General features: G+C 49.6%; 1 protein-coding gene across 2 annotated transcripts; it reads right to left on the reverse strand.

Moving 5' to 3' along the window:
* Window positions 1–1,888: 1,888 nt before the first annotated feature.
* Window positions 1,889–30,068, reverse strand: LOC119463191 (protein toll-like). 2 transcript variants are annotated; one of them, XM_037724118.2, is made up of 6 exons: window positions 28,522–30,068; window positions 23,541–24,408; window positions 19,918–20,486; window positions 19,616–19,754; window positions 4,986–5,310; window positions 1,889–2,204 (listed from the first exon to the last, which is right to left on the reverse strand). In XM_037724118.2, exons 1-6 carry the CDS (start codon window positions 29,248–29,250, stop codon window positions 1,910–1,912), a joined length of 2,925 nt encoding a protein of 974 aa, XP_037580046.1. In that variant the 5' UTR covers window positions 29,251–30,068; the 3' UTR covers window positions 1,889–1,909. The 2 variants fall into 2 exon arrangements, with proteins under 2 accessions (XP_037580046.1, XP_049524046.1); XM_049668089.1 differs by lacking the exons at window positions 1,889–2,204; window positions 4,986–5,310 and adding an exon at window positions 15,228–15,658.
* Between the last annotated feature and the right edge of the window lie 21,177 nt (window positions 30,069–51,245).

The raw sequence follows: 51,245 nt of genomic DNA on the forward strand, positions 1-51,245 counted from the left end.
ACACTGGTACGGCGAGCGCGAAGAATAAGGGGATTCGAGAGCCTCGATTTTTTGTTATCAACCACCACATAAAGAAAAACAACGAAGCCAGAGAAAGCATTTAGAAACTAACAGATACGTTTAACTGAAATGTGTAAGCAAAAAAAAAAAAAAAAAAAGAAGTGAAAGTGGACGACAACTCCCCGGAGGTGCGAGCCGAACCAACATCTCCCGCATTACGCGGGCGGTGGTTCATCAGTCAAGCTACCACGGCGGTCATTTTCCCTTTCACTTTCTTGGGTATTTGTGTATGTCTACAGGATTAGCCCCGGCAGTGATAGCCAGCGCTTTGCGTCACCTGCTCTTCACCTCGCACACCGGGGCAGCGCGGGTGATGCTACACTGTCTCTCCACTTCGAAGGCTAGGTCGGGAAGAGTCTTAGTAGGCGGTGTCTTATACGGCAATTACGGCCCCTCTCAATGGCCTTGCATCACCTCACCAGATTCCCTGGTCTAGGGACCTAGATAAAGTCATTGCATTAAAAGAAAAAGCCTCAATAGTCTTTGGTATCCTCCTCAACTCCTGCAAATATGTAAAATAAACACATTGCTCACATTTCATCAGACATCTACTCCCTACTTCAAGACCTCTTCGGCATTAAGAGGCGGATGACGGCATCGGCCAGCTACCCGTTTTGAATGAATGAATGAACTTTTATTTCCCTTTTTAAGAAAGGGGAGGGTCCGGGGGGGGGGGGGAGAGAGGGAGGCCTGTGTGCTCCAGTCTTAGCACCTTGTGCTGCCAGACGTCCGCCTACCAGTCGTGGTAGGCCTCCGCTACCTCCTCAGCCCACCTCAGGACTCGGTCCTGCAGGGTGAGATCGGAGCTGCGCAGGGCAGTCTCCCACAGCTCCTCGCTACTAATTAATGGTTTTAAGGTTCCGGGGGGGGGGGGGGGGGACGGTACTTTATGGAGCATTTCCACATATGGGAGAGAGCTGCTGTCTGGACAGGGCAGAAGCGACACTTGGGTTTGAGAAACGACCGAATTCACACAGTTAGGTCCGCCAGCGACTTTAGCACATGTCGTGCTTACGACAATTTGGCTTCTCCTTCTTCATCCTGAAGATCAGCAAAGGAGAGCTCTGGTTCTCGCGCATCTAACAGGCTGACTCGTGCACAAGCTAACGACTCTTGTGCTCTTCACGGTTTCGAGCCAGTCAGTCTTCCGCAGCCATTGGAACATCACTCTAAACTGCCATCTCGCACATTCACTATATAGCACTATACTGCCGTCGGCACACTCAGGTCGTAGCGGTGCTTCTGTTTCCCTTGAGACACTTGCAATATCCTCGAACATTTTAATGTCGAATCCATACATTTCTGGGTCGGCTGCAAAAACCGGACTCTTCGCGCATGGCTAAATCTGATCGACGTTCTTCGTGCGTTCATTCAGATGTGCATGGTCAACACTACCTGCAGAAACTGACGTTCATTGAAACAACTTTTCGTTCATTCGTGACCGATTGCATGGGCGAATTTACAATTTTTTTCTTTTTTTTTTGGGGGGGGGGGGGGTTGAGATGGTGCCTCCAGAAGCTATTTGCTTCCAACCTCTCCATCAAAAACCACCAGTTAAAATTACTTAAGTAGAGTACCAAGTGAAAACGCAGAAAAAAACCCTGTGGTAAACCTCCACCCTGTTTTTCTCCCCCTTCTTTTTTTAAATGTACATAAAATATTGGCGTGTGGATACGACGCCGCCTATACTGTTTTACTTCATTTTGGTACGCTCCTTATTAAGAACCCCCACAATCCTCCGCAGCTCGGAATTCTCTCGGAGTCGTCCGCAAGGTCTTACTAAGCGCTGTATCTTCGCGTCGGTTACAAGTGGCGTCAAACCTGTGGACTAGCGAAGCACATTTTATTCCTATTCCTGTACGGCGCCGGTGATATGTGTCACGGGGTACTCCTGCCGCCTGTCGACGATGAGCTTCCGTTTGGCGTTTCTCTTGGGAAGCGAGTACAGCAACTTGTCCCAGAAGTACGGCTCTCCCCAGCGTACGTAATTCGTGGCCTGCACGTATGCACGGAGATCCTCGTCCAGTGACCCGGGAGCGACCTCGTCGACAAGCACGATCACCAACCGGTTGACGTGGTCGTCGAGAGCGCGCTGGTACGCCAGACGGAACTCCCAGCGACACCATTCACTCTCCAAAAAGTTCCTGCAGCCGGTGTGGAGGAGATGTGCGAAGCACGCACATATGACACGCTCAGGTTCGCAGTAGCAACAGACACGGTCGCAAGTACTCTTGCAAGGACACGCTATTATGTGATTTCCTTTTACTAGTCACTTTAATACTCACTTTTATACTTTATACACAGTTTTCGATAAAAACGAATGCTTGGTCTCACTCACATTTCGCTTTTTGAAAGACATTATGCTCATTTCATGCACTGAGGGAATCGATGTTATGCGAAGCATACTGCGAGTAACTAACTGGCTATCCAGCATCTTTGGTGTTCTGCAAAGCGTTATCAAACGGGCCAACATGCTTGTGTAAAGTAGATTCAGTGACTCGAGCAACCTGTTCCGTTATGACCTGAGCTGGTCCCATCGAGTCACATTACGTCTCAAGCGTCTCAATGTGCTAGCTGCCAAGTGGAAAAAGTACTGGAGAAATTGGGCCCTATCCCGAACGCGTCTCAAAACGCTATAGCTGCTCGCAGTGTTGTAAGCGTTACCGAAGAAGGTGCAAACAACACGTTAGTCTTAACGTTCGATCAAATAAATGGAACGCGTTACCGCCACACGTTAGCTACAAAATACGACATGCATAAATAACATTGTTCTAAAGAAAATATTTGCGCGCCCGGCGCGCGTGCGCGCGCGCGTTAATGTTTGATGGGTAATTTGTACTTTTTAGTTAGGTTTGCTGCTTGCATCATCAAGGGCACGTGTATTGTTGCATGCATGCGAGGCGAGAGAAGGGTCGGCGAGAGCACCCGCAAATTTTGTTAATTTGCCACACCACTTTAGTTCAGGTGATCTACGTTGTTTTATTTATTTATTTATTTATTTATTTATTTATTTATTTATTTATTTATTTATTTATTTATTTATTTATTTATTTATCTGTTTGTTTGTTTAATTTTATCTTTTTATTTTTGTTTGGGGGAGGGGGGTTCTGCAATTAGAAGTAACTGGTGATGTGACGTTACAGTTCAGAAAAGGTAACGGGCACGTTACTAAGTTAACAAAAAAGGTAACGCGTTACTGGCACACGTGCATGTGCTTTCATTCATTAAAGCAATTTGTTGCTATGCGAGCTGACGCACGCGTCGTCTAATTGGCGTTGGTACGATATACATATGGGTATATACGTCTCTGGCCTGATGTGTAGAGATTCGGGCTTTTGTGCTGAGATACCCTGGTTCACTCCCATCATCGGACAGGCAATTTTGAAAACGATGACATCCTTGGCGAGTTGCCGCCACTTTCCCGTGTGAGGTGTGTCTGTTTCTAACGTCTGTTTCTAGCCTCTGTCGTTGGCCGATACCGAACACATAGTGCAGTCTGAAAATGTGACAAAACAGATGACGATGACTGATGATGATGGCGATTATTATTATTATAACTGACGACAAGAAGTTTGAAGGCGATTCAACCTCCATAGCTGACGTCGATCAAACGCTGTCGCTCTATTGCGGCTCTCGCAATAAATTATGCGGTTCATTGACCGCATTCTCCTCACCCCAACTCGCCCGGGAAGAATTGTCTTTCATCGACTTGAACTAGACGTTGAATATCCTCTTTTTTTTTTTCTTTTCTTTTTTAGATTAAAGAGTCCCGAAACAAGGCTCAACAGGAACCTACTTATCTGCGTAAAGTGCATGCCTGGTATGTGGCAAAGAATGCTTCGCATTAAAACTTTAATTGTGCCTCATTCTGGCTTCATCACGTGAAACTAAAGAAAACTAAGCAAACAGCGAAATAAAGAAGAATTATTTGGTGCAGAATAAAACAAATATCTCCAATTTGCCTGCGCAACGCTGCGCCACCGAGAGTTAGCAGTTACCGACGAGTCAGTTTTGCTGCCGTGCCTACAGGCGGCATGCATCGTAGTCAGCATCGTGCGCGCCTACGTGCCTCGACGGAAGCTTCGAATTTTGAGAATAACTTTCTTTAGCAGCTTTCATGACTCAGTGCGGCGAATTGCACGGACAACGAGGCTCCGGAGATGTTCAGCTTCTTAATGCACGTGGAATCATGCAGCGGCACGGTTTTCGGCTCCGAGCTATAGGTTACAGGCAACAATATACGAAGGGCGTTCATAAAGTTCGCATTATCGGTACCATACATTTGGAACAGGCGCACACTATAGGTATCAAAATGAGCGCACGTCTCCCTAGTTTCAGCGGAATATAACAATGTTGTTCTATATAGTACCACGGAACACTCCTAGACATCAAAACAAAATATTGATGATGGTATGTGGTGTTTTGTGGCGCAAGGACCAGATATGGCCAATGAGCGCTGCCGAAAATGCCAGCTTCCATCGGGAAAGTTGAAGCACGATTAGTGATCCGCTTTCTGCATTTCAAGGGACCCAATGCAAAGGAGTTAATGCCGAGCTGGTGGCGGTGTACAGTGAAAATGCCCCAGCATATGACAATGTTGCGAAATAGCGCAGGTGATTTCAATGCGGTTGAATAAGCCACGACGACGAATAACGGAGCGGCCAACCGGCGCTCGATGGTGAACCAGAAATTGATGCGCAAGTGGGGGCTCTGGTGCTTTGCTGACCGGCGGATAACTGTTGGACAAATACGGGAGCAGGTTATACGTGAGTATGGCTTCATGTTATGCTCCCACCCGAGCCTCATCGCTTAACCTCTCTGTTCCTTCGTGACACGAATACGAAATTTATAAACGCCCCTTGCAATGTACCAAGCACGCTAGTACACTGCACATGTGTAGCGAAATGGTCGCCGTTGATACGCACCCCGTGAGCAGCAGCAACGTGCGCCTGGAGCATGCCACAGCGTCGCGGATGATGTCCTGCAGCAGGAAGCCGCCCTTGAAGTTCCGCTCGTAGGTGCAGACCGAGAAACCGAGCGCCTCGACGCCGGGCAGCAGCTGCGCGTGCACCCAGCCGGCGTCTTTGCTGCTGAACGAGAGGAACACGTCGAACAGCTTCTCTTCGTCCAGCTCGTCCTCCTTGATGCACTGCAGCGAGCGGCACACGCCGCGCGCGTACAGCCACACCTTCAGCTCGCGCTTGTAGCGCAGGTAGACCGCCGACAGCGCCAGCGCGATCACCAGCGACACTGTGCGGGGAGAGAGTCATCGGCGTGCCTGTGAACAAGGCTCTTCGATATAATTCTGATCTGCCTCTGTCTTTTGTCGATGGGAGAAATAAAAGCGAACTGAAGTCTGTCGATCGCTAATCGAAATTTAAAACTAATGAAGCTGAGCCTTCATGAGTCCGTCATAGTTTGCAAATGTAATTAACAACGCTTCATTCCACCAGAAATACACACAAATTGCGAAAGGCACACCCTTGTGTTAACAGGAGTATAGTGCGATGGCACAAACTGATTTTATCAGGAACACAAACAACTATTAGAAATATTTGGTCTCTGCTCCTAGTCGATCCGTCGTTTTAAACTGTCCCTAATTTATTCTCAGACATGTTCAACTCCGACTGTCAAAACGCCGGAGTCAGGAAGATACAGCCGGCCGTCCCGAGTAGAACACCCCCCCCCCCCCCCCCCCCATCCATACCCTCCCCCCGAAGCGTTGAGCGCAATGGAACACGGCGCGCTTCCTTCCAGCTTTCCTCCCTTGCGTGCGCGAGATTGAGCCGCGATCGCCAGATCACCGTCGCGCGTTTTCACTCGCGCATAGAGCCTACGGCGCACAGCGACGATTTTATCGCTCTTGAATTTTATACAGAAACTCACGGCGGCGGCAGAAATGCACCTGGAGTGTCCATAAAATTGCTATCACAATAAAACGTAAGCAAGCCCGTCGTCTAAGCTTCCACCCTTGTGTATAAATTGCGTCCGAGACACCATCATTACAACTGTTAACCCCGATCGACACCCTTTTTCTTTGTTTTCTATTTCTGGCAGGCGAATGTACGACATTTATCGTGAGTGAAATGGTTGCGTCTTAAAATGTGGAACACAATGGGAAATTCATTCTTGCTAATCAAAGTAAGTCCAATATTTCTTGCCAGCGGACATGCTCAGTAGTGTGGTCATTCAAATGCGGTCATGACGGCTACTTTTTTCGACTGCGCAGCACGGTGTCGTAGTCATGAACAGCCGTAATAATGGAGTCCTCGCGACAAGTAAACTTATCCAATGTGCGTCGCACGTCCCCACTAATTAACAGTCAGCAAAGTTTTGCTGCACCACGTACTTCGCCCAGCCCTATATACGAGCGGAACAAGTACATAGTCAGCTTCCTCTGCTGCTTTGCTTCGCAATCCGTAGTGAAGCCTGACATCGTATTGCGCACTGTAGCATTATATGGATCAGAAATACGCGATAGGTACGATAGTATCTACAAGGCGCTTTGTCCGTTGGCAACGTAGAGCAGGCACGTCAAATTATGCTTGCTGCGTGAGGTGAAAAAGGGGAACATATGGCAACAGTTGCTTGCTCACTGCTGCAATGGCCGGCCAGGATCATCAACCGGACAATAAAAGGGCCCACTGACCCCCTTATCTTGCTCCCCGCTCCACTTTCGACGACATTGACGAAAAGGCAAACAGGGAGCTGTTGAAGGTGTATATTCACACGAGAGATCGAACCATGAACCCAGCGTCGAGTTAGTACAACGGCCATGAACGATGAAATGGCACCGCTGCACGAGCGCATAAGAACACATTCCTGGCTGGGGGACCGAGTTCACATGGCTGTGCGCCGCCCTCCCTACGAGTAAACCTATAGGCCCCCATTTCCGGATGATCACCTTCGAGGATGATTTCACTTTCGCGATATTTGTCGTGAATAGCGCCCGACGCAGCGGACTCTAAATACGGGCAACATGTTTGGACCAGTGCCAAGCAAGCTGCCGGCTCTTCTTTACCTCTAAATATAACACGATTAAAATAGTAATTGTGGAGGCTGGCAGAAAGAAAGCCGCCGCGGCCAGCGTATACAGGCCAGACATGGTGCCGATGGTTCCGTGAGCTGTGGTTCCGTTCCGTAAGACGCGGCTTCTGAAAGCAGGCGCTCTAGCGTTTCTTATTCTTGCGCTAAATGCGCGTCAGCGGTCGTCTATATCAATAACGATGAAGGCGAATGTCATGGCGCCAAAAAGAAAAATATTTGTGGTATGGTCGGTTGGGACTACCAACCGGCTATACCACAAACAAGGGAGAAAGAAGCATGGCGATCATCGGCATTTATTTTATCGAAAAAGTATCCGCTTAATAAACTGAAGAGTATATTCAGCGGGCCATGCCAGAGTCATTACCAATGTCAAGGCAGAGCAGCTGCACACTGTCCAAGGGCACCGAGTTGGCAGACCTCTCTTAATCCGAGTAGGGACGTCTCCTATCCAAGCAAACGCACCGCACCAGCATCTGGCAATCTACAGTGGCCAGGGCGACGCAGCTCACGCTGCCCATTTCGCCGGAGATCCCCAGGCACAGGTGGGTGGCCGGGACAAGCAAATGAACGGCAGGTAATACGCGCCCACAGATTGGATAGCATACGCAGAATCGCAATGATACCGAGCACCTCTGCACGGACACCACTCGGATGACACGTACCCGTGCCAACTCCACGACGGGTTCTGTGAGCGACCGCTCCTGCAGCCCGAGGTCGAGCTCCGTCCGTGTAAAGGCGGGTCCCGTGAGGGCCCGATCCTGGCGTCCAAGATGGAGCTCGGAGTACAGGGAGCCGGTCCGCGTGTGGTAGTCCCAACGGACGGCCACCACCCGGATTACGACGCCATACCACGTCAACTCCACGGCGGGTCCCGTGAGGGGCCGATCCTGGCGTCCAAGAGGGAGCTCGGAGTACAGACAGCCCGTCCGCGTGTGGTAGCCCCAACGGACGGCCACCACTCGGATTACGACGCGATACCGCGTCAACTCCACGGCGGGTCCCGTGAGGGGGCGATCCTGGCGTCCAAGATGGAGCTCGGAGTACAGGCAGCCCGTCCGCGTGTGGTAGCCCCAACGGACGGCCACCACCCGGATTACGACGCGATACCGCGTCAACTCCACGGCGGGTCCCGTGAGGAGCCGATCCTGGCGTCCAAGATGGAGCTCCGAGTGCAGGCAGCCCGTCCCCGTATGGTAGCACCAACGGACGGCCACCACCCGGATTACGACGCGATACCGCGTCAACTCCACGGCGGGTCCCGTGAGGGGGCGATCCTGGCGTCCAAGATGGAGCTCGGAGTACAGGCAGCCCGTCCGCGTGTGGTAGCCCCAACGGACGGCCACCACCCGGATTACGACGCCATACCGCGTCAACTCCACGGCGGGTCCCGTGAGGAGCCGATCCCGGCGTCCAAGATGGAGCTCCTAGTACAGGCAGCCCGTCCGCGTGTGGTAGCCCCAACGGACGGCCACCACCCGGATTACGACGCGATACCACGTCAACTCCACGGCGGGTCCCGTGAGGAGCCGATCCTGGCGTCCAAGATGGAGCTCCGAGTACAGGCAGCCCGTCCGCGTATGGTAGCACCAACGGACGGCCACCACCCGGATTACGTCGTGATACCGCGTCAACTGCACGGCGGGTCCCGTGAGGGGGCGATCCTGGCATCCAAGATGGAGCTCGGAGTATAGGCAGCCCGTCCGCGTGTGGTAGCCCCAACGGACGGCCACCACCCGGATTACGACACCATACCGTGCCAGCTCCACGACGGGTTTCGTGACAGGTTCCAGGCGTCCAAGGTGAAACTCCGAGTAGATGCGGAGTTTCCATATGTCCCAGCATGAAGCTGTCAAGGACCGCTGGTCGGAAGGGCACCAGTTTGGCCGCCCTCGCTTCATCGGAGTAGTGACGTGGCTAAGTGGTGAACCACCACTCAGCCTACCCACTGACTCGGCGCTCACCAAGCACAGTTGGTTGACCAAGGCAGCAGATGAACGTCGAGTAATGGCGCCGTATACGGACGATGTTAAGGCGGCCGACGTGGCGTGTCGTCGTCCCTGGCAAGGAAATGATCGAGCAGAGCAGCGGCTTCAGCGTCCAGCCTTGCCGAGATCAAGAGCGCGTTCTCCTTGCTCGTGGCTCGAGAGGCGAGCTCATGGGATTGGCGGTGGTCAAAATTACGAGTGATGATGATGGATGGCGATGATGATGACGCTATATTCGCGCACTGAGTAGATGGCATAAAAAAGGCGCAGTTTCGCCTGAAAGTCGAAGCATCAATTGCGATAGTAAATTAGCAGAGAGCCATACGAAATAAGGATAGTACTTTTGTCGGTTGTATCAACTTGTAAACATTCGCTTGCTAACTAAATTAACAAGCACGGTGCTAGCGCGCACAGCAAACATGAACACATCACACTCGATGACCGCGGACACTTGCCATCAAAACGATGGCGTGAGGAAACGCGGCGGCAGCAGCGAGCGACCTTCGTGAGGTCTTTTGCTTCAACGCAAACTGAGCGCCGAGAACACTCAGCACGCACAAAGCTACGAGCCGCGGTGACTAGGCACAACTGTGGCTGCTGTTAAGGGATGGATGCTACTCCTAAATAAACGCATCAAAGTTTTGATGATCCAAATATAATCTCACTATCAGGGAGGGAGCAGTCTACCTGACTGGAGCAGTATTTATTTATTTGAGGTGTTGCTACGCGGCGCTCCGCAACACCCCAACGACCGCCGCTTCGCTTCCAAGAGAGAACAACCGACCGCCAAACAGAAAGGAAAAAAGAGAAGAAAATGGTGATACCACGAAAGAAACGAGCGTCGTAACCACTATGCCATACAGCCACGCCTCCGGAGCATGCATTCATGCCAACCACATGATTGCGTTCGAGCGGCGTCGTCTTCGTCGAAAAAAGAAAATGGTGATACGTCATCGAGGCGAGGCCCCGCTCCTGCACGGATTTGTTGCGAAAACAGTCGCACCCATCAAATTTCGTGCATGGTTGCGCCGACTGCCCGCCGCCACTGAACCGCCCGCGTACGGTGCGGCTTGCAGCGATGGGCGGCTCGAGTGTATACAGGCCTTAAGTGGGGGGAGGGGGGTGCGCAACAAAATCCGGGAGGGGGGGGAGGGGGGCTGGTTGAACCCCCCCCCACCCCCTGGCTACACCCATGCGCGAAATGTTTCCCCCGCACGGCTGTCGCCATCGCTGCCGCGGTAGCGAGCGCCATCTGCTCGTGCTGCAAGGAACCCGGCGGGCACCCGGCACGCGCCCCTCCCGAGGTTTTGCCTACGGACATGAAAGACCCATTGGAAGGTAGAGCTATACACCTTTGCTGTAACATTCGAGCATAATAGGTAGGCTGACAGCGTCGCTTAACGTAGCGAGTGCACGCGCGGAGTGGCATCTCAGTCCCCCCCACTAATGTCACACGCGACCGGGCGCCAAAGATCTCTGGGCAAATAGCGCACTCTGTCAGCGATAGAATGGCTAGTACCAGCGGCGTTGCAGGTGTCGCGCCAAGGTGTACGAGATCAGACCGTAGGAAAGCCGTCGCCAATTATCAGCGTCCACAGAAAGGGTGCACACGTTTAACTTCCTCATGGCGTGGTATGCCCAGAGCTGCTCAGCAGGAACACTAAAGTGTGTGCGCAGAACACTCATGCCAGCACTGGAAGCCAGAAATTGTGTCGCGGCTCCGACAGAGCCGATTGCGTGGCGCGGGACGGTGCGTCGTCTTGTCTTTTGGAGCCAAACGCACTTCGACTTTCTGGATGCATGCTAATTCACCACGTTCGGGCCCCGCATACATCGTGGATAGCTGGACAGCATGACGACGCCAACGGCAACATCGATAGCGCAAATGCACTACTTGCGTAGTGCATTTGGCTGAAACGCCGTCTGGCTGAAATTGGCTGAAACGCCGCCGGTGACGCTCGACGGCCTTTGCAACCACTGTGAGAGTACACCGCACCACCTGTCGCATTTTACGTTAACTAAACCTAACCTAACCTATCGTGGACGACACGCAAAGGCAATAATACTCCTGTCTTGACATCAGAGCGTCACCGGTGGCGTTTCAGCCAATCGCGTTCAACCGCGGTTGCTAAGGCATACGCCTTCTATAGATTTTCAATATACGCCGCCCAGGCAACTCTTCTATAAATACTACTACTTATCTCCGTAAAAGACGAAATTGGGTGAGCAACGAAAATCTTTGTGGGCACGAGCTATAAAAGAGGACCATCATCATTATCGTCTGAGGCGCCGGGTCGCGTGCCCGCAAGGAGACGCAAAAGACCATTCGAACGCGTCTCATAAAGACGACATGGCCAACTGTGAGGCAAGACCAAGCTACCTCACCCCTACCAACCGCCTGGACCCGGAGATATGGTTGTTGTCCGATAGCCACGACCAACAGACCTTTGGCGACGGCTGTTTGCAAGCACCGGCATTCTTGGAACCGGCGGAGGCGCCTCGATACTGTGAAGCCCATGACGAGGACCATCGCGAGCGCCATGGTTACTACAGCGCCTACGGAAGAAGCCACTGCGCTTCTCAAAATGACGACGCCGGCGCCGTTGGGACTTCCTGCGAACCCAACTACTCTCTGTTCGGCAATTACGGAAGCCTCCCCCGGCCACCTGTGCCATACCGTGACAGGAGGCGACCGTTTCGACCGCGTGGAGTAGACGGAGGCAACGCGTCGCTCCGCGGAGGCTGCGGCTTGAGTCCGTGCATCAGCCCTTGGCAGCGGCCGCCGCTGCTGCAGTGTACACCGCCGCCACCGTGGACCGTTCGCGGTCATCCGATGCAGTGGAGGCCATTCCACAGGCGTGGAACTCCTGCGGAGACACCGTTTCTCTTCGGAGGAGGACGCGGCGGCCGGGGCGGCTTCCTTAACCGACCTCTTCCTCGCCTTCAGGGCGACTGGGTAAACAACCAGCAAGCGGGCAGCAGCACCCCGTACGTACCACACCAGTCACGACGCAGCTGCGGCGGCATTTCGGCGGACGCGCAAGACAGACAAGAACGCCACCGGCCGGATCAACAGGGCGACGGCTCCGCCACGGCAGACCGGGCTCACTATGAGACTTCGTTTCTGCCGAATGAAGTGATGTTTAGAGACGAGATGGAGAGCGGGCAGCACATGCAGCACGAGACGACTCGTCATGACTCGTTTAGGTCTGCTGACGACGAATGTCGTGAACGTGGCGGCAAACGGGACGGACAACGCCGTGCAGAAGCAGGGCCTTGTGGTCCATGCGAGTCGAGAGACAGACCGAGCACTGCCAACGGTGTTGCTGCAGACGGGGTAAAAAGAGGCGCGAACGCGTCATACGGCTTCAGAGGCAGCTTGCGAGGCGCATACAGCGACGTGACCAAGACGTACTTCCGAACAAAGCGTCCCGGCTCATCCGATAGCAACGCTGAAGGCAAGCTGTCCAAAATGCTCAAGTCAGCTACTGCTGAGACGAAGACGGAAAATAAACAAGTTTCTAAAAGGAAGGCTACCGATACCGGGTCTGAGGAAGAAGTGAGGGTCAGATCCAAGGTCAAATATCCCTCAGACGTTGACCCATGCGCTTTCCCTAAGCGAACCTTGCAGGACAAACACTGGAAGGGCGAAGGCAAGCCTGCTTCGAAGGAACCAAACGAGCTCGATAGACATAATGCGTTCTTGCAGACTTCCAGCGGTGACAGGCGCCAACCTTTTACGAGTCATAACAGAAGGGTTCCTGCAGGTCACGGAAATCAACTTGGTTGTGGCGCAGCACAACAATCGGCGCTAGTCCGCACCAGTGACAAGAGCGACAATTCGCTATGCACGCAGAACGCGGAGGCTTCCCTGGCACTGGCCACAAGGGTTGACGCCCCGACTAACTCTCGTCCATACGAAGGAACTAAACACCAGCCCGATAAAGAAACGAGCACTTCGGATTACGCAGAAGCGGAAGCTGCTATTGCAAACATGCTAAGACTTATACGTCTCCAGACTCCAAAGCTGTATGACGAGCATGTACATCTGCAGTCTGCTGCTAGCGATGTCGACGATGCATAAGATCACGATCCTGTCCCGCCTACATGCTTTCAAAGTCTCGATACCTACAGTCCTACTCAACCTTCGTCTGGGATCCATAAGAATCCCTCCGACACAAAGCAAGCCCTCACGATTCGAGAAGCCGTGTTCTCTTTCCCCCAAGATTCATGAAGAGAATACACAGAGAGTTATCAACACTGGTCTAGACGCAGCTACTTGACAACAGTCGAATTACCTCAGAGGCAATGCAAGCTTACGCGGTCGACGGAGTCGCGTTCCTTCAACCAGAGTTTACGACGACAACAAAGAGAAAGACGGTTTAGATAAAGGGTTCTGGCACAGCAGCTGGACCCTCTAGTAGTTTTGACAGAAATGCCGTGCCGACTGACCCTCAGGCCCCATTTGTCTGTCCGCCGAAAGACGCCACAGTCCGCGGTTATTCAGGGGCTGCAATCTTCGTTTCCCGACACCGACATGACCTTCATTAGTCGCCAGGCGAACCGAAATCGGGAAACCGATGCTCCAACCGTCTCCGCTTTGTTCGAGCAGGAAGATGAACGCGAAGCGCGACCTTGCTCTTCGGTCATTTCTTTGACCAGCGCGGTGGACTGCGAGCCAGAGACAGCGGTCATTTCTTTGTTGAGCGAGATGGACTGCGAGCGAGACACAGAATCTTTTCCATCGACAGCGCCGGGAATTGGAAACGACGACGAACACGACGACGATGTGATCGTGTTGAACGAGAACTTTCCCACTAGAGGCACAGCGTCCCAGGCACGCCACCGCGTCGTGACGACGTGCGCTTCGTCGGACGTGTCTATCGTGACAACGAGCCCCTCGGTGGATGACCAGCGACCCAGGTCTCTGCCCGTCGGCCCCGAACCTGCTGTTACAAGTGATGCATCACTGCCGGAAGACGTTCTGTTCAAACTGAACACCCAAACGGCTCTCTACGTGCTGGCACTGTACGGTGATGAGGAAGCGAAGCAGTAGGTGCTTTAGCTTTATAACCAAGGTAGGCGAACTGGCCGACGGAGGAGTATGCGGCCGAGATCCGCACGGTGGCGTGCCGCGTGGTCGAGCGAAAGCGTGTAGTGTTTAAGGATCTCACTAGTGTGCTCCGTCGACTGGCGAGGGTGCAGTGGGTGGTTCCAGAGGCCGGAATCGGAGCTGGAGTGAAGATCAAGGAGATTGACGTGCCTGGAAACCACCATATTATTGAAACAAGGGAAGTGCTTCTGCGGCCAAATGATAACATGACACGGTGCTGGAGCGCACGACTGTGTAAGCCCAACCAGTAGTACCGATTGAAGCTGCGTAAAGCTCGTTCGTGTGTTTTTATGCGTGTTGTATTCTTATTATTCTTATTTTATTACATTATATATTATATTTCGCGGGGGAGGGGGGGGGTTGTAAGTTGGAAATGGTCACACCTAGGGTGTCTTGACACCCGCGCGCTCCGGGCGCGTGCATCGAGGCACTCTAGCCAGACCCGGCCACTTAAGGGAACTTTTTAGGAGGAAGCTTTAGCTCGGGTGCTCCTATCATAATGTATGTAAAAGGAGAATGTTTCTCTCGGCAACCACTACAGCAAATTTGAGGAGGTTTGTTTTATTGAAAGAAAAACTGAAAATCTGGCGACTATTGGGTCCGAATTTTCGATTTAGGTAGTCAGTTTTTTATTAAAAATTGGCAAAAGTCGCAAATTTTCAGAAAACAAAATTATCAAGTTTACAACTCAGCAACGAAAGATATCACAATTCTGTGCATTGCATGTAATAGTGCATATAAGGCGGACAAAATTGTTATATTACACATCAACTCGAAAAATTTAACAATATGGAAATGCAGCTTTTGCAGAACCCTTGTACACAACGTAACAGAATTCACGTAAGATATTAATTGACATATCGAATTTGTCCGCTTTGAATAATCTAATAACAGAATCCCAATAGCTGTTCTTGATGCAGCGCTACTAATTTGTAAAGTGCGTGCTTCTATTTTTTTCGAAGTTTCGAATTTTTGAAAAAGAAATATCAGGCCCTAAATCGAAATTCTGTTTCGAACGGTCACTAGAATTTAACTTTCTCAAATGCAACAAATTCAATTAAAATCGGTCCAGGGGTTATCTCAGAAAAGCGTTTCTGCGTTTTACATGTACTTGAATAGGCCCTGTCGGAGTTGGGCCCGAGCTAAAGCTTTCTCTTAAGGAACCTTTAAATGGAAAAAAAGCTGAGGTCATTGCAGGTCGTGCCCGCATCGCAACCCCCAGCGACCGTGGAGGAAGGAAATAAACTTCCTTCATTCATGTCAGCGACGGCTCCCTAGGGCTGACAGTCTCGAAGGTTTCGTTTTTTCCTTGCTCAGGCGCCATGCTTGTTCGTACAGCGGACGCCAGAAGTGACCGCAGGCGCCGAAAAACGTGATGGGCAAAACCGCACCAGAGGAACCCTGCCCCCTTGAAGGACCCAGCTTTCGGCGACGAGGGGAAGGCACAGAATACCTGTAATGAGAGGGGGTCTAAAATTTCTAGGGGGGTGGGGCGGCACTCCCCCACCCCCTTTTCTTTTTCCCCCCTTCTAGAGCCACCCTGAATCGCAAGACTGGGCGATGGCTACCTCGGTGTAACCATCTGGAAGGCCATGCTTTTTGTGCACTACAGGCTCCAAATACGAAAAGCGTCATAGTCACCGACGGTTGCTGTCCAAAACATGCCATGTGTTTCTGACTCAAATCTCACCGCTAACAAGAGCTCCCTTAGAATAACGGAAGTTAAACTCGACGGCAATGCTTTTCTGCCTTGCAAACGCCAGAAGCCTTCGGGTGAGCTGGAACTCGCCATAGCCGCTGTGTTTTGGGAGAATAGGAATAAACATTATTTGTCCAACGGTTATGGCTGTTGGTTCCCGGGGCTAGGTTGCCAGGGGTCCATCGCCGGAGAAAAATCTTCCAAGATCCTCGGCAATGGCCCTGTCCCGCCAGACCGCCCACTCATGGTCCTCGGGTTTGGGTATCACCTACCAATTTCGGCGCTTGCAGTGCATAAAAGCATGGCCTTAGAGAGTAAATTTTTCACACCCCAGCGACGGTTCTATCTGGGGCAACAAAAGGCAATCTCGAAGGCCATGCTTTTGCCAAGTTTGGGCTAATCTTTTTACCTTCACCGGCTGCACGAGTGTAGGTAGTGTGGGAAGTCGCCTTATCTTTAACGTGGTTTAAAGAAAGTGCAGCTTTACCCACATACACGAAACCATTTTCATGGCATATATACCAAAAGCATTTGCGAAGGTAATAAAGTGATGGGATGTGATGTCATAGACGCCATATTTTGACTGGGTTAAACCAAGGAGGTTAAAGAAAAACTTTTTCTTTAACCTCTTTTGCTCAGATTGTGATTTGGATAGCCCAAGTATGGTAGCTAAAGCTTTTTCTGCGAAGATTTTTTGTTTGTTTTCTTTACTCTGTCACTCTCTTTTCTACAGGGAATTAAAGCCATGGAGAGTACCAAAACGAGGCGATAGGTGGTGCGCAAATAAAAAAATACTGCTCCAGTCAGGTAGACTGCTCCCTCCCTGATAGTGAGATTATATCTGGATCATCAAAACAATAAGCTCACCAGGCCTCAAACCATCACCTTCAGAATGCTTCAAACCAACACGTACCCCACGCCGAACAGACTACATCACTACATGCCTGAGCTATACACAACATCATATTGCGAAAATTGCCTTAGAACACTAGACGTACATCACTTCCTCTGGCCGTGTGGTCGGACCCCCGCAAACAAGCATCAAGACTCCGCCAGGCTTCAAAAAGCACTACGCAGCACGAACCTGGCCGAACAGCTCTGGGCGTCCAGCGAGCCAACGATGTGGCCAGGGAGCTAAAACTCCCGGTCCCAACGTGGAAGTAGCCCGCTCTATGGGGCATTGCGCCCCGTAGCCCGCAGGACCTTACAATAAGGTTACCCATCCCATCCCATAAAAACAGTGATGCGTTTATTTGGGAATAGCATTGAGTCCTCAACAGCAGCCACACACCCGCCGGGGTGGCTCAGTCAGCTAAGGCGTTCCGCTGCTGTGCACGAGGTCGCGGGATCGAATCCCGCCCCCGGCTATTCGTATTTTGCATTTTGCGAAATGGAAAAACGCCCGTGTGCTTGCGTTGTAGCGCACATTAAAGAAACCCAGGTGGTCAAAATTAATCCGGAGCCCTCCACTACGGCGTGCCTCATAATCCGAAGTGGTTTTGGCACGTAAAACCCCAGAAAGAAGAAGAAAAACAGCAGCCACAGTTGTGCCTAGTCACCAACAGCCCAGCATGTTCTCTGTTCCCGCCGCCAAACAGAGAGGGAAAAAACAAACAAAAGAAAATGATGCTACGTCATCGAGGCGAGGCCCCGCCCCTGCACGGATTTGTTGTGAAAACAGTCGCACCCGCCTCGCAACATTGGGTGCCTCGCGTGCGATGGAAGCCAGTGCACGTCGTGCCCGCTTTCCTCCCTTTCGCGAGATTGAGCCGCCATCGCCTGCTCACCCTCGCACGCTTTTTCACTCGCGCACACGGCGCGCGGCAACGATTTTATCGCCCTTGGACTTTATACGGAACCTCACGGCGACGGCAGAATGTGCGCCTGGAGTGTCCATATAATTGCTGTCGCAATAATAAAAGCGAAAAAGCAAGCATCAGAATCGCCATAAACCGCATACTTTGTGTACCCCGAGAGCAATGTGATAGGGAATACCCAAATTAACGTTCTAGAGGCCATAGCGGCCGTAGTGGCTCGATATACCGGGTGTTTCAGCGAACAGTTTGAAAAATTGCCTGTGCCAAATAGCACAATTCTAGTCCATGAGCTGGTCTACTCGAAGAGGCGGACATTACTTGCACAACAATAAATTGAAATGCATAATCATCTAATTACCAAAAATTCACTAATTAGATTTCTAACTAATTACCCTATCGTCCTTATTGCAATTTACAAATTCTAGCCGTGGAGTTTGCGAGGCGGATTATCCCACTTGGAACGAATTCTCAGGATGACGCTAGTTTCGAGATAATTCGCGAACTTTGCGGCGAAATTCATTGGCGTTCCAGTTACTTTTGTGCTTCAATACATAAAACGACGTTTTATGCATTTATGCAGTAAGTGGAACGACAGTGCATTTTTTAGTGCAAGTTCACGGCGTATATCTCGTAAATGGTGTTATCCACACAATTATTTTATAGTAGATATGCCTTGCAGTCTCATCCGCTAGAATTTGTAAATGCCAATATGTGCCATAAGGTAATTACTGAAACCTCAATTAGTCAATTTTTGTTATTTGTCGATTATGCATTTCAATTTTTTTTTGTGCAAGTAATGTCCGCCTCTTCGAGTAGACCAGCTCATGGACAAGAATTGTGATATCTAGCTGCCACAGGCAATTAATTTTTTTTTAAGTTTTCGATGAGACACGCTGTATGGTCTGCGAGGCGAAATGTTCAGCTGGAGAGCAACTTGGTACATGTTCACATGCCCGGAAGGAATTCACACGATACTAGTATTTGTTGTTTGAAAACAAAGTCTGCCTTCTCTCATATTTCTCAGAGGTGCGCTGCCACGCAACCCACATGACGTTGTGGGTTCCCCCCTCCCCCCTCCAGAACCTGTAAAACAATGGTTAAACAATTTTAGTTCTATCACACAGCTCTCGCAATGGCGACATGAAATAACCACAAAAGCGAAATTTATGCGGGTGCAACAAATCTGATTAATTTTTTTTTAATGGCAAAGCTTGCACTAGGCCGCGCAAAGCTCGAGACACAGCGAAGCTGGCCGATCGATTGCGTCATAACCTAAGAAATACCTGGCATAACCAAGCCCAACTAAGGCATAACCAAGGCCGAACCTAGCTGCTACCAAATTCAACCTAGGAGACGCAAATACCAGGAGACGCAATCGATCGGCCAGCTTCATTGTGTTTCGAGCTTTGCGCGGCCTAGTGCAAGCTGCCTCCCATTACAACGACAGAAGAGAAGTGAAATTGCACGCTGGAATGATTAGCGGCCACGCAGCCAGCTGTGGAAGAAGACGACGACGCTCGAGCCAATGCTGATTCTGATGATGATGATGATTTTACGGCTGGCTTAAACAGCTTCGCTGTTAAAATAATTCTCATTTGAATGCGGAAGATATCATGCACGATTGTGTTGCAGTCAACTTGTGCGCGCAGTGTGAGTACCTAAAGGAGCGTCTGCACGTGCCCCCTGAAACCGGGCCACGTACAGTACTACAAGACACGTGCAACGAGGACTAATCGAGGCGTCCTTTCTTTTCTTCAGCGCGCACGCCTGAGGCCGTTATCGACCGATATCGCCCCAACATTGTTTGACTTATGGCTTATCTTCAGCTGCATGCTCTTGTCGCACTTCACCGCACTTTAGTACTTTGCTAACGCACATTCCACACGCTACTCACCCAAGACAGGTAGCAGGTACGCTATGACGCCTGGTACAGCTGCCGGGCAAAGCTCTTTCTGTCCTAGAGTCGCGAACGCTTTCGAAGACACCGGTGAATTGGGGTTTTCCGCGCACACAATGTCTCCAGCATCCAAAATCTGGTGGAAAGAAAGAGTGACATTTAAACAGGGTTTACAAATAAATGCCTGGAGAAAGTCGAAATACAGGCGACAATATAATGGAGAAAAGATAGTTTCCGAAAAGTGAACAGATCGCCTCGTAAATTAGACTTGCTCTAATATTCTCGTCTGAAAAACTTACTGTGTGACCATGAGCTTCGATCCACTGTCTGAAAGGGTAGTCGGTGCACTCGCACACGAAAGGGTTGGCGGACAGCCTCAAAGTCACCAAGTTGCGCCCCGTCACGAGATCGTAGGGGAGCCGCTTCATACGGTTGCCACTCAGGTCGAGAGAGCGAACACTTTCGGGAATCTGGGTAACATTGAGACCGGTCAGAAGATTATTTCTGAGCGATAGAACTTCGAGGCGTGGCGCGCCTTTGATGAGAGCGTCGTCAAGGCCTTCGATGCGGTTGTCGCGGAGTTCCAGCCGCGTCGTGTCTTCTGGGAATGCTTGCGGCGTGCGGTTGAGTGCCGCCGACGAGCAGTCGACGGCGATGGTTCGTTCACCGAGGGAGTCTTCGCGGCAGTCGCACCGGCAACCCAGCTCGCAGTTGTCTTGCCACCGGATCACCTGTTGCCTCGTAAGGTTACGCAACAGCGTTCCCTTCAGCCACGGCGGGCTCTCGCATTTCGGGTAACTTCGCGTCCGTACTTCGCTATTCCGTCCCAGGAGCCAAGCCAGTCTGCAGTCACACATCAAAGGGTTGTCTAGAAAGGGCAAAAATAAAATATGAAATTCGCTAACCTCACATTTCCTGCCTTTGTCACGAAAAATGCTAGAAAATGTTGGTGGCAGTGGCGCACAAGCATGCTTAGTCATCCGAAGGCATTTTATTAAATCACATTGCAGTAAAACTCCGATAGAGACCACACATGAAAGCGAAGAGGTACACCGTGCTCGTCGATGTCCGCGACTGCGCGGTTCTTCGCTGTTAGTCAAAAGGCACGTCGCCTACCGGGCTCGAAGAAACGTGCAACTTTTGTCTTACAGCTACCAGCAGATAATGCTGAGGTGTGCTACCTGTTTTTGTTTAGTTCGAATAGATTTTTAAATATCGTATATATGACAGAAAGCGCTGTTCCGCCTTTTTCAGGTAGAATTATGCAAGAGGCGGAACTTGCCTGCGCATCGTAAATCGCAATGGAATCAGGCATCTAAATAAAAAGAGTCACTAATTACCTCACTTCACTACACGTGTAGAAATATGCGAAATTTGGGCCGTGCATTGGTGACGTCATTACCGAGAATTCAAAGACTAGCACAATTTCGATATATCCGTTCTCGAAATCGGCTGAAAAAGAAACAAGACGGATTCAACGCAACGTTGGAATCTAAATGACGCGAATGTTGTCTGAGTTTGCGAGGAAGCAGCAGTATAGTTGATGGCACGTGCTCAGCCGATGTATGATGCTTGTCTAGGGAGGAATGTTGATGCGAGGTGTACGCACAGAGAAGTACGACACATATCTAAATACATTTATGGCTTCACAACCCTCGTGTCCCAGTGGCACATAGACCATTCCGGGGGAAATGGCCAAGAATGGGCACATACCCGGGGCCCAAGAATGGTGCGGCTATAAGAAATATAATAAAACTATAAAGTCGTTTTGTTCGCTGTTTTGATCACGAGGTCTGTGCGCTTTGGATATACCTATGAAGTGACACTATGGGTACATGTACTACTATGCTGTGATATATTGTCTGATTACGCCGAACAGAGATGCGCTCACTGGCACGGGTCAGAATTCCGTGTCATATAAGCTGGAGCATCCGGCAGTATGGATAACCAGTTGACCAAGAAACGGGTAGCCCAAATATCAGGAAATCAAAGAGGCGGTTCAGTATGATGCATTATTCCATTAGAGATCTAGCTGTGTGCTTTAGAGATTCCTATGAGCCGACATCAGCTGCAAATGTTTTATGGACGTGATTTATTGTTTATTATGAGGTAAAAGCCCCACACGAATAACAGAGACAGAACACCTGTGTTCTGCGAAATAGCAGAACGCAGGTGCGCTAGCTTATTGGTACTAGTTTTTCGGTCAGCCAATCGGGGCTATATGTTGTTTCGTTAGTTCAAGATACTTCAGCCCGTCAGTGCTATCGCAGGAGTTGTCTGAGATATAAGATGTCTAGTCGGCGTGAAACGTTACTTACGTACCTAGCATCATATCTCGAAAGTGGTGTTGTCCTAGGATTTTTGCTTAGCAGAGATGACTTCACTGCAATACGGCTTTAATTTCGCAATTTCAGCATGTATCCTTAAGTGAACAATTAAAAATTCAGTTAGCAAACTTTGTTAGTTAGCCACATGGACATTGCGATGTTTTGTGCAAGTAAAGTCCGCCTCTTCAGGTAATCCATTTGAACACGAGAAATTGCGCTATACGCTACGTGTTTTTTTGTTGTTGTTTTTTTTTTTTTTGTAGTTTGTAGACACACACAGTATAGCTGCCTCCACTTACTCGTATAGATATGCACGTTTTCTATCTTCCGAAATGTATAGGACGTGCACAAATGTGCCCACTCTCGATCACCCACTCTTCGCGCCATTATTTCGTTAACAAACGAAGCTTAGAGGAAGAAAGTACGACTTGCTATGCCGTGCTGCGATGTGCTTAAGAGAGGTGCCCTTGAGGCAAGCATTAAACAATAAATGTCCCACAGCAGCGATAGGGGTACGAAGCTACGCTTCTGTAGAACCATCAGTAGTACTTGCCGGCCATCGTTTCATAAGAATAAGCGGTGAGAGTCAACAGCTTTAAAATACCTCGAACAGGATCGGTAAGAAATGTTGGTAATACATTGGAAATTGTAAAAAAAAAAAAAAAATACGTGCGGGGAGCTTTCTTCCGCTACAAATTTTACAAATCGTTTAATAATAGTGAATATGAAAACAAATAAAATGTCGCGAGCCGATGGTGCGAGGAGGTGAGCTACCCTCCTTGTATAGCAGAGGCTGTCGGCCACTGTCGCGACCAGCGCGCGAACGAAATTAACCCACCGTTTTTGTGCTTGTGCCATATTGGAGCCGAAGGCCCAATACGGCAAAACGCAATATGCCCATATTACGTTTGCGGCATGATTCCAAGCCTCTTTTTTTTTTTTCCCCTTCATTTCTTCCGCGCGGCAGTAGGAGTTAATGGTGTTCTGATTTTCACAGGAATCCCCGAGTTTTTCGCGTCGCTGCCGGCTTTTTGTGCGCTACACGCCGAGGTCACTTCCTGTGACGTCATCGCTATTTGCGGGCTGAGCGGCCGCAAAAATAAAGGGCGCGCGCGCTTTAGTTTCAATTTTCAGCTGTTTTCGCGGCGTGCATTAGGGTAATAGTTTGCATACACTATCGTCATCGCATGATCTACGCACTGCGCTTGTCTGTTTGCCATGCCTGAATCTGGCGAGGGGCCGCCAGATTCTATAACAACAGTGTTCTATATAACAACAGCGTTTCCTTTGTTTTAATACATGTTTACATAATGGTCGCTACATTACTGATGGCGTGTGTTTTCGCGCTGAATTTGCTTACTTCAAGAGACGTCCGACAAAGAGCGTTAGAGAAGGGTGACAAAAGCGACCACTGAGAACTTAATATGAGCCGTTATCTCTCTGAGAAATAAATAAAAACGTTCATTCATCGTTACAGGACTCCCTGCTAAAAGGCACATATTGCCGAACTTCAGTGGTTCGTCCAAAGCCTAAAGCTATCTTGAATAATTTTTAGCAGCGAGAGAAACAAAGCAAGTAAATAAGTGAGCTCGTACCGTCAAGAGTGAGAGTCGGCTTGGTAGTCAGTCGCTCGGTGAAGTCAGTGCGCCGTAGCAACCGCACTTGGTTTCCTCTAAGCACGAGCCCCACCAGGCTTGTGGCTCCAGTGAATGCCCCTCGCACGCCGCTGATGTTGTTGTACGCTAGTTGGATGTAAGTCAAATGGCCGTTGTTGGAAAACTCTCCCTCTTCCAAGGACTGTATTGCGTTAAACGAGGCGTCCAGATATTGCACGAAGAGCAGATTACTTACAGAGCCGTTGAGGGACAGCAACTGGTTGCCATGGAGAATCAATTTGTTCAGCGTCACAAGACCCTTGAAGGCGTTTCTTCCGATCCACTGTATTTTGTTATTACTCAAATTTATCTCAACAAGTCCAGGGTTGTCGCTGAAAGTGCCATCTCGAACATGGGACACAAAGTTGTTCCTCAGCGAAAGCACCCTTAGTAGCGCAAGTTCCTTGAAGGCATCCGTTATGTCCTCTATTTCGTTGAAGGCCAAGACCAATTCTTTAATCCAATGGATATTTCTGAACGTCCCTCGTATGCTGGTTATGTCGTTTCCTGACAGTGCAAGATGTTCCAACTTTGAGTCCGCATGGAAAACCGACTTGTCCAAGGAGGATAAGCTGTTGTTGCTCATCTCGACACGAGACATTGCTTCCAGTGACGCGAAGGCTCCGTGCCTTACTTCGTTAATTTGGTTCCTATTAAGAAGAACTCTTTCAATCATTGCATTGGACGCTGATATCTCAGGGATAACGTTTATGCGGTTATCCTCGAGATTAATAGTTTTCAGGTAAGGCATTCTGGATGCCATTAAATCGTCGATGTCTGTGATCACGTTGCGGCTTAAATCGAGGACCTGAAAAGTAAACAAATAAATGACGCTTGTGGGAATCATGGAAATGTTTGAACCGCTTTGTGCACTCAGTAAACATGGTCCTTGAGACAACCGAGCTCTATCTCGCAATTTTAAACGTTCGAACGAATATTTGAGAAGGTGTTCAAACTATAGCACAGTTCCAACACAGTTGTCAAGAGTACACGGTAACAAATGTGTGTTTTTGTTAAAATATATGCTGAATCAAAATTTACCGTGAAATGCACGGTTGTAACAGTTAACAGTTTTCCGTACTGCATTTTTCCACAGTGCGGAAACACATTAACGGTAACTGCAATACAGAATCCTCGATACTAGTGCATGGCACATAGCTTCTAGCAGAAGGCTATGTTTTGAGTACTGGGTGAATTCAATACTGAAATTACAACCTGTCCCATAAAGTCTTTAATTAAAAGTTAATTACTGAAATTTGTTAAGTAGTAATCGTATTGACGATTATCCTGCAACTTCAAAGAACGCCGCCGCTATATGAAGCTTGGTCGGTAAAAATATAGCTTCTGTCGAATAGGAAACAAATCGTAGCGGAAACCCGCAGTACCATCGTGAGCAATATAACAGAGATCGCAGCAGCGCGTTTCAAGTATTTAGGGGGATACGCTGCGGCCGTCGCCGCCGGAGACAAAATGAAAAAGCTGCTGATGATGACGATCAACGCTAATGGCCTCCCCTTTGTATCGCGGGGTGGCAACAAATACTCACCGAGCCTGTGTGACCTATGCATACTTGCGCGCTTCCGCATCGTACTCTAGTATTCCGTGCACCTGTCTCGTACGGAATACTAGAGTACGATGTCTCGTGTTCCGTACGCTCTGTCTCGTAAAGTATGCTCGTAACAATTCCGTCCCCATCTCTTCCTTGCTTTTTTCGCCCACCAATACTGCAATCGTCTCTTGTTTATCTGCACCACTGACCAGTTAACGCTCACAACAGCTCAGGGCTTCTGGAAATTGGACGCTCCCTGCGGTTCTGGCTAGGTGAATTCCTTCGCGCTCCATTTAATTTGTGGCCATTATAGACGTTTTCATCTTTGACAGCGAAAACCTCCTCTCTGGACTGAGTTGCGGGCGTACAAAGGCACGCGTGGTAGCTTCTGCAATGCTCTTGCGCGAGGAGCGCATTATGGCGACGCCCAGGGCGTTCTCGTCGAAAAGGTGCATAGTCGCTGGGTGTTTTCTTCAGCAGACACAGGTCTTACCCGGTTGCGAATATTAGCTTCTGTTTATGTTTTCGTACTCAGGCAGCCAGATCGGGCCTCAAAAAGCAACGTGCTGATTTCTGTGTTATATCGTAGAAATTTTCTTTCCCTATTTTTTGTTTTCCGTCTTGGTAAAAAACCACGAACATTTTTGTTTCCATCCTCTGCATCCAATTTAAGGTCTCTGTTTCTCTCATTTTCTTTTTGAGGACTCCGGGTTGGCTATTCACGCTTTCAGTTACTGTGCATTTGGTTGCCAGATTTCTTGACCTCTTTCTCCATTCCGAGCCCGCGCTTTTCGAGAACACATATCTGCGCACTCTGTATAGCTGCTCATTTCTAATCATCAGTGTTCCTGAGGCTTTCCTTGAAACTAATTTTGCTCTGTGCTTCTGACTTCAAAAGGGGCTCAAACTATGTTACCCTGAGAAAAAAAAAAAAAAAAACAGTAGCGCAATAGGAACAAGGACGAGACGAGAACAGGTCTGGCGCTTGCGTGGTCTACTCTCGTCTCATCCTTGTTCCTTTTCCGCTATTATTTTTTTCTCTGCCATGAACCAACTCGCCCAGAAAAACCTTCATTATTTACACTAAGCGACCATATGGTCTAAGGTATGTCTAAAAATGAAGTTGCCGACAGTATTGCGCGCGAAGCACTGACGTACAGGCCAGCGGTGGGAGTACTTCAAAGTACCGAGCGACTACTCAGAGCAGGTATCGTGAGCTACTTTCGCTCTGCCTGGTTTGCACTGTTCCAATCCTTGTTTGCCCAAGGTATCCAGCCGATCAGAAACGTCCATACTGCACCATATACGCACGCTGTCAGCGCGAACTTCGGCTTGGCTACACATTATACAGCATATCAACATCACCATTGTGCTCGCTACGTCACGATCATAGTGACGTAAAACATTACTTATTCCCAGAGTTTGTCGAAGAGCGAAAGGCTCCCCTGGGTGGGTTGAAACGTACAACGGCTCCATGCGCAACCACGGAGGACTTGCGTGGTCTGTCCACAGACAGACAGAATTTTCAGAAGGTGATTCGCCTCCTACTGAAGTTTATTAATAACACTAATTTATCAAGTTGAGTGGCGACGTTTAGCGTTGTTTGCTAATCGTCACCAATCGCTTAATGTAGGAAGACTGGACTGTCAGTGGGTGTGAGCTGTATACTTGATGGAGTGGAGACATCTTACCTTCGCTCCGCCTATATAGTTCCCTTATTTATCCCTCTTGGCAGCGTTAGTGATAAGCGACATACTTACACCACATTTAGCGCTGGGGTATGTTTAGGTCCACATAAGCTGAAAGAAGACGATCGGGCGGAGCAATCGCTGATTTGCAAGGATAAATACGGCTATAGCTAGCACCAAGCCCCTCCCTCCTCCAACAAGATTAGGCTGGGCGTGAGAAAACATATACAAGAAACCGCCGTCACCGCCAGCGCACCGTCATGTGCAAATTTAAAAAAAAAAATCAAATTAAGAAAGACAGTTTGATCAAAATTAACAAAAGGCTATCTACTCTCATGCCTAAGAAATCGCACCTCCTCTTCTGATAGAGCAATCGAAGGGGTGTTGACGAAGACATCCTTTGAACTTGCAGTCTTTAGGGCCTCAATTATTTCTCCTGTTAAACAATGTCTGTGACTGCTCAAAAGGCACGTGCTTCAATACGCTGACAGCCAGCCTTCGTGTGTACGCTTGGCATTGTATGCTCTGGTAATCTCTGGTTAAACTCACTGCTTTTCTATACATCCTTTCGCTCTCTGTATTATCTTAATCTATCATTAATTAAGCAGTGGTCAGTATGCCCGACAGAATGCCATATCTAAGGTGTATGACGTACACGTTTTCCACACACTCAACAAATTCACTTATGTGCTTCTGGAAATCTGTTCTCGGCACGTCACGCCCCATTAGCTTACAAGGTAACCATCATTTGTCAAACGCAATGAGTGCTATTAGAAAGTTTTAGATTAGGGGAACTCAAGCGTAGGGGCCCCCTAGCGCTTGGGGCCGCGGTACTGCGCACGCGCTGTCCGGTCTGCGCGTGCGCAGTACCGCAGCCCCAAGCGCTAGGGGGCCCCTACGCTTGCGTCCCCTTAATCTAAAGCTCTCTATTGAAAGGCCTCAGTCATCTTGTGCTGGCAATGTATTTCGAAGGCATTGATGCACAATTTCCATGTGCCACTGGTGAGGTTGTTGAGTGCGCAGAACTAAAAGGGAGCTGGTGGATTGCTGCCGCGAGGATGGAACACCCAGCACGTATGGTCAGCGTGCATACCAAGTTTGAGGTCAGAAAACCTAATCTGGTCATTTATGGCAATTCGTGCATTAGTCCTAGAGGTGCTTATTTTGTTAAAATATCAGACACAAATACAATTTAGTCGCTCTGAAGAAATTAGGTCGTCTGTGTGAACCTAAAAATTTCTTCAATTTTAAGCTTTTTAGGGCATTCGATGGATATATGTCAAATTTAGTTAAAAGCGAGTCACTAGGAACTGGGGCGACACACGACCCGTTGCACACACCTTACCTTTAGTGATGGGGCTAACGATTCGACAGAGTGTACTCGTATGTCGATTTTGAGGTAAAAACGGAGCTATCCTAAATAAACCAACAGTGTGAATGCATGTGTCTCTATTCACACACAAAAAAGGGAAAGAATTTATTATAGAACTGTTCTTAAGAGCAGAAGCCAGGAAATTGTAATATTGTATGTATTAGCTGCGAAGGTGGCTCGCCATTGGCAAACCGCACTTAGTAACGCAAAACTTTGTGAATTCGGGCCCTGATCAGTAATAAGTTTAATTACACGTGCTTATTTTATTCTCAGTACTAATCAATGGACAATTAAAAAAAAACTGACTCTCACCTCTAGGTAGCGCAGATCGTCGAACAAGGCGTTGATCATTGTAATCCGGTTGCTGCGAAACTCCACATACTTCAACTTTTTCGTATCTTTGAAAAGCATACGCGGCAGGTGCTGTATCTTATTTGAAGACAGCAGAAGACTCCGCAGATTAGCCATTCCCGAGAAATATTTTTCATCTATCGTCTCAATGGCGTTGAAGCGTAGATCCAATTCGAACAGTTCGGGCAAAGATAACATGCCTTGCAGGGATCTGATGTGGTTCTTTCGTATATAAAGCCAGCGCAGGCGCTTCGCTGCACTCAGATCGTACGGCACAACCTCGATTTGGTCCTTCTCCAGCAGCAGGCGCGATAGCCTGTCGATGCCGCTGACGGCCCCCGTTTCGATCTCGCGAAGGGGGGAGTTTTTGACGACTAGCATGATTACTGAATGGTTGGAGAACCACGAAGCTGGCAGCTCTGTGATTTGGACATCATCGAAAGTGAGTCTCGAGTGGACGATGCCCGCTAACTTGGCCATGTCTGCGTCCAGTTCTTGTCTCTTGACGACGTTCCTGCACGAGGTCAAAGCCCCTTTCTTTACGACAGTACACTGGCAATGCGACAGCTTTGGGCAGGTGGCGTTCGCTCTGCGCCATTCTTTGGCCTCGGACGAACAGTACGTGCACGTTACGAGCACGAACGCCAGCCAATCTATTCGGCGTAGTGTTTTCGCTGTAGATGACAACATATCGGGTGCGATCCAACTCTGCCGGGGGCGACGCGCACAAACTTTGACTGGCGTTTCACAGCTCGATTGCGCGGTTCTGTCATATGCACACACAAAGCCATCACTGGAGGCCCACAGAGAGAACAGAGGCAAACAAAAGCAAGGAGATTAAACCAAAGTTGTGCTGACGAGGACACACAGAACGAGCAGCAGAAATATGATGGCTCATTATCATTCCGTCGTTATCACCGTTGATAACAACCTTCATGGGGGAACGACGTGGCGAACACATTTTCCCATCGTCTGCATGAACTTCGAAACAACTGGACCACCGCGTGCCATGTGGCTCCAGTAGGCGCTACGGGCACACTTCGCACTCGTTGCGGTAACTGTGCCGCCACGAGACCACAGGTCTAACGTTCGCATACACGTGTATTGAAGCGCAGTACAAATGTGAACAGTGCGCACACAACGAACCTGACGCAGCGAACGTCTTGAGAACACGTAGTGGTGACGACGACATGCTGTTTGACGGCATTTGATTCCGGCGGATGGCGTCGAGCGATACCGCTGAGAGTTGCCGGCTGCCCTTGGCAACGCTCACTACGCTCCGACAGCGAGCCTGGCCTGGTGCACAGGATTACGTCAGTGCCACGAGACCGGCAGAACGTCAAAGCAGATAGGGCGCGCCAGATAGCCGAACGGGCAAGCTGGTAGGTGGCGCACACTGCGCAGCGCCCCGCGTAAGGCTCCTCCATTTTTCAAATATTTCAAAGGTAGCGACAACTACACGCGCGCCCTCACGAGGGGTCCAAGGAGCAGTGCTAGCATGCAGACGACGCGCCGCTCGCTCCCGTGCATTCCGCGGACGCCTGAAACAGCAAGAGTGCGCGCTAGAACCGCGTAACGGGGACTGCAGCTTGAACGAGCCAGGAGCACATGAAACGTTGAAATAAAACGCGTGCGTTTCCGAAGCATGCAGCTCATCCTAGTTTTCAACAGCGGCGGTCATACAGGGCATTTTTTTTTTCTTCTTTGTTTGCATATTTTGAAATTCAGCGTAACTTGAAGTAGAGATGATATTTGTGTCAGCTGATAGTGCTTGTTTCTTAGTTCGCAAAAAAGGCAGGTTGTGAGCTACATTCGGAAACGTCATTGCGCACCAAGCGCTCCAATAGTGCGCAGTGCATAATACGCGCTATTAGTTTCTTCTTCTTTCTTCTTCTTCTTTCTGGGGTTTTACGTGCCAAAACCACTTCTGATTATGAGGCACGCCGTAGTGGAGGGCTCCGGATTAATTTTGACCACCTGGGGTTCTTTAACGTGCACTACAACGCAAGCACACGGGCGTTTTTGCATTTCGCCTCCATCGAAATGCGGCCGCCACGGCCGGGATTCGATCCCGCGATCTCGTGCTCAGCAGCGCAACGCCTTAGCTGACTGAGCAACCGCGGCGGGTGCTATTAGTTTCATTGCGCTTGTCTGTATTCGGCATTATTTATTCGGTTCCACGGTATTTTTCACCTAAAGTTATTTTGTTTATATCATACTCTAATAAGGCTTTGCTTAAGAGAAAGAGTTGCACTGTATCTGTGGAATATCAACAACCAAAGTACCTTCGAAGGACTAGGAAATCTAGCATGCCTACTAGTGTCTATGAGGCACCAGTTTTAACTTGTCCTTGTTTTTAAAGAAATGTATTTATTCCAAGTTCTTGCCCGTTTATTACCCCCACCGCCTCCATCCCCCTTGTACCTTTGCAAGCCCCGCAGATATAAAGGTATGTTTGCAATGTTACCTAATGCACTTGCAAATAAATTCGGGGTATTTCTACATGTACAGTCTCTAAAACCTGACTATAGCCAGAAAAGGTGAGTTAGGTGGGGTTTTTTTTTTTTTTTTTTTGGTCGAGATGCGGGTGAATGAAGGAACACTGATTTAAACTTTTTCTTTTATTGCAGGAATGCATAACAAACTTTTTTCTTTGAAAGGCTTGCTGTATCACTGAGTTGAAGCATGTCCTATAGACGTTTTCACGAGGGCGCTTCCGACGGTCTGGCGTGGAGAGTATGTGCCAGTGGTGCCTGTTCGGTCTGGACTGTGAGCTTGCCTTGCGCTTGCATTGCGGAGTGGTAGCTTTCCTTCGATGTTTCCGTTTATTTTTGTCACGAATGACTTCCGCTCGTAAATAATGGCATATATACTCATGAATAGGCTACAGGCCAGCACTGTGCAGTTTATGGGTGCACAAACAACCAGCGGAAAATAACGATTTTGGGAACTAAGTGTGTCCACGGCACAGCACTCCGCGAGACCACTTCCAATGTCGTATGTTCACGCTTCACCGGTTTCTTGCTTCACCTGAGGACTTGGCATTTCAGTCTAATGTGAACCAAAGCACACATCAGTAAAATAATGCGTTTTGGTAAACCCTTTTCGGCATATTTCCTAATAGGTTGCGAGAATTGTCAGCTCTTCGATGCAATATTTTCTCTTATGTATAGACCTTTTCATCGGGCGAGGAGGAAAGGGCGCGCGACGAGCCTTTCCTCCTCTCTGGCTTGTGCGAGCTGCCGCGGCGCGGCTTGAATGTGTTGCCATTCGCTCGCTGCCGAACGATTTGGAGGTGTTTTAGCTAGTTCTGAGTGCAATTTACGAGATGTTAGTTCTTACGAGGTCGTCGAACAACCACTGAGTAGCCTTTAGGTGCAGCAGTAGCTACAGTATCAGGAAATTTCTCATGGATGTGCAAAAATGCGACGCGCATCATCAGCCGCGGTGTATGTGTATAGTCGACTATGTTGGATGCATCGGTTGTCATTCGACGAAAACTTGTTGTAAAACATTTGCATCAGCCACCGGCAACGTTCTCACTCATTTTAAGTCTAGTAGACTTCAAATCACTATGTCTACGTTATCCTCCTGCAAGAGGCCGAAGGCTTTGTTCAACCCAGCGAGCACTGCGATTGGCAAACCAACATGATACAGACAAGCTTCGTGCTTCGATCGGCATTGACTTTTTGCCCTGTAAGGGACAATATGCAAAGGGCATCGCATAAAGAGAATCCAACAGCTATTTGTAAGGACACAATTTCCGTAAGATCGGTTAATGCGTCGTAGATGACAACTTACGAGACCGAAAAAAAAAAAAAAAGAGTTCATATGTCCTCCTTTTGCGGCAAAATAAAACAGAACACGGGATAACGACGCAATAAGACTTCGCATGGTCGTGCCGCATGCTTGGACCACTTGGACCATGCGCTATATAGTCAAACAGATCTATAACACAGCGTTTAGTACTGCCTCGGACGCTCGCGCAGTCTGCAGCTGGTCGTTCGACCACTCGAAAACTTTGATTCACACTGTACGGTAAGCGGTTATTATTAACCAAATTATTTTATTTCTGGGCGGAAATCTTACCTAACAAACAAGGCAGTCGCCCAGTGTATCTACAGATAACAACTTGAACGCTTGTCAAAGTAAACAGCACAACATATTCGCTAGCAGAACGGTACCCACGTTGTTAGGATCGTCAAATGTTTCGTAACTACTCATTGCAGCTAAACCAGAGCTTAGAATTACAGTGCTGAGAATGCCGCAATAAGGTGACATTTGTGAAACTAATTTTCAGAAATACCTAACTGATATTCGAGGCTGATTGTAAGCTCAAACGCGCACACCTCGCGCTGGGTGTCTCCTTCCCCCCTAACGCCAGCAGAAACTCCAGCCGCTTAATTACTTCAGTCTTAAATTCCTTCACTACGCCTCACAGGACCGTTCCCCACATATAAGACGCCATTGCATGCTAAATAGACCGCGGGAGAGTGAATAAATCCCCAAGAAACTGCCGCCGAGCGTATACCACAGAATACAACACGGGCGTTCGCCCAAGCCAGCATGCCAACTGCCCATAGATGGCGCCACTGCCTACGCAATGGTAAAAACCCTTGATGTTAGAAAGTAGCGACACTCTCCCCTCCCCCCCCCCCCGCGCGCTTTCCTCCTCAATTCTCCTCGGATTTCTCCCCCTCACCGGGCCGGCGCGGCGCTGAACCCTCCAGTGGCTCGCTGCCGCCCCATTAGAATCAATGCGCACGCTTGTTTATTCGGCCCTTTGAAGCGTTGTATGGGAATTTATCCCTTGTGAAACTGTCATGACGAAAGTATGTTTCCGATAGAACGTCGTGACATTTTTTTTTTTTGAGGACGCTTAATTCAGCGTAACTTGAAGTAGAGATGATATTTGTGTCAGCTGATAGTGCTTGTTTCCTAGTTCGCAAAAATAGGCAGGTTGTGAGCTCCATTCGGAAACGTCATTGCGCACCAAGCGCTCTAATAGTGCGCAGTGCATAATACGCGCTATTAGTTTTGTTGCGCTTGTCTGTGTTCGGCATTATTTCTTCGGTTACACGGTATTTTTCACCTAAGGTTATTTTGTTTATATCATACTCTAATAAGGCTTTGCTTAAGAGAAAGAGTTGCACTGTATCTCTGGAATATCAACAACCAAAGTACCTTCGAAGGACTAGGAAATCTAGCATGCCTACTAGTGTCTATGAGGCACCAGTTTCAACATTTATCTGTTTTTAAAGAAATGCATTTATTCCAAGTTCTTGCCCTTCTTTACCCCCACCGCCTCCATCCCCCTTGTACCTTTGCAAGATATAAAGGTATGTTTGCAATGTTACCCAATGCACTTGCAAATAAATTCGGGGTTTTTCTACATGTATAGTCTCTAAAACCTGACTATAGACAGAAAAGGTAAGTTAGGTGGTTTTTTGTAGAGATGCGGGCGAATGTAGGAACACTGATTTAAACTTTTTTCTTTTATTGCTGGAATGCATAACAAACTTTTTCTTTGATATGCTTGCTGTATCATGAGTTGAAACATGTCCTATAGACGTTTTCACGAGGGCGCTTCCGACGGTATGGCGTGGAGAGTATGTGCCAGTGGTGCCTGTTCGGTCTGGACTGTGAGCTTGCCTTGCGCTTGCATTGCGGAGTGGTAGCTTTCCTTCGATGTTTCCGTTTATTTTTTGACGAATGACTTACGCTCGTAAATAATGGCATATATACTCATGAAAAGGCTACAGGCCAGCACTGTGTAGTTTATGGGTGCACAAACAACCAGCGGAAAAGAACGATTTTGGGGACTAAGTGTGTCCACAGCACAGCACTCCGCGAGACCACTGCCGATGTCGTATGTTCACGCTTCACCGGTTTCTTGCTTCACCTGAGGAATTGGCATTTCAGTCTAATGTGAACCAATGCACAAATCAGTAAAATAATGCGTTTTGGTAAACCCTTTTCCGCATATTTCCCAATAGCTTGCGAGAATTGTCAGCTCTTCGATGCAATGTTTTCTCTTATGTATAGTGGTAGAGACTACATTTGTTATTCTTTCAAACACGACTTCATTCCAGTGCCTAATACGGCGGTCACACAGCGCACTTTTGATCGTGATCGAGCCCGATCTGGATCGAATTTCTCGGGCGCGATTGGCTTCTTTGCTCAATCTGCGGAAGGGAGCCAATCGTGGTCGAACATTCCGACACAGATTGGGCTCGATCGCGATCAAAAGTGGCCGGGTGACACCAATATGAGACAAATTGAAGCATTCTGCAAGAGAACTAGTCGCTAAATACACTTCGCAACGATCTGGTAAAATCGTGCCCTATGGAACATGCATGCAGCCCCTGTGTCCGCGAAAACATTGTCTCTGCGTTCACACACGCCCTGCGCGGCCCTGCACATAAAGGTAATTTCAAAATCTAGCACCTGGGCTGTATCAGTTCGCCGCAGGTATACCGCGAATCTCGAGCGCTACGCTTCTGCTTTGACATTTGGTTACAAGCACCCTGCGCTGCACCAGATTCAATAAATTTTGCATGACTGAGCTTTTGAGTTGCGTCGAAAGCGTATTGAGTAACCACCGCATATCTACCAACCGCTGACAGGCGTCGGCTGGCCGCCGGCGCCTGATTCTAAGCATTGCCGGACAGCTACGTACGTGCCTACTTTGGCTAAATGAGGTAACCTTCAATCGCGAAACGTAATGGCGATCACATTCAATCGACTACAGTCAAATGTGCGCAGCAATAACAATGAGAAAAAATATACATTACATTCGAGCGCATAAAGAGCGGGGTAAGAAATGCAGCTCCACCAACGTGAAACCTGGGAAAGGGCGAAGCATGTGATACGCCGGTGCTGTAGTAGCGCTGCAGCCCGAACGTGATCACGCGCGACGGACACCCACAACCCGGGCCCCTAAAGTGATTCGCACTTAAACGCGCGACGGATGCCGACGTCGACAGCCCGGGCGTCCTCACGCGCAACTGACGCCGACAGCCCGGGCCCCTAAAGTGTTTCGCACTTAAAATGCTGCTGATTAGCACGCTAGGTCTCGACGAAGCAGACGCGGCTGCGGCTGCGACGAAACGCCACATACGTCGTACACTGGCTGGGCTTTCTATTGCCATTGCACTTCACACTGAGCGCTCACGCGAGCACGTGAAACATGTAACAAGTCAAGCAGCGCAAGACAAGCGAAGCAGAAGAAAAACAATCGAAATCATTCTCGGCGAAGATCACAGCCGAAGTGCGGCCAGCCTGCTCTCGCAAGGCCCACAGTCCAAAATGGCGGCATAGCACGTTCTGACGCTAGACGTCGCCCGTGGCGGGCGATGTCAAGCCTCTAGGAGGATACAATTTTTAAAAAAAGAAAAAAGAAAACAGCATTTAGTAAATAGCACCATTGTCCACAGCGTCATGTAGCACTCCACTGACCAACACAACAACAAAAACAGCTTTTTGATGTTCGACTAGAAGCCAGAGGCATAAATATTCTTAAGCTTATGATTTCTTATAGCCGCTGGAGCAATGAAGCATGGCGTAGAACCTAAGCACACCCAAGAGTAAAAACAACAAAAAATTACGGTTTCAGATCACCTGCAGAAATAGCAAATATCCATGTTGACTACAGTACATCACAGCATTAACAGAATAAACGAAAGCAAACACCTGTCATTTATAGACGCTTCATAGCAAGGCCTGCCGATTTAATACTAATAATAAAGCTTTGTCACCTTAACACAACCGTGAGAAGCCCTCACGGCAATATCATAGGACCACCGTTTTATTGGAATCCCGAGCTATTTGTGAGAAATACGCGGCTTGAAACGACAATGACTATTACGTACAAATCTACAGTATAAAGAAAGCCGAAACAATTATAGCGTTGCAGAGATAATGCACATGCAACAGCACATACACGAACAAAAGCACGCCTGCCAGGCGAAAGGCTGCTTGAAGTTAGGCCTATGACAGTTGTTTACATTTTAAACATTCCAAAATCACTTCGCATAGCCGGGTGTTTTCAGTGGGCACAAAATCCTTACGCCCGATTCTGTGGAGCCATACCTTTCTTCTGCTGATATTATTGTCACCGCTGGGAGGGAAAATAACTTTTGTTCGTCATCCGCGCAGTTCCGGCAACCGAAGGCACAGCAGCCCGGCATACTAGCACGCCACGCTGCAAACGTTGAATTCAAACGCATAATTCCTGCGTCCACTCAACCATCAGATACATAGGCTTTTCTAGTTTGCAACAACAATGCAACAGAGACGCGTGAAGTACCAAAATCGTCAAACTCCACGCTCGAAAACAAAGACATTCGTACATTCCCCCGGCGCAGTGACCGCTGCTGGACCCTTTGGGCGGGGCGCGAAGGCGAAAATGGTCATATGTCGCCAACCGGCCTATCGCAGGGCGCGACGGCTAGATCAAAACCTTTCGCTACTATGAAAGATAGAGGGGCTTTAAGCGCGCGAACGCTGTGCGCTGCATGGCAGAAATGGTTCATTGCACGCTTTCGCACCCCCGCACGTTCGAAGGAACGGCCTAAAAGAGAGAGGAAATGGTTTATCAGGCGCGTGCTTACACAGCTTTGCCTAGGTTCTGCCAGTTATCAAAATGCACGGAAGTTTGGTCTGTACCGAGCAGCAGCTGTTCGGAAGGACAGCGGTTCTCGTATTGCAATAACACGCACCGCAGTGGCTTTAGCGGTGACAGCGTTCTGCATAAACATGTGACACCCGCAGTTGTGCCAAGTTGTGCCGCGGAGCATGGGGTGGCTGGCTTGATTCCCGACAGCGGTGGCCTGAACCCCGGAACGTATGAAAAGATGCCCGAGTACCGAAGTTTCGTTGCACGATAAAGGGTCCCTGAAATAACAATTTTCTGCTTTTTTAAAGAATTTCAGTGCACCTGAATACGTCATGGACATATTTGCGTCAAGGTGCCCATAATTATGTAATTGCACATGAAAGACATGTGCTGACGTGCTTGATTGAGTGGGAGAGCACGCTGACAGGCGCTTCAACGAAGACGACTATAGAAAGTGCGTATCACGATTAGGTACACGTGGCCGAGTGTCGCGGACGTTACACGTTCTACAATGGCACCAAGCCAACGCGCATGCAGTTAAGATACGTGAGGGGAAGCAGAGAAATATAGAGAGGGGGACAAAGGGAAGGAAAGACAGGGAGGTTAGCCAGTGTAGGTACCGGCTCGCTACCCTGTGCTGGGGACAAATATGTCCATGATTTATTCAGGTGCACTGAAATTCCTAAAACAAGCAGAAAATTGTTATGGTCATTGGGTGATAGGTGTTGAAGGGCCACTCCAGAGAACATCAGGTATGGTCAAAGTGAATCCTGCAGCCCTTCGTTACGTCGTTCACAGCCCTTGTGTAGCTCTGGAATGTAGTGCGCCGTCAGTTTCCATCATTGTCCTTTGTTCCTTCCTATGTTCTTTCATCATTACCTTTATGTTAACCACAAATAGGCTTGTGCAGAAAAAAGCAACAAAATACAGAAACGACAGTAGTTAGCTGCCACGTTGTGAATAAGTTGAAGGGCTGCAGAGCTTTGCAGCAGCGGGGTATTAGGATACCGTGATGAATCCGCGGGAGAGTTGCTTAATATTGATCATGACAGCAATTGCGACACCAGGTCTATCGCAATAAATGTCGGCAGGAATTTAAAAAAAATATCGCGTAGGGTTTTACACGGACGGTGAACACTGTATGTCAATGGGCGTTTTTCATGCTAGTTATTATTTTTTGGCAATACTAATTATTATTTAGTTTAATTAGCTATCACTGGCGCGCGGACGCGTTGTCACGTGTACTTTCTTTTAACATTTTAGAGCTGCCAAACTAGGACAGAGGGGAGACCACGATGCACGAACTCCCATATCACCCATCTAGCTGTCTATACGTCTACCCTCTGTCCTTGTTCGCCAGTGCTAAATGTTATCGAAGTATACCAACGCGCGCCCAACATACTGCAGGACTTTCTTTTGTTATCGACAAAAAGCGAGGTAGTTTGCACTAGTGGCGCAAGGCTAAAGACACAGCGGAGCTGATCGCGGTTCCTAGCTGGTTCTGGCTATACGAAGTAATGCCAAGTGATGCTAAGTTATACGAAGTATATAAGCCTTTCCTCGTGGTCCGTGGCATCGGGGAACGCCTCGCGAAGTACTTGCAGTCCGAGCACACGTAGGGGAAGTGGGGCGAAAGCTATGCACATTGTGCGGGCGGCGCGCAGCAGACGACACGCCGGAATGACGTCACTGCGCATGCGCAGTAGCGCGCAGCTGGTGGGAGATCGGCCAAGCTGCCGCCAGAGGCGCCTCCTGCAGTCACGGTCACCGCGAGCGTTTGGCGCTAATGCGGGGAAACGGCGAAGCGCGGATGGCATCGGCAGCACCTGCCTCGTTGGTGCTGCTACAATTTGTTTCTCTCTCTCCCTCTCTCCTTCGTATTTTCTCTTTCTCTCCCGATCATAGCGCACGAAGCTTCGCGAGGTGGTTGCTAGGCAACGCAGTGGCAGGCGGCACACATTACGGCCGGCTCTAACAGATCCGCTGTTAAAAAGCGTCACACAAGACCGTTGCTTTAAGCACTGTTAACGTATTGGTCATTTCTCGACATCTTCACAACTTTTGCATTTATTTTATTTATTTATTTATTTATTTATTTATTTATTTATTTATTTATTTATTTATTTATTTATTTACTTATACTGCGATCTGAAATCAGATCATAGCAGTGTGGGTATACATAGAAATATGCAAGCATGTAAACACATACAAAATTCATCAAATATGCAGTCATTTTTCAGACACTGGTGAAGAATACATAAAAAAACAAACAAGCGAATATACAAGCAAATAACTCACATAAATTCATAACATTTGCAAGCATTTTTCAAACATTGATAAGGAATTCTGGGTAACAATTTCAGAATTAACATTATTCCAGTCTGTTATTGTCCTAGGAAAAAAAGAATATTTGAAAACGTTATTCCGTGCGTTCAAGGGGGTTATTGGTAAAGCGTGCCTTCGTCTTGTGTTATAGCCTGATGAGTAAGTGAAGAACTTGTAAGTCTTAATGTTATAATGGCCGTTTACAAGTTGAAAGAGGAACTTTAATCGGCAGATACGGTTGCGCACAGTCACCGGGGGTAATCCACTGCGTCTTACGAGCTCACTAACAGACGCGCGGCCGTATGAATTAAAAACAAACCTAACTATATACCTTATCCTGTACACGTTCCAGTTTTTTAATATGGGTTAAAGTGAATGGGTCCCAAATAATTACGGCATATTCCAACAACGGACGAATGTAGGAATTGTACGCCAATAAACGAACACTAGACGTAGATGATTTTAGTGAACGCCTCAAGAAAAACAGTTTACGCATAGAATTTGCAATAACAGTATCTGTGTGCTTCGTCCAGGAAAGCTCATTGGTTATCCATAGCCCCAAATATTTGTACTCTGTTACCTCTAATAGAGATACATTGTCAACACTATATGCAAATTGAAGAGGTTCTTTCTTATGTGTGATTCTCATAAAAACAGTTTTTTCAAAATTAATAGACATTGCCATTGTTCGCACCAAGCAACAACCTTTGCCAGGTCATTATTTAGACGCACCTGATCATCAACAGAAGATATATTTTATACAAAATACAGTCATCTACATAAAGTTTCACGGAAACTGAAAGTTCTGCTACAATGTCATTAATAAATAATAGAAAAAAAAGTGGTCACAAAACAAATCCCTGGGGGACTGCCAGACGCAACCTCCGCATTGTTAGAAGTATTGTTTAAGGTGACGAATTGGTGTCTGTTAGTAAGGTAGGCTCTGATGCAAGTAAGTAACTGGTCATTTTTTATATAATACCCAAATTTATGCATTAATTTGTTATGTGACACCTTGTCAAATGCTTTGCGAAAATCGATGAACACAATATCTGTTTGCTTCCCTTCATTAATCGCCTGAGCGAGATCGTGCACAGTCTCAACTAATTGAGTGCATGTAGAAAAGCTATGTCTGAAACCATGTTGGACATCTGTAAGTACCTTGTGCTCTTCTAAGAAACCTATTATATGTTTATGAATTAAATGCTCTAAAGTTTTGCATGATGAGAAGTTTTGTAAGAGATACTGGTCGGTAATTCTCTATGTGTTTTTTTATTGATGCTCATTATCGATTCGGTAAGTTCACTAAATAATAGCTGATCAAATATAGATAATTGTTTTTACAAAATAAAATAAATACTCCTGACTAGCATGAAAAATGTCCATCAACACGCAGTGATCGCCGTTAATTCGCGAAAAGGCTTCCGTTATATACATATTTCTTTTATTCTTGGTGAGTAGCTGGTACAGCAGGTATACGTACAAAAGAAACACATGACAAGGCGATAATTTTAAGTGAAGGTTTATTGAACTAAAAGAACTTGGGTGCAGCTTGGTATAACCCATTTTTCGTTTCTCTGATGGATTGTGAGAGCAAATCTGAATAAATCACCTCGTCTGTTATACATTATTGTATGGAGCACGCTCACGAGCAGTGCAGCGCGCTTTAGTTGCTTCGATGGCTTTTCTCCTACGTTTTCGCCATTGTAACAATCAATTCTGGGGTTTACGTGCCAAAACCACGACCTGATTACGAGGCACGCCGTAGTGGGGGGCTCCGGATTAATATTGACTACCTGGGGATCTTTAACCTGCACCCAATGCACGGGGACACGGGCGTTTTTGCATTTCGCGCCAATCGAAATGCGGTCGGGATTTGATCCCGCAACGTCGTGCTTAGCCGTGCAACACCATAGCCGCTAAGCCACCACGGCGGGTTTCGCCATTGTAACCGTATTTCGGTAATACATTTTGTGGGGAGGGGGCTGGCACTTATTCTCTGAGCCTTCGAAGGTTCTTTCTACACAAATAAATTGTAATTATCTCCTATATTGGTTTTCCCATGAAGGGGACATTTTATGGCTATACGTCATACATTTCAGTTTTTATTTCTCCAATGCCGACCACAGCTCCCCAAAGTCAGCACGGCGCAGGCTAGGCATTGTTTCTGTTTGAATCCCTAATCGCACATATATCCCCATCAGAATGAGCTGAAATAAACGTTTCTTTTTCGCAGATTTTGAACAACCCTGGGTTACTAAGTACACCTTCTATATTCATCGTGAGACACACTAACATCAGGTATTATATAGTAGCGCGCACGCTGGCTGTCAATACTGCACGAAACTGCAATCTGCCTGATCCTGCACAATCACAGGATTCTCTTCCTCGAAGCTTTTCGCGTGTTCCAAAAACGCAAGTATGCTCAAAGCAATGAAATTATTTTCGTATGGACGCCCTATGATGGGTACATCGTTACCGATTCGCGCCACGCATCTTCAACTTGCACATGCGTCATGACAGTTTATCAACTCGACGAAGACACTCTTCACCCGAACATGCGACTATACCAGAACCAGGACATTGGGACGAGCAGCACAACGGCGCAGCCATTTTTCCCACTGGGCCAGTTCCTAATCACACCATGTACGTGGTTCGTCAAGGCCCGTTTATATTAACCGACGTCGGTTATATAGGCCAGAGAGTGCTCTTCGACTCTGTGGGTGATGAGCTTTCTCCTGGAGTCCTTCTTGGGCAGCGAGTACAACAGCTTGTCCCAGAAGTTCGGCTCGCCCCAGCGTACATAGTTCGTGGCCCGCACGTACCCTTGGAGGTCCTCGTCCAGTGAGTCAGCAGGCACCTCGTCGACAAGCACGATCACCAACCGGTTTATGTGATCACTCAGGGCCCGTTAGTACGCCAACCGAAACTCCCAACGACACCACTCGCTCTCCATGAAGTTTCTGCAGACATGACACCACACGCATTCTATCAATAAAGTTTCACCAACTCACTCAGGCATTACCGTTGAAAGGTTAGGCAGATATACACAACGATTATATATACGCAAACGTCACGACGATGACATGGGAATTGTTCATGTCGTCACTATATAGTGGCAAGAGTGGCAAGCATGCTCGCATGCAGTGTACATATGCAACCCACAGACCTCCGCCTTTAGGCAGCTGGCTAACCTCCTTGGTTTTCCTTTTCTTTTCTCTCTCTAGCTCCCGGTGAAGCAGGCTGATAAGCTGCAGTCGATTTATTTTTAATGTCTGCCGCACGCGACATTGGTAATCATAGCGCGCAGTAACTGTTGGCAATTTAATGAAGTAATATCACCTGTTTAATCAGAACAGTCAGCTTCAATGTCTACGTTCCTGGCCAATGCAGTCGCAGACTCGTCGTGCCCCCCGACTTTACGCAGGCCCGGGGCAGTGGAGTAAGGCAGAACATTTCACTGATCTAGACCACGCCCGTAAAAGAATGACGCATGTCGCCTAAATTGACCTGTCTGGTCACGCCCGTAAAAGAGGGACGCATGTCGCCTAAATTGACTTGTCTGGTCAATCTTCCTATAGTCAGTGACAAGGTAAGAGTAGAAGCAGAGGCTTCCTCCCCAATAAAAAACGTTGATGCACCTGCCCTCCATCTCCTTCAAGAAATTACGGGTGTCACCGGGCGAAGCGGAAGTTCCACAGTTCAGCAACTGTGAGTAAGCCGTTGTTACGCACCGCACGCACTAACAGCCAAATTAGCCAAGAGCGGCGACGCAGAAGTGAACTCACCGCAGGAACGGGTCGTTTGAATATAGGAATACCGCTGCCAACTCCCCACCCCATCTCCCCCGTCTATGGGTGTGGGCCATTGCCGAGCAGATGCACCCTAGGGCGAACGACTTTGTGTGACAAATGAACATCACGAGCGTAGAGAAAGAAGAAAAAAAATCCGGTGTTACGTTTCACGACAAAGAAGCGCCTGAGGAAACCGAGTGCACGTGGACGAGAAATTAAATACACATGAAGGAAGGAGCGAGATTCTTAGGCGAGGCGATTCGCCGGCGCAAGCATGACACTTGGCGCTGCGTTTTTGGCCTATGACTGACCGGTGCATTGGTCGCCGTTGATACGCACCCCGTGAGCAGCAGCAACGTGCGCCTGGAGCATGCCACAGCGTCGCGAATGATGTCCTGCAGCAGGAAGCCGCCCTTGAAGTTCCGCTCGTAGGTGCAGACCGAGAAACCGAGCGCCTCGACGCCGGGCAGCAGCTGCGCGTGCACCCAGCCGGCGTCCGTGCTGCTGAACGAGAGGAACACGTCGAACAGCTTCTCTTCGTCCAGCTCGTCCTCCTTGATGCACTGCAGCGAGCGGCACACGCCGCGCGCGCACAGCCACACCTTCAGCTCGCGCTTGTAGCGCAGGTAGACCGCCGACAGCGCCAGCGCGATCACCAGCGACACTGTGCGGGGAGAGAGTCAACAGCGTGCCTGTGAACAAGGCTCTTCGATATAATTCTGATCTGCCTCTGTCTTTTGTCGATGGGAGAAAAAAGTCGCAGTTTCACCCGAAAGGTGAAGCATCCATTGCGATAGCAAATTATAGTGGACAGCTATACGAAGTAAGGATAGTAGTTTTATCGGCCGCGTAAACTTTGTAAACATAGGCATACTAACTAAATTAACAAGCATGGTGTCACGCGAGCACAAGCAAACATGAAGACGTCTCACTGGATGACCGCGGAAACTCCGACTGTCAAAACGCTGGAGTCAGGAAGATACAGCGGGCCGTCCCGAGTAGAACGCCCCCCCCCCCGCCTCCATACCCTCCCCCCGAAGCGTTGCGCTCAATGGAACACGGCGCGTTTCCTTCCCGCTTTCCTCCCTTGCGTGCGCGAGATTGAGCCGCGATCGCCAGATCACCGTCGCGCGCTTTCACTCGTGCATACAGCATACGGCGCACGGCGACGATTTTATCGCTCTTGAACTTTATACCGAAACTCACGGCGGCGGCAGAAATGCACCTGGAGTGTCCATAAAATTGCTATCACAATAAAATGTAAGCAAGCCCGTCGTCTAAGCTTCCACCCTTGTGTATAAATTGCGTCCGAGACACCATCATTACAACTGTTAACCCCGATCGACACCCTTTTTCTTTGTTTGCTATTTTTGGTAGGCGAATATACGACATTTATCGTGAGTGAAGTGGATGCGTCTTAAAATGTGGAACACAATGGGAAATTCATTCTTGCTAATCAAAGTAAGTCCAATATTTCTTGCCAGCGGACATGGTGCAGTGTGGTCATTCAAATGCGGTCATGACGGCTACTTTTTTCGACTGCGCAGCACGGTGTCGTAGTCATGAACAGCCGTAATAATGGAGTCCTCGCGACAAGTAAACTTATCCACTGTGCGTCGCACGTCCCCACTAATTAACAGTCAGCAAAGTTTTGCTGCAGCACGTACTTCGCGCAGCCCTACGAGCGGAACAAGTACATAGTCAGCTTCCTCTGCTGCTTTGCTTCGCAATCCGCAGTGAAGCCTGACATCGTATTGCGCACTGTAGCATTATATGGATCAGAAATACGCGATAGGTACGATAGTATCTACAAGGCGCTTTGTCAGTTGGCAACGTACAGCAGGCACGTCAAATTATGCTTGCAGCGTGAGGTGAAAAAGGGGAACATATGGCAACAGTTGCTTGCTCACTGCTGCAATGGCCGGCCAGGATCATCAACCGGACAATAAAAGCGCCCACTGACCCCCTTATCTTGCTCCCCGCTCCACTTTCGACGACATTGACGAAAAGGCAAACAGGGAGCTGTTGAAGGTGTATATTCACACCAGAGATCGAACCATGAACCCAGCGTCGAGTTAGTACAACGGCCATGAACGATGAAATGGCACCGCTGCACGAGCGCATAAGAACACATTCCTGGCTGGGGGACCGAGTTCACATGGCTGTGCGCCGCCCTCGCTACGAGTAAACCTATAGGCCCCCATTTCCGGATGATCACCTTCGAGGATGATTTCACTTTCGCGATATTTGTCGTGAATAGCGCCCGACGCAGCGGACTCTAAATACGGGCAACATGTTTGGAGCAGTGCCAAGCAAGCTGCCGACCCTTCTTTACCTCTGAATATAACACGATTAAAATAGTAATTGTGGAGGCTGACTGAAAGAAAGCCGCCGCGGCCAGTGTATACAGGCCAGCCATGGTGCCGATGGTTCCGTGAGCTGTGGTTCCGTTCCGTGAGACGCGGCTTCGCAAAGCAGGCGCTCTATAGCGTTTCTTATTCTTGCGCTAAGTGCGCGTCAGCGGTCGTCTATATCAATAACGATGAATGCGAATGTCATCGCGCCAAAAAAGAAAAATATTTGTGGTATGGCCGGTTGGGACTACCAGCCGGCCATAGCACAAACAAGGGAGAAAGAAGCATGGCGATCATTGGCATTTATTTTATCGAAAAAGTATCCGCTTAATAAACTGAAGAGTATCTTCAGCGGGCCATGCCAGAGTCATGGCCAATGTCAAGGCAGAGCAGCTGCACACTGTCCAAGGGCACCGAGTGAGCAGGTCTCTCTTAATCCGAGTAGGGACGTCTCCTATCCAAGCAAACGCACCGCACCAGCATCTGGCAATCTACAGTGACCAGGGCGACGCAGCTCCCGCTGCCCATTTGGCCGGAGATCCCCAGGCACAGGTGGGTGGCTGGGACAAGCACATGAACGGCAGGTAATACGCGTCCCCAGATTGGATGACATACGCAGAATCGCAATGATACCGAGCACCTCTGCATGGACACCACTCGGATGACACGTACCCGTGCCAACTCCACGACGGGTTCTGTGAGCGCCCGCTCCTGCAGCCCGAGGTCGAGCTCCGTGTAAAGGCGGGTTCCATGAGGGGCCGTACCTGGCGTCCAAGATGGTGCTCGGAGTACAGGCAGCCCGTCCGCGTGTGGTAGCCCCAACGGACGGCCACCACCCGGATTACGACGCGATGCCGCGTCAACTCCACGGCGGGTCCCGTGAGGGGCCGATCCTGGCGTCCAAGAGGGAGCTCGAAGTACAGGCAGCCCGTCCGCGTGTGGTAGCCCCAATGGACGGGCACCACCAGGATTACCACGCGATACCCCGTCAACTCCACGGCGGGTCCCGTGAGGGGTCGATCCTGGCGTCCAAGATGGAGCTCGGAGTACAGGCAGCTCGTCCGTGTGTGGTAGCCGCAACGGACGGCCACCACCCGGATTACGACGCGATAACGCGTCAACTCCATGGCGGGTCCCGTGAGGAGCCGATCCTGGCGTTCAAGATGGAGCTCCGAGTACAGGCAGCCCGTCCGCGTGTGGTAGCCCCAATGGACGGGCACCACCAGGATTACGACGCGATACCGCGTCAACTCCACGGCGGGTCCCGTGAGGAGCCGATCCTGGCGTCCAAGATGGATCTTGGAGTACAGGCAGCCCGTCCGCGTGTGGTAGCCCCAACGGACGGCCACCACCCAGATTACGACGCGATACCGCGTCAACTCCACGGCGGGTCCCGTGAGGAGCCGATCCTGGCGTCCAAGATGGAGCTCCGAGTACAGGCAGCCCGTCCGCGTCTGGTATAGCCACAACAGACGAGCACCACCCGGATTACGGCGCGATACCGCGTCAACTCCACGGCGGGTCCCGAGAGGGGCCAATCCTGGCGTCCAAGATGGAGCTCGGAGTACAGGCAGCCCAGCCCGTCCACGTGTGGTAGCCCCAACGTACTGCCACCACCCGGATTACGACGCGATACCGCGTCAACTCCACGGCGGGTCCCGTGAAGGGGCGATCCTGGCGTCCAAGACGGAGCTCGGAGTACAGGCAGCCCGTCCGCGTGTGGTAGCCCCAACGGACGGCCACCACCCGGATTACGACACGATACCGTGCCAGCTCCACGACGGGTTTCGTGACAGGTTCCAGGCGTCCAAGGTGAAACTCCGAGTAGAGGCGGAGTTTCCAGATGTCCCAGCATGAAGCTGTCAAGGACCGCTGGCCGGAAGGGCAATCAGGTTGGCCGGCCTCGCTTGATCGGAGTAGTGACGTGGCTAAGTGGTGAACCAGCACTCAGCATACCCACTGACTCGGCGCTGACCAAGCACAGTTGGTTGACCAAAGCAGCAGATGAACTTCGTATACGAACGATGTCAAGGAGGCCGATGTGGCGTGTCGCCGTCCCTGGCAAGTAAATGATCGAGCAGAGCAGCGGCTTCAGCGTCCAGCCTTGCCGAGATTGAGAGCGCGTTCTCCTTGCTCGTGGCTCGAGAGGCGAGCTCACGGGATTGGCGGTGGTCAAAATTACGAGTAATGATGATCGATGGCGATGATGATGACGCTATATTCGCCCACTGAGTGGATGGCATAAAAAGGCGCAGTTTCGCCTGAAAGTCGAAGTATCAATTGCGATAGTAAATTAGCAGAGAGCCATACGAAATAAGGATAGAACTTTTGTCGGTCGCATCAACTTCTAAACATTCGCTTGCTAACTAAATTAAGAAGCACGGTGCTAGCGCGCACACCAAACATCAGCACATCACACTCGAAGACCGCGGACACTTGCAGTCAAAACGCTGGCGTGAGGAAACGCGGCGGCAGCAGCGAGCGACCTTCCTGAGATCTTTCGCTTCAGCGCAAACTGAGCGCCGAGAACACACAGCACGCACAAAGCTACGAGCCGCCAACGCACCTAGACTGTGCCCCAACGCAGATCGCTCTCAAGATACGGCCGCGCGACCGAGCGCAGCCGCGACATACGCAGATCCAACCGGAGTAGCATGTCGCCCCACAACAAATCCGTGCAGGGGCGGGGCCTCGCCTCGATGACGTATGACCATTTTCTTTTTTTATTGCGATAGCAATTATATGGACACTTCAACCGGATTTCTGCCGTCGTAGTCGCCGTCGCCGTCGCCATGAGGTTCCGTATGGATAAAATCTTCACCGCGCGCCGTATGCCCGAGCGGAAGCGTGCGGGGACGCGCGCTATCACGGAGAGCGAACGCACTCAATCTCCCACGCGCAAGCAACGAAGCGGGAAGCCAGCGCCGGAGGGAGCGGGGGGGGGGGGGGGGGGGGGGCGCACTTCTACGCTGCCAACAACCGCGCTCGTCGCTCGCCGCACCGTCTCTTATCTCCACACGGCTCTGACCTTTATGCACTGTGCATTCGCCGCTCAGTTTCTGTTGAAGCGATAGGCCGCACGTACCTTCGCCCGCTGCAGCGTATGGGCTTGCTGCCAGCGTTTTGACAGTCGTCTGCAGTCATTCAGTGTGATCTATTCATGTTTGTGCGCGCTCACACCACGCTTGTTCATTCAGTTAGTAATAGTCGGGCCACATTTTCCAACGCACGCTATACATGTAATGCTGCCCGGATCGGCAGTGCAGCGCTACAGGTGTGTCCCTTCGCACGCGCGCTGCCCACGGGAAGCGCTTCTCATCAACGCCACCGTTTCACACGCGCCTTCTCGTGGTCATCGAGTCTCGCTTTATTTCGGTCTACTTACGCCGCAGCACACCTGCTTACTTAATCAGCTCATGTTTACTACAATTCATATTGCTACCAAAGCCGCTCACCTTACTTCGTATGACATTGCTGTGTTGCTATCGCATTCATTGCTTCGCCCTTAGGGCGAAACTGTGACATTTTTTTTTCTTCCTCTCTGTTTGGCGGCGTTGGAACGAAGAACACGCTGGTCTGTTGGTGACTAGGCACAACTGTGACTGCTGTTAAGGGATGGATGCTACTCCTAAATAAACGCATCACAGTTTTGATGATCCAAATATATTCTCACTATCAGGAAGGGAGCAGTCTGCCTGACTGCGGCAGTATTCATTTATTTGAGGTGTTGCTACGCGGCGCTTCTAGCGTCGTAACCACTATGCCATACAGCCACGCCTCCGGAGCACGCATTCATGCCAACCACATGATTGCGTTCGAGCGTCGTCGTCTTCGTAGAAAAAACAAAATGGTGATACGTCATCGAGGCGAGGCCCCGCTCCTGCACGGATTTGTTGCGAAAACAGTCGCACCCATCAAATTTCGTGCATGGTTCCGCCGACTGCCCGCCGCCACTGAACCGCCCGCGTACGGTGCGGCTTGCAGCGATGGGGGGCTCGAGCGAGTGTGTACAGGCCTTAAGTGGGGGGCGGGGGGTGCGCAAAAAAATCCGGGGGGGGGGGGGGGGAGCGGGGCTCGTTGAACCCCTTCCCCACCCTCTGGCTACACCCATGCGCGAAATGTTTCCCCCGCACGGCTGTCGCCGTCGCTGCCGCGGTAGCGAGCGCCATCTGCTCGTGCTGCAAGGAACCCGGCGGTCACCCGGCACGCGCCCCTCCCGAGGTTTTGCCTACGGACATGAAAGACCCATTGTAAGGTAGAGCTATACACATTTGCTGTAACATTCGAGCATAATAGGTAGGCTGACAGCGTCGCTTAACGTAGCGAGTGCACGCGCGGCGTGGCATCTCAGTCCCCCCACTAATGTCACACGCGACCGGGCGCCAAAGATCTCTGGGCAAATAGCGCACTCTGTCAGCGATAGAATGGCTAGTACCAGCGGCGTTGTAGGTGTCGCGCCAAGGTGTACGAGATCAGACCGTAGGAAAGCCGTCGCCATTTATCAGCGTCCACAGAAAGGGTACACAAGTTTAACTTCCCCACGGCGTGGTATGCCAGAGCTGCTCAGCAGGAACACTATAGTGTGTGCGCAGAACACTCATGACAACACTGGAAGCGAGAAATGCTGTCGCGGCTCCGACAGAGCCGATTGCGTGGCGCGGGACGGTGCGTCGTCTTGTCATTTAGAGCCAAACGCACTTCGACTTTCTGGAGGCATGCTAATTCACCACGTTCGGGCCCCGCATACGTCGTGGATAGCAGGATAGCATGACGACGCCAACGCCAACATCGACAGCGCAAATGCACTACTTGCGTCGCAATAAAATTGCTGTCGCAATAAAACTAAGACGCAACAACACGTCCGGCAGCATATATTGAAACCTAGAAGGCAACGTGCCTTAGCAACCGCGGTTGAACACGATTGGCTGAAACGCCGCCGGTGACGCTCGACGGCCTTTGCAACCACTGTGAGAGTACAACGCACCACCTGTCGCATTTTACGTTAACTTAACCTAACCTAACCTATCGTGGACGACACGCAAAGGCAATAATACTCCTAGCTTGACATCAGAGCGTCACCGGTGGCGTTTCAGCCAATCGCGTTCAACCGCGGTTGCTAAGGCATACGCCTTCTATACATTTTCAATATACGCCGCCCCGGCAACTCTTGTATAAGTACTACTACTTATCTCCGTGAAAGACGAAGTTGGGTTAAGAACGAAAATCTTTGTGGGCACGAGCCATAAAAGAGGACCATCATCATTATCGTCTGAGGCGCCGGGTCGCGTGCCCGCAAGGAGACGCAAAAGACCATTCGAACGCGTCTCATAAAGACGCCATGGCCAACAGCGAGGCAAGACCGAGCTTCCTCACCCCGACCAACCGCCTAGACCCGGAGATATGGTTGTTGTCCGATAGCCACGACCAACAGACCTTTGGCGACGGCTGTTTGCAAGCACCGGCATTCTTGGAACCGGCGGAGGCGCCTCGATACTGTGAAGCCCATGACGAGGACCATCGCGAGCGCCATGGTTACGAGTACAGCGCCTACGGAAGAAGCCACTGCGCTTCTCTAAATGACGACGCCGGCGCCGG

Source organism: Dermacentor silvarum, chromosome 1 (assembly GCF_013339745.2).
Source record: "Dermacentor silvarum isolate Dsil-2018 chromosome 1, BIME_Dsil_1.4, whole genome shotgun sequence".
In the NCBI taxonomy this organism is placed as follows: domain Eukaryota; kingdom Metazoa; phylum Arthropoda; class Arachnida; order Ixodida; family Ixodidae; genus Dermacentor; species Dermacentor silvarum.

Coding starts and splice junctions, on each gene's coding strand:
- LOC119463191 (XM_037724118.2), bottom strand. CDS start 29,250: ATGTTGTCATCTACAGCGAAAACACTACGCCGAATAGATTGGCTGGCG. Junction 24,409..28,521: donor ACGATCTGCGCTACCTAGAG/GTGAGAGTCAGT, acceptor TTTACTTTTCAG/GTCCTCGATTTAAGCCGCAA. Junction 20,487..23,540: donor GCCGACTCTCACTCTTGACG/GTACGAGCTCAC, acceptor TGCCCTTTCTAG/ACAACCCTTTGATGTGTGAC.